Genomic DNA, 72,089 nt, shown 5'->3' with positions numbered 1-72,089 from the left:
TATGTTTGGCCTACCTTTCTAGGGAGCTGTTTTACATATTGATTTCTTTATTGATTTTTAGGTGTTCTTTATACTCTGCATGTTAAGATATTGCCAGACATACGTACACATGTACACACTTGCATATTCTCCCAGTTTTGGGATTATGATGTCTTTTAGTGAACAGGATTTGGAAAGTTTTATTTGGTTGCTTTTTATCAATATTTAGACTGCCTTTGAGTAGCGGGTTTAGTACAAACAGGCCATAGTTTATTTCTGGCAGCAAGCTAATCACTTTGGGCTTCCAAACCATGAGCAAAAAAGGAAGTTTGTAAGTTTACATGTACTAGCCAAGCAGTGCATACTTATAAATCTTTGTCAGGAACCTGACACAAGGAAATAAGGAAACCATTCTGCAAACAAGCAATATTTGCTTCGCAGTGAATGGTTGCAGGCCAACTCAGAGCTGCCTATGTGCTAAGCATCTTCTAATTTGGGGAGACTGATTTTTGTTCTCTAGCTGGTGCACTCACTGTGCAAAGCAATGTTTCCTCACTATTAAACAGGTCACCTCTCTGCAGACTGGAGTGTCGCCTTTGTCTGCATCTTCATGTAAAAACCACACTTACTAATGGAATCACTGTCACAAATTTCACAGTGTTCTTAATAATACTGTTTGGTGCAGAGTGGACATAGTTTGTCCAAATTCCTAAGACTCTGGCTGCACTCTCGCAGCATCACCATTTTGACAGAAATGAATTTTGATCTTATCAAATATTAAAATATTCTTTAATTCAAATGCACAATCAACTAAATGATTTGGCCTGGGATCTGGGTTCACATTTCACTTACCGTAGTCATACGTGCTGATTTTGAATCTCATGGATAGTTATTCCCTGAACCACACCTTCTTAAGCCTTTCCACACTGAATGTTAGATTCAATATAAAAGAATTTATATCAAGTCATTACAGCCAGAACTTTTGATTTTTCAGAAGGAGAGAAAGAAAGACTGCAGGGGAGAGATGTCATGTCCTCCTTCTTGGTATAAAGCTTCCATGAAGCATTCTTTCTGTGCTGTAACACAATGTTCCCTTTTTTAATGACAGAATTTGCATAGGGTGTGGCATCTGCTCCACCTGGCATTTCCTCCCCAGTGCCATTACAAGCATAGGGAAGAAAAGTGGAGTTGGAACAAAAGATAAAATATTCGAAGGTTAGCAGTGCCTAAGTGGATTTAGTGTGTAGGTTAGTACACGAATGGAAAACTTCAAGTGGACTCCCAATGCATACAGGCCATGTAATTGTAAACTGAAGACCTTTGACTCACCCAGTGAGCAGGCACAAAATTTCGGGTGTATCCTTCTGCCTAATTCCTAACAGCCAATCAGCTTTCATTTTTGCTGATTTTATTGCATCATTATTTTTCATTTTTGCCTCTTATCTTTTTTTTTTAAAGATTTTATGTATTTATTCATGAGAGACTCAGAGAGAGAGGCAGAAACACAGGCAGAGGGAGAAGCAGGCTCCCTGCAGGGAACCTGGTGTGGGAGTTGATCCAGGGACCCAGGATCTGGGATCAGGTCCTGAGCCAAAGGCAGACGCTCAGCCACTGAGCCACCCAGGTGCCCCTGCCTCTTACCTTCTATTTTATTTCTCATAGCCTAGTTTAAGTTATATTTACTTCTTGCTTAGATTTAGCTAATTATTACCTTGTCTGGCCTTGTCTCTTTTAGACACTGTTTTCTTGAATTCAGCCTACAATTTACCACCAGGTTAGTTTTCTCCAGCTCCCATCATGCCACTTACCTGTGCCTACAAATCTTCAAATACCACTTACTGTTTTCTAAATAATTCCCTAACATTTCATTCTGATGACAATCAGATTGATAGGATGGTGATTTCTTGGTAGAATGACAACTTTGAGTACTCCAAAAAGTGGAAAAGGAAACTGAGTGTCTGAAGTAATAGTCTGGCTCTGACTTCTGTGTTATTAAAATAATTCATTTTTTTATTCTTGTGAATTAAGAAATATACACTGACAAAGTCAGTGTGCACAAAATTATTTTTAAAAAAGACTGATTAAAAGAAAACATTGGGCAGGGTATCATCTACACTGAAAAGAACTGTTTAAACTCATAAAGTTTATGCACAGTCCCTGAATGTGTGTGGTGGCGGCCGAATAGCCTGTGTGAGTCTGCTTCAAAAGCAGATTATTCTGCCTTAACAGATGATTATAAGGTTCTAGTCATTATGACCAGTTGCATGGTCCTGCAGATTTACGAACATGTGCCTTCTTACAAGACAATGAAACAAAGAATTGTCTTTCCTATGCGAACGTGAATGAGAGAATCACAAAGTATTACACATACACATACATATAAGACAAACCTCATTATCAAATAAGAAGTTCTTGTCCAATCTTAAAATATAAAATAAACTAAACTTTTAGCTAATAATGAATTATTTGTTTTTCTAACCACAATATTCTCAATGTATTTCATATTTTGAGGTAGAAAAGATGTTTCTTTTGGTCAGAAAGTGTGACAAAAATGGATCCAGTCCAATTTTTGTTATTTTTCTGATCTCATTGATTAGCTGTTTTTTAAATTGAACTAGAATATACATACAAAAAGGGTAGAAATCAAATGCATCTAACTTGATTTTTACATACTGAAATGGAGTAATCAGCACCAATGTAAGCACCAAAAAAGTAGCCAAAGAGCCTACTTCCCAGTCACACTTTTCTAGCAAAGGTAATCACTATTCTGATGTCTTACTCTATTGATATGTATCACTTCTAAATAACATTTTTATTAATAGAATCAGGTATCATATACTCATTTGTACAAGTGTTCTTTCAAAACTATTTTTGACATTTATCATTTTTTTTATAAGTAGAATGTTTACAAGTTTATTTTTGTGTTTCCAGACATTGGTAATTATTAATCATACTGTTATGAACAGCCTTGTACATGTCTATTGACAAACACATGTACATATTTATGTTTGGATTATACACAGAAGAGGAGTGGCTTAATCACTGGGTATGCATACTTAAGTTATAGTAGATATGGATTTTTTTTAATTTAATGAGAAATCCATAGATTTTATTTGTTTAAACTTCCAGCATGTGGTAGAAAATGGGATGAGCTAAAACTCTTATGACTCAACAAAAAAAGTTCATAAGTATTTTGGTTTTCAAAAGCAGATGTATCCATTTAAATAATACCAGCAAAACCACATAGGAAAAGAAGGCAACCAGTCAGAATTATAGTCTTCTTGGAGATTGCAATTCGTAGAATATTACAACAGTCTCTGATGTTCAGATATCATATCCTTTCTTTTTTCTTCTATTGTTTTTATTGAAGTTCGATTTGCATACATATAGTATGATACCCAATGCTCATCTCATCAAGTGCCCTCCTCAGTGCCTGTCACCCAGTCACCCCATCTCCCCACCCACCTTCCCTTCTGTAATCCTTTGTTTGTTTCCCAGAGTTAGGAGTCTCTCATGGTTTGTCTCCTTCTCTAATTTTTCCCACTCAGTTCCCTCTTTTCCCTTATACTCCCTTTCACTATTTCTTATATTCCCCGTATCAGTGAGACCATATGATGATTGTCCTTCTCCGATTGACTTACTTCACTCAGAATAATACTCTCCAGTTCCATCCACGTCGAAGCAAATGGTGGGTATTCATCCTTTCTGACAGCTGAGTAATATTCCATAGTATATATACACCACATATACACCATTTCTTTATGCATTCATCTGTTGATGGACACCGAGGCTCCTTCCACAGTTTGGCTATTGTGGACATTGCTGTTATAAACATTGGGGTGCAGGTGTCCCAGTGTTTCACTGCATCTGCATCTTTGGGGTAAATACCCAATAGTGCAATTTCAGGGTCGTAGGGTGGCTCTATTTTTAACTATTTGAGGAACCTCCACACAGTTTTCCAGACCACCAGCTTGCATTCCAACTAACAGTGAGTGCAAGAGGGTTCCCCTTTCTCCACATCCTCTCCAACATTTATTGTTTCCTGTCTTGTTAATTTTCACCATTCTCACTGGTGTGAGGTAGTGTCTCCTTGTGGTTTTGATTTATATTTCCCTGGTGGCAAGTGATATGGAGCATTTTCTCATGTGCTTGTTGGCCATGTCTATGTCTTCTTTGGTGAAGTGTCTGTTCATGTCTTCTGCCCATTTCATGATTGGATTTTTTTTTTTTTTGTGGGTGTTGAGTTTGATAAGTTCTTTATAAATCTTGGATACTGGCCCTTTATCTGATAGGTCATTTGCAAATATCTTCTCCCATTCAGTAGGCTCTCTTTTAGTTTTGTTGACTATTTCTTTTGCTGTGCAGAAGCTTTTAACCTTGATTAAGTCCCAACAGTTCATTTTTGTTTTTGTTTCCCTTGCCTTCATAGATGTATCTTGCAAGAAGTTGCTGTGGCCAAGTTCAAAAAGGATGTTGCCTGTATTCTTCTCCAGTATTTTGATGGATTCTTGTCTCACATTTAGATCTTTCCACCATTTTGAGTGTATCTTTGTGTCTGGTGTAAGAGAATGGTCTAGTTTCATTCTTCTGCACGTGGCTATCCAATTTTCCCAAACCATTTATTGAAGAGACTGTCCTTTTTCCAGTGGATAGTACTTCCTGCTTTATCGGATATTAGTTGACCATAGAGTTGAGGGCCCATTTCTGGATTCTCTATTCTGTTCCATTGATCTATGTGTCTGTTTTTGTGCCAGTACCAAACTTTCTTGATGATTACAGCTTGTAACACAGCTTGAAATCTGGCATTTTGATGCCCCTGGCATTGGTTTTCTTTTTCAATATTCCTCTGGCTATTCAGGGTCTTTTCTGATTCCATTCAAATCTTAAGATAATTTGTTCCACTCTGTGAAGAAAGTCATGGTATTTTGATAGGGATTGCACTGAATATGTAGATTGGACTGGGTACAAGAGGCATTTTCACAATATTAATTCTTCCAATTCATGATTATGGAATGTTTTTCCATCTCTTTGTGTCTTCCTCAATTTTAGAAGTGTTCTGTAGTTTTTAGGGTATAGATCCTTTACCACTTTGGTTAGGTTTATTTCTAGATATCTTATGGTTTTGGGTACAATTGTAAATGGGATTGATTCCTTAATTTCTCTTTCTTCAGTCTCATTGTCAGTGTATAGAAAGGCCACTAATTCCTGGGCATTGATTTTGTATCCCGCCACAGTGCCAAATTGCTGTATGAGTTCCAGCAATCTTGGAGTGAAGTCTTTTGGGTTTTCTATGTACAATATCATGTCATCTGTGAAGAGGGAGAGTTTGACTTCTTCTTTGCCAGTTTGAATGCCTTTGATGTCTTTTTGTTGTCTGAGTGCTGAGGCTAGAACTTCTAGTACTATGTTGAATAGCAGAGGTAAGAGTGGACATCCCTGTCATGTTCCTGATCTTAGGGGAAAGGCTCCCATTTTTCTCCATTGAGAATGATATTTGCTGTGGGCTTTTTGTAGATGGCTTTTAAAATGGTGAGGAAAGTTGCATCTATCCATACACTCTGAAGAGTTTTGATTAGGAATGGATGCTGTATTTTGTCAAATGCTTTCTCTGCATCTATTGAGATGATCATATGGTTCTTGTTTTTTCTCTTGTTGATATGATCTATCACGTTGATTGTTTTACCAGTGTTGAAACACCCTTGCACCCCGGGGATAAATCCCAGTTGGTCAAGGTGAATAATCTTCTTAATGTACTGCTGAGCCCTATTGGCCAGTATCTTGTTCAGAATTTTTTCATCTGTGTTCATCAGGGATATTGGTCTATAATTCTCCTTTTTGGTGGGGTCCTTGTCCGGTTTTGGAATCAAAATAATTCTGGCTTCATAAAATGAGTTTGCAATTATTCTGTCCCTTTCTATCCTGCAGAACAGCTTTAGTAGAATAGATATTATTTTTCTTTAAACGTTTGATAGAATTCCCTGGAGAAGCCATCTGGCCCTGGGCTTTTGTGTCCCAGCTTCTGGTTTTGTTGATTTTTCTACAGTTTTTCTGGTCTCTATTTCATTGAGTTCTGCTCAAACCTTTATTGTCCCTCTTCTTCTGCTTGGTGTAGGCTTTACTTGCTGTTCTTTCTCCAATCCCTTTAGGTGCGAGGTTAGCTTGTGTATTTGAGTTTTTTCCAATTTTCTGAGACAGGCTTGTATGGTAATGTATTTCCCTCTCAAGACTGCTTTTGCTGTATCCCAAAGATTTTGAACGGTTGTATCTTCATTCTCATTACTTTCCATGAATCTTTTTAATTCTTCCTTAATTTCCTGGTTGACCCTTCCATCTTTTAGCGGGATGGTCTTTAACCTGTGTTTGAATTGCTTCCAAATTTCTTCTTGTGATTGAGTTCAAGTTTCAAAGCATTTTGGTCTGCAAATATGCGGGGCACAATCCCAATCTTTTGGTATCAGTTGATACCTGATTTGTGACCCAGTATGTGGTCTATTCTGGAGAAAGCTCCATGTGCACTTGAGAAGAATGTGTATTCAGTTGGATTCAAATGGAAAGTTCTGTATAGATCTGTGAAATTTGGTCAAGTGTATCATTTAAGGGCTTTATTTCTTTGGTGATGTTGTGCTTAGAAGATCTATGCTGAAAGTGCCATATTGGAGTGTCCTGGTATTATTATCTAAGTATGTCTTTACTTTGGTTATTAATTGACTTATATACTTGGCAGCTCCCACATTAGGGGCATAAATATTTATGATTGTTAGGTCTTCTTGTTGGATAGATCCTTTAAGTATGATATAGCGTCCCTCTTCATCTCTTACACCAATCTTTGGGATAAGCTTTAATTTATCTGATATGAGGATTGCTACCCCAGCTTTCTTTTGATAACCATTTGAATAAATGGTTCTCCACCCCTTAAATTTCAGCTGGAGGTGTCCTTAGGTCTAAAATGAGTCTTCTATAGACAGCAAATAGTTGGGTATTGCTTTTTTTTTAAAAAAAAATCAGTCTGATACCCTGTATCTTTTGATGGGATTATTTAGCCCATTCACATTCAGAGTAACTATTAAAATATACTAATTTAGTGTCATCATAATACCTATTCAGTCTCTGTTTTTGTGGATTGTTTCTTTGGGCTCCTTCTTTCTTTTACAGGGTCTCCTTAATATTTCTTGCAGAGCCGGTTTGGTGGTCACATATTTTTTCAGTTCCTGCCTATCCTGGAAGCTCTTTATCTCTCCTATTCTGGATGACAGCCTTTCTGGATAAAGTATTCTTAGCTGCATGTTCTTCTCATTTAGTACCCTGAATATATCCTTCCAGCCCTTTCTGGCATGCCTGGTCTCTGTGGAGAGGTCTGCTGTTAATCTGACATTTCTCTCCATATAAATTAAGAATCTCTTCTCTCGAGCTGCTTTAAGAATTTTCTCTTTATCTTTGAAATTTGCAAGTTTCACTATTAAATATCAAGGTGTTCAATGTTTTTTTATTGATTTGGGGGGGGTCCTTTCTATCTCCTGGATCTGATTGCCTGTTTCCTTCCCCAAATTAGGGACGTTCTCAGCTATGATTTGTTCAAATATACTTTGTGATCCTCTCTCTCTCTGCCTCTTCTGGAATCCCAATTAGACATGGATTCTTCCTTCTCAAGCTATCATCTATTTCCCTAAGCCATTTCTCATGGGCTCTTAATTGTGTTTCTCTTTTTTCTTCAGCTTCCTTTCTTAACATCAACTTGTCTTCTATGTCACTCTCTCTTTCACCCCATTAACCCTAGCAGTTAAAACATCCAGTTTTTATTGCATCTCATTTAATCTATTTTTAATTTCATCCTGATTACATCTCAATTCTGCAGTAACGAAGTCTCTAGAGTCCTTTATGCTTTTTTCCAGAGCCACCAGTAGCCTTATAATTGTACTTCTGAATCGAATTCCTGACATTGTATTGAAATCCAAATTCTGTAATTCTGTTGCAGAGTATTGCTCTGGTTCTTTCTTTTGTGATGAATTTTTCCTTCTAGTCATTTTGTCTAGGGCAGAGTGGCTGTCTGAGCGGCGGTGAGTCAAGAATAGCAAACACGACCTAAGTAAAATATCCCTAGATGATTCTGAAGAGATCAGAGACCAGAAAATAAAATAAAAAGATGAACAGAACAAAATAAAATCAAAGGACCACCAAAGTGAAAAACAAGTTTAAAATGAAGTAGTAAATATTAAAAAAAAAAAAACCTGAAAACAAAGAAGAACATAAATGAAAAAGAAAAAAAAAGTTAAGAAAAGAGGAAGAGGGAAAAAAGGGGGGGATGGTGGTGGTAAGGAGGTGGTAGTGGAGAGAGAATGTAGTCTACCTGAGGGGTCCTAGAGTGTGATCCTCTTGGTTCTTTTAATTTTTTTTAACTTTTTAAAAATTTTTACTTATTTATGATAGTCACACAGAGAGAGAGAGAGAGAGAGAGGCAGAGACATAGGCAGAGGGAGAAGCAGGCTCCATGCACCGGGAGCCCAACGTGGGATTTGATCCCGGGTCTCCAGGATCGCGCCCTGGGCCAAAGGCAGGCACTAAACCGCTGCACCACGCAGGGATCCCTGATCCTCTTGGTTCTGAGTGTATTTTATTCTGTAAGTTAGAAGATGCTCAGTCCCAAATTTATATAAACCAGCAATACTTATATCAAGCCCCAGCATAGACCACAGAAACATAAACAAGATAAAAGAAGGGGGCAGAATGGGAAGGAAGAGAGAATATAATCTCACAGAATGAACCAGCATGGTATTTCACTTGGTTCTGGGTGTTTGTTGGTCATATTTTAGAAGGTACTAACCTCCACAATTGTAAAACAAAACAAGGCAGAGAAAACAAAACACAAAAAGCAAAAACCCATATCTTGTATATTTACCACATTAAGTAGAATATGTTGAAAGGAATCCAGAAATGAAGAATATATCTATGACATGTAATTGTAGAAATATGAAAGTCAAAAAAGGAAAAAACTTAAAAATGGGGAGCTGGTAAAATATTGTAGTTAAGGTGGGGAAAAGAGGAAATATATTAGAAATTTTTAGTCTGATATAAAAAAAGTCATAATGGAAAAAGGGAGAAAAAAAGAAAAAGGGACTCTGTAGTTCTATATACTGTTTTCCCTCAGTCCTGGAGTTTTCCCATGTTTCTTGTTCAGTAAACTTGCTCTTCCCCTGTTCATCTAACAGTTCTTCTGGGGAGGGGTTTGCTGTGCTGACTCTCAGGTGTCTGTGCCTGTGTGGAGATGGCCTGCCCCCTGCCAGGTGCTGGGCTCAGTATGACCTATTTACCCTGTGAGGCCTTGTTCCCTGGCAGCCCCACCTCTCCCAGGCACAGGGGGGAAACAAGGAGGAACAACAACAATACCTGCAGCCAGATCTCCAGCTCTGGAGTCGAGTTCCCTGCAAGTACTAACTGCAGTCTCCAAATCTGCCCTGGCCTAGATGGTCCTGGGGGCAGGCACGAGAGTGCTGATCTGCACAGCTTGGGAGCAGCCAGTGGCAGGAGAATTCTTGCTTTCCTCTGCCCTCCCCACTTCTGCTTGTCCCAGCCTTGTCTGCTTGGATGCTCTGGGGTCCAGGGCCCTATGCCGCTGGACCCACACTCCCAGGGGCCGCCTCTCCCAAAGGGAAGGAGGACATCCACCTCCATCCATTGCCATCCTCTAGGGTAAAGGCTGCTCTGGAGCTGCCCACCTAACCGACTGGCTTCTCCCAGATTCCCCGAGGGCTGCACGCTCCAGGCCTTTACCGAGATCAGCCTGAGAGATCAGGTTTGCCTTGCACTTTCTCCTGGGTGCCCCTCCTCTTATAGTGACTCCGAGAATCAGGAGGTGTCCCTGCCCCTCCTGCGGTTCTGCTTGATTTCCCTGCTGAGCACTTTTCTGTCAGGGAAAACTCTGGGGCGGATTTTTAAAGTTCCTGCTTCTCCAGCACTGGACTTTCCTGTCCCAGAGGCTCTTGCCACTCTGCTGTAGCCCTGCTAGTCGCAGGGCCCCTCCTCCACTTTATTCTTTTTAATTTTTCCCCCCACCTTCCTACCTTGTTAGAAGCGCAATCTTTTCTCTCTGACGTATTCCAGATGTTCTCTCTACATCTCAGGTGGAATTCGTAGGTGTTCAGGATGTTTGGAAAGTTATCTAGGTAAGTTGGTGGGGCTGGGTGAGTTGAGGACCCTACACCTCCACCATCTTGGCCCTCCCCCAAGATATGATTTAACAACTTTCAAAAGCAGTTGCTAATAGCACTGTTCCCTGGTATCTGAGAGTGCCCATTGTTCTACCTCTTTGCCAACACTTGATATTATCTTTATTTTTTTATTTTTTAAAAAAGATTTTATTTATTTATTCATGACAGAGAGAGAGAGAGAGAGAGAGAGAGAGGCAGAGGGAGAAACAGGCTCCACGCAGGGAACCTAATGTGGGACTCAATCCCGGGTCTCCAGGATCACACCCCAGGCTGAAGGCGGCACTAAACCGTTGAGCCACCAGGGCTGCCCCATATTATCTTTTTTATTTTAATCATTGTGGTGGGTGTGTAGTGGTAGTAATGTGGTTTTGATTTGTATTTTCCTAATATGAAATACATGAAATATGTGTATTACCTTCATGATATTGCCAAGTGTATGTTTAAGTCTTTTGTCCATGTTTTTTATTGAGCTGTTAATCTTTTTGTTACTGATTTGTAGATTTTTATGTGTTCTAAATAGGAGACCTTTGCCAGATACATGAAAAGCAGATATCTTGTCTTATTCTTGACTTTCCACTCTCTTTATGGAATCTTTTAGTAAACTTAAGTTCTTTCAATGGAGTCCAATTTATCAATTTTTACTTTGTTGGTAGAGGTTTTAATGTCTTATTTAAAAAATCTTTGCCTACCTCAAAATTTTGTTTTTTTTCCTAAAGGTTTACATATTTGCATTTCACATTAATATCTAAAATCAGTCTAACATTGAGTTTTACAAATAATCTGTGATTGGTCAAGATTAATTTATATCTATATAGTTTACTAGTTGATCCAGAACACTTGTTTATAATTGTCAATTCCTTCACTATATCCTGGTATGGTACTTGTCACAAACCAAATTACCGTGTATGTGCCGGTCTGCACTTTACTTCACTCCATTCTATTTGCCTATGTGTGGCATCGTCTTAATTACTACAGGTTGTTTTCCTTTATACCTAGTAGTGAAAAATCTCTAGCTTCACTTTTCTTCAAGGTTTTGATTACATTTGGCACTTTGACCTTCCAAATTAATTTTGGAACTAGTCAGTACAGACACACACACACACACACACACACACACACACAAACTTGTTGGGATTCTGATTAAATTTGCACGGAGTCTATAGATTAATGTAGAAAAAATATCTTTAAATATACTGAGTATTGAAATTCATTATTGTGATCTGTTTTTCCATTCATTTGGTTGCTTTTAGATTTCCTTAATATTTTAGAGTTTTCACTTTAGAGTTCTTGTAATACAGATTTTAGAATGATCACTAAGGGGCAGCCCGGGTGGCTCAGCAGTTTAGCGCCACCTTCAGCCCAGGGCCTGATCCTGGAGACCTGGGATGGTGTCCCATGCTTCTCCCTCTGCCTGTGTCTCTGCCTCTCTCTCTCTCTCTGTGTTTCTCATGAATAAATAAATAAAATCTTTAAAAAAAGGAGAATGACCACTAAGGAATAGCATTTTCTTGATAATGAAAGAAATGACCTCATTTAAGCTTTACTAATTTTATTTATAAATTAGTGACATCAGAGTCTGTTGGCCATTGGAGGAGGTGGTTATCTTCTTCTAAAGAGTGTTTATCCTTTCAAACGCTAGAGTACAACTGATCACTTGAATATAATTAGGGACAAAGCTGAATTCTATGTTATAATGTTGACTATAATTTATTGAGCTCTGGATCCCCTCTGCTGAAAGAAAACCAACAAATTGTGGGGCTCATATTTTGGATGTCCCCTCTCCTAACCCCAAGATTCTGATCTCACAATTTTCTGATTTTCATTTTTCTAACCCTGAGAAACTACCAAAAAAACACAATAAGTTTCTCTGCTAATTAATAGTAGCCTTCTGATCATGTACCCTGCCTGGATTCCTTGCATCTTGCCTCACGTGCAGAATGTACAAATGTCCTGAGGTGACCACAGACTGTGACATGAGAGCTTACCTTTCTTCCTTTTCTGGAAATTTTACTCAAAATTCTCGTTTGTCTTGGTAATTCTCAAATGCCTTCAAACAAATGTGCTATCATCTATCTATCATCTACCATCAATCTATCATCTATTTTAGTTTACTGGACTTCTTTATCCTGTCTTCTTTTGACAAGGTATTTGGTTTGTACAGCTACTCCATTATATCTGAAAGCAGAAGTCCCTCCTAAATGCATCTTTTTTTTTTTTTTCTATTTTGAGAATGAAACTCTGACAGTTTTAAGATTCTCTCATTTATTACTTCTAAAAAGATATCACTGTACTGACTTTCAATTATTTTAGTTAACTAATGTTTTGGAGAAAATAAATATATAGAGTTAGAATACTTTTTCTCACTACACAATTGTATCCTGTAAGTGTATTTTTATTTTGTTTTTGTCCTGTAGCATGAAACAACTTAGTCCTTCAGCCAAAGGGAATAGTTTTAAATTTCTTTTATTTCTAACCATCAGTGGTAACTCAATTGTATTTCAAGCTAATATACAAGGACACAACCCGTCATTGCCTCTAATTTCAGACATCTAAGGATTTGAGGCAGTCGTTTTTGCTTTTCCTATTTCAAGCCAGAAACACAAAGCCTAAAGGAAAACTTGCAGTAACTTTATTCCATACTTACACGTTTATGTAGAAACGAACTAAGTCTACAAATTGATAATCAGTTTTTCTTTTTTTTTTTAATATTTTTTAAATTTATTTATGATAGTCACAGAGAGAGAGAGAGAGAGGCAGAGACACAGGCAGAGGGAGAAGCAGGCTCCATGCACCAGGAGCCCGATGTGGGATTCGATCTTGGGTCTCCAGGATCACGCCCTGAGCCAAAGGCAGGCGCCAAAACGCTGAGCCACCCAGGGATCCCGATAATCAGTTTTTCAAACAACAAAACACACCTATGCATTTTACAGATGCTGAAAGAGAATAATTGTTTTGCAATTTTATTGTAAGCTGACGTAGAGACTTCTTAGTCATTTCTGAAAGGATCTCAGGTTTTTAACTGTTAAAAAAACTCCTATATAATAACTACATTTACAATATCAGTTATCAGTTACCTGATAAAATGTGTGTAATTCTTCCCAAACTGGGTCAAGTAGCCAATTGATTATAATGCACAGGCAAGTACAATACAGATTCATCCTTCACAACATCATATATGATGGGAAAGATTTTTCTTTATAGCACAGTTTCTAAATAACTGGATACAATGGAAAGGGCCTCTTCCATTATCTGGAGAGAATGCGATCCACATTTCTCAATTTCTTTTTACCTTCAGAAGCAGAACTTTTTGATTTACACATTCACTTTTTTTTTTCCTTCTGTCTTTGGGCTTAAGAAAGTGATTAAAAATCACTCACATTGATATACAACTTATCAGAGAATATTCTAGTCAGGAATTCTATATAGATGATAGATAGATAATAGATATAGATCATTTCTAAACACTAATATTTGCCTGCTGAATTAGAATATTATATGTATATATTATAGCTAATTACTAATGAAGTATATTTGTGAGAAAGAATTTAATGATTGATTCTGTTTTACCTTTATAAACTGAAAAGACATTACTGTTTCTGAAATTTAGAGTGGTTTCTTTAGTACTGGTGAATTACTCTTACTATTTTTCATCTACACTTAGCCACTTACCTACTATCCCCTCATGAACAATTACCTTTCACATATAAACACACCATTCACATACTTAAGCACACATTCAAAGAACATACTTATGTTCATAAACACACACACATGCACACACTCACACTACTGCTATTGCAAACTGACTCTGGCTAATTAGAAGATGAAAATCTTAGCCTGATCTGATAAAATTCACAGATAACGCAACTGTTACTTTATGCTGTAATCATACAAAATCGGTGTTCAGTTATATTAAGGAAGTTTTGTTGATATCCATATCATATGAACTAATACTAAATCTAACTCCTGAGTCAACATGGCATTTAAAATCTACTTTGTGAAAAGGCAGATCTCTGGGTAGGAAAAAAAAACCTTAAAAAGAGTTCTTTAAATTTTAAAATAATTAAGCATACTTATTTAATTTTTTTCAGAGATTCTTCACATAGTTCCATCATAGTTGGATCTATGAACCTTAGGGCCTTGTTAGTAATATTTACCATAGTATCTCTAACTTCCTGAAAGGTATACGTCAGTAGCTCTGAAATAATCAAACCTGTACAGTTTAAAAGTACAGTGTTATAGCTAGAAATGAGCAAAAGATCACACAGCAGGAAATGTCTATGAGGAAACCAATTCTCAGCACAAATGGTTGTGAAACACATCACTATTGGCAGGCAAAGTAGTTAGAGTGTGACATTGTGTTGAGGTTTTGTCACTGAAATCAATTGTGCTATCATGTGCCCTAGTTGTGAGTATTGAGCTTATAAAATGAAGAAATTCAACTATGTTTTTTCTCAATAATCAATAGGACACTACAGTAAGCATCAATTTATTTTAAAGTAGCTTTTCAGAGCTGATGTGCCATCAAAAGCAATTTCACAGAAAATAATGGGGAAGTTAATATTAATAAAAATTGTAATTCAGGTTTATCTGTAAGATGAGAAAAATATCTATAAATTATATGTATGCACATATTCAAGCACACACTTGCAAATATCTATAAAATATCAAAATATCTATAAATTATATGTAAGCACACACTCAAACACACACATATTAAATTATATATAATATAACGAGTATATTTTTACTTTAAAGAAAACATTGATAAGAGAATAGAGGAGGTAACACATTCAATTTAAAAAGTGCAATGCACTCTAATGTATCTGTTTATGAATGACATCACATATATTTCAATCTGCTCAGCTAGGTCTTAGTTTTAAGTCTGCAGAACAAAATAAAAATGAAGAAGCTTAAAATAGAAGTCGATTATTTTCTTTTAAATTGAAAACATTTCAAATTGAAGCTGAAATAATATATTTTAGAAAATATCAAGAACTTGGTCTTCTTTGTTTTCTCCAGCTGTAGTTTCTGGCTTCCATCTTCAAGCTAATATTCAGTCAGTTACACAACGAAATGAAAATTCTCATTTTTTCTTCTGCCTGTCCCACTCCAGTAAATGTTTGCCTTTTACAGGGCTTCATTTGAGCCCCAATTAAGTTGGAATGTTTGAAATAAAGTTTCTCTCTCAATCTCTTTTACTGGAAGTATATTTTTGCCTTCTTTTTCACATTCCTTTTTAATTTTATGGACAGGCCCAACATCTCCCTGTAAAACAAATGACTAAATGTTTTTTTTTTTACAAAATGTCAGTGGTGCACTTTGAATGGTACCAGGATAGAAAGTCTTATCTAATTGACTGGTAGATGAGATTAATAATGTCATTTTCATCTAAAAGCTAATTTTAATTAGAAGACTATACCACTTATATTAACAGTTGCTTTTCTTTGAGATGCTTAAAACAGAAATCATGTCAAATGTTAATTATCATTCATCACCAAATTATAGTATAGTATAAAAAATCTCAAATAATGCCAATATTATCTAATTGACTTCTGCTTTTACAAGTAGTATGGACTTAATATTCTGCTAAAAAACATCCTGATTCTAGATATAATAAGCATAACTTTAAATGTCTTTTTAATCTCACAAAATATTAAGAAAACCCCCAAACAATAATAATAAAAAAAATTAGCCAGCTGAGTCAGTTTGAGTCAACATAAAACCTTTTTTTTTTCCTGCAGAAGGAGGAAGGGTGAAATCTTTTACAAATAACTTAATAGGTTTGTCAGGGGAAGATTCCTCCCTTAGAGAAAGACTGCAAATAAATGAATTCAACTACAACTATGAGTAAAGGTTCCAAAAGAAAGACTATTTTAGCTCCAGATTAAAATGATCTCTCCTGAAATTTTGTAATGAAGGGCTACCTCACTTGGATCTAGAATTTAGAGTTGTTGTGCCTGAGACATGCGGGTGGCTCAGTGGTTGAATGTCTGCCTTCCGCTCAGATCATGATCCTGGGGTCCTGGGATCAAGTCCCACATTAGGCTCCCCAAAAGGGGCTTGCTTCTCCCTCTGCCTGTGTCTCTGCCTCTTTCTCTGTGTCTCTCATGAATAAATAAATAAATATCTTAAAAAAATAAAGTTGTTGTGCCCACATGGCTAGAAGACTTGTAAGTGAAAAAGTAAATTATAGGATTTTTTGGTACATGCATAGAAAAGTTCAAATTTTCTGGGTGAAAATTTCTTCAAAAGAACATCCTCAAGCTAATGTTTCAACAAAATGAACTCAATAGAAAGAATGAAAAAACAAAGAAGTAAATCAACATGAGAGAATATAAGGAAAAAAGGAGTTCAGAAGGAATTATTAGAGATAAAACATTAACAAAATTAATAAATTTTGTAAGTTATTAAGAAATAGAATATAAACTTGAAACACAATAACTATGTATAAAAGGCTATTAATAATAGCCAGAAATATTTAAAAATGGACCAAGGAACTTCTAGAAATTAAAAAATAATAATTGAAATAAAAAGCAATTGACAAGTAATGTAGATTTTGTGATAGTTTAAAAATTAATAAACCACAAAATATACCTATGAAATTATACATAATGCACTATAGAGATATAAGTAGAGATGGAAAATATGAACGAGAGTTTGAAACGTATGATAAAATTAGAAAATTTAGTATTTTTTTAAACAGAGTTCCAGAAAGGGAGATAAGAGAATATGAAGATATAATGTCTGAGAATATTCCAGGGGATCCCTGGGTGGCGCAGCGGTTTAGCGTCTGCCTTTGGCCCAGGGCGCGATCCTGGAGACCCGGGATAGAATCCCACATCAGGCTCTCGGTGCATGGAGCCTGCTTCTCCCTCTGCCTACGTCTCTGCCTCTCTCTCTCTCTCTCTCTGTGACTATCATAAATAAATAAAAAATTTTTAAAAATGTTAAAAAAAAGAATATTCCAGAAAAAAATGAAAGACTTGAAAGCTTGAGTTCAAGTAGTTCAATGAATTTTCACAATTACAAAAAAACAAACAGAAGCCGCATCTAGCTTTATTATAGTGATAATGAAGAGGGCTAAGAGAAAATGCTAAATTCAGAGGGAAAAAAAGGACATCATATACAAAAGAATCACAAAGAAAACTAGGATATATTGGGATAATGTATTCAAAATGCTAGGAAATAGAACTGCCAACTTAGAACTTTATACTCAACAAAACTATCTTTCAATAATGAATGGGAAAAATAAATCAAGAGGAAAAAATGATACAAAAATAAGAATATGTGCAAACAATATAAATAAAGAAGGAAGAAAAGTCATAGAAAAATCAAGACAAATATGAAACAAAATACAATAAATACAATGTGCAAAAGATGAACAGCCATTTCATGGAAGAAGAGATATGAATGGTCAATAAATATATGAAAAGTTCCTGTCCTCATTATAATCTGGGAAATGCTCACTAAATGAAATATGATTTTACATTCAACAAAAAGCAGTGTATCTAGAAAGGACCAAGTGATGGTGAGGTCATGCAGCAATGAGAATTCCTATGTACAGCATTTGTGGAAGTATACCATTATAAACACTTTTGAAGACAGTGTGACACCAAGTAATTTGAAAGATATGTATACTTATGACCAGCTATTTTAAATTTCAGTAAGTATCAAAGACAGTTTCATAGAAATGGGCACCAGGAGGCATCTGCAAGAATATCACTGCAGTACAGTCTGTTTTATCCAATATTAATGTAGAAACCCTTATACAGACAAAGCCTTATTATCGATACTCTTTGTATGACATACATTTCTATCAATTTCCTTTCAACCTTTATGTGCATTTATATTTAAAGTCCATTTATTTAGAAACCATATTGATTGGTCTCTTTTTAATTCATTCATTCTGTCAATCTTTGCCTTTATGTTGTGTTTCCATTAACATTTAATGTGATTATCAATAAAGTTGGATTCTATTCTACAAATTAATTATTGGTTTCTTTTGTGTCTCTGTGTTTTTTTTATTTCAACTATTTAACTATTAATAAAATAAGTTGTTTATCATTTTCCTGCCAACTTCCTTAGTTTCTTTAAATCCCCTCTCTGACTTCCTGAATTGAATAATGTAAGTCATTTGTTTTCAATTTTTAACCATTCTTGCTTGGCAGGTACTTAACTTAGGATTTAAATAATGGAATAGTCTTGAAAACATTTGCTGTCTTAGTAATTACACTTGAAACCATCCTACAGTATATCCAGACACGTTACTCAATCATATCTGGTACTGAAATCTCATGAATTATTTAAAGGATGTTGTCAGAATAATGTATAAAACCAATTAGTTCAGAATAATAAAATTACAAATTCAGTCTATTGTCCTGTGTGCAGGAAGAGAAACAGCAATAATTAATTGTAGGCATGATATATATTTTTAAAAGATTTTATTTATTTATGCATGAGAGACACAGAGAAAGAGAGAGAGGCAGAGATACAGGCAGAGGGAGAAGCAGGCTCCATGCAGGAAGCCCGATGTGGGACTCAACCTCAGGTCTCCAGGATCACGCCCTGGGCGGAAGGCAGGCACTAAACCCCTGAGCCACCCAGGGATCCCCCATAGACATGAAATTTTAAGCAGCACTTTGTATTCTAGTTTATAGACTATGTCCATTAAAGTCACTGGCTTTCCCTAGTTACTAATTGTCTGCCCTCTATCATTTATTTCTTTCCTCTTTTTTCTCTTCTTCTTAGCTGTTACATTATTTAAATACTCAGTGATTAGTGTCATCATCAACTCTTTTTCTTCCAACATGTTGATTTAATTTAGCATGTGCAGTTCACAGCTGCATGGTTATTGATAAATTTTGAAAAACAAGGACAGGTTTATTTTAGTGCTATATAACTGATAGGCATATTCCAGTTTTATGTGCCTCCTTGCAGATTAACTGGCAACCAACTTATTTTTTTCAACAGCATTAATATTTCTTCTCTCCACAGTATGTTTAACATTCTAAAACCCAACCTCAATGGTATCTTCCCTGAAAGTTTTACTTCTGAAGGTAAAAAATGGTTAAAAAAAAAAGCTTCTGCTGGATTATACACATTTAGTGACAACTGATTTTTTGTCAGAAAACAGAATAATTTATCTTTTCATATGTTCATTTCTTCCATATCACTATTCCTTATAGTATTATGATCAATACCTTCCTAATTTATGAGTTTTACAAATAACATAGAGATTATTTCATCATCTCAGAAATCCAAAGCAGAAGACAAGGGAAGATATTATTTATGCTTTCTGGATATAGAAAAAAATAGCTAATGTACTAGAATAAGGCAGTTAAGAAAGATTAAAGATTAAGATCAAGTAAGTTGGGAATTCAGAACTTCTCGGATTTTAGTCACACTGACATTTGAATCTCTCAAGGGTTTTTTTCTTTTATTTCAACAAATGAAAAAGTGTGCCAACCAGAAGTCATGCATAACATTTTATGTTGCCTTTACTTATTAATAGAAAACTGCATTTAGAAATCACTTAAACTTAAGTTTTGCTGTGACCAATAAGAGAAACCCCATGCAAAAGCATAGAACAACACCAAAAACAAGATCTTATGTAGACTTCAAAAAAATTAAAAAAAGAAAAAAAAGATTTAGATTTCTAAAGTATATTTATTTATTTATTTTTGCATTTTCTTTCTTTTTTGTATATTTTTATTGGGAACTCCTCCAGTTCCATCCACGTTGAAGCAAATGGTGGGTATTTGTCATTTCTAATGGCTGAGTAATAGTCCATAAACCACATCTCCTTTATCCATTCATCTTTCGATGGACACTGAGGCTCCTTCCACAGGTTGGCTATTGTGGACACTCTGCTATAAACACAGGGGTGCAGGTGTCCCGGCGTTTCACTGCATCTGTATCTTTGGGGTAAATCCCCAGCAGTGCAATTGCTGGGTTATAGGGCAGTTCTATTTTTAACTCTTTGAGGAACCTCCACACAGTTTTCCAAAGTGGCTGTACCAGTTCACATTCCCACCAACAGTGCAGGAGGGTTTCCCTTTCTCCACATCCTCTCCAACATTTGTTGTTTCCTGTCTTGTTAATTTTCCCCATTCTCACTAGTGTGAGGTGGTATCTCATTGTGGTTTTGATTCGTATTTCCCTGATGGCAAGTGATGCAGAGCATTTTCTCATGTGCTTGTTGGCCATGTCTATGTCTTCCTCTGTGAGATTTCTCTTCATGTCTTTTGCCCATTTCATGATTGGATTGTTTGTTTCTTTGCTGTTGAGTTGAATAAGTTCTTGACAGATCTTGGAAACTAGCCCTTTATCTGATATGTCATTTGCAAATATCTTCTCCCATTCTGTAGTTGTCTTGTAGTTTTCTTGACCGTTTCTTTTGCTGTGCAGAAGCTTTTTATCTTGATGAAGTCCCAATAGTTCATTTTTGCTTTTGTTTCCCTTGCCTTCATGGATGTATCTTGCAAGAAGTTGCTGTGGCCAAGTTCAAAAAGGGTGTTGCCTGTGTTCTCCTCTAGGATTTTCATGGATTCTTGTCTCACATTTAGATCGTTCCACCATTTTGATGTATCTTTGTGTCTGGTGTAAGAGGATGGTCTAGTTTCATTCTTCTGCATATGGCTGTCTAATTTTCCCAGCACCGTTTATTGAAGAGACTGTCCTTTTTCCAGTGGATAGTCTTTCGTGCTTTGTAAAATATTAGTTGACCATAGAGTTGAGGGCCCATTTCTGGGTTCTCTATTCTGTGCCATTGATGTATGTGCCTGTTTTTGTGCCAGTACCAGACTGTCTTGATGATCACAGCTTTGTAGTACAACTTGAAGTCTGGCATTGGGGTTCCCCCGGCTCTGGTTTTGTCAATATTCCCCTGGCTATTCGGGGTCTTTTCTGATTCCACACAAATCTTAAGATTATTTGTTCCAACTCTCTGAAGAAAGTCCATGGTATTTTGATAGAGATTGCATTAAATGTGTAAATTGCCCGGGGTAGCATTGACATTTTCACAATATTAATTCTTCCAATCCATGAGCATGGAATAGTTTTCCATCTCTTTGTGTCTGCCTCAATTTGTTTCAGAAATGTTCTGTAGTTTTTAGGGTATAGATCCTTTACTTCATTGATTAGGTTTATTCCTAGGGATCTTATGCTTTTGGGTGCAATTGTAAGTGGGATTGCCTCCTTAATTTCTCTTTCTTCAGTCTCATTGTTAGTGTATAGAAATGCCACTGACTTCTGGGCATTGATTTTGTATCCTGCCACACTACCGAATTGCTGTATGAGTTCTAGCAATCTTGGGGTGGAGACTTTTGGGTTTTCTATGTAGAGTATCATGTCATCGGCGAAGAGGGAGAGTTTGACTTCTTCTTTGCCAATTTGAATGCCTTTAATGTCTTTTTGTTGTCTGATTGCTGAGGCTAGGACTTCCAGTACTATGTTGAATAGCAGTGGTGAGAGTGGACATCCCTGTCTTGTTCCTGATCTTAGGGGAAAGGCTCCCAGTGCTTCCCCATTGAGAATGATATTTGCTGTGGGCTTTTCGTAGATGGCTTTTAAGATGTCGAGGAATGTTCCCTCTATCCCTACACTCTGAAGAGTTTTGATCAGGAATGGATGCTGTATTTTGTCAAATGCTTTCTCTGCATCTATTGAGAGGATCATATGGTTTTTGTTTTTTCTCTTGTTGATATGATCTATCACGTTGATTGTTTTACCAGTGTTGAAACACCCTTGCATCCCAGGGATAAATCTCACTTGGTCATGTGAATAATCTTCTTAATGTACTGTTGGATCCTATTGGCTAGTATCTTGTTTAGAATTTTTCATCTGTGTTCATCAGGGATATTGGTCTATAATTCTCCTTTTTGGTGGGGTCTTTGTCTGGGTTTGGAATTAAGGTGATGATGGCCTATAGAATGAGTTTGGAAGTATTCCATCCCTTTCTATCTTTTGGAACAGCTTTAGTAGAATAGGTATTGTTTCTTCTTTAAACATTTGATAGAATTCCCTTGGGAAGCCATCTGGCCCTGGACTTTTGTATCTTGGGAGGTTTTTGATGACTGCTTCAATTTCCTCCCTGGTTATCGGCTTGTTCAGGTTTTCTATTTCTTCCTGTTCCAGTTTTGGTAGTTTGTGGTTTTCCAGAAATACATCCATTTCTTCTTGATTGCCTAATTTATTGGCATATAGCTGCTCATAATATGTTTTTAAAATCATTTGTATTTCCTTGGTATTGGTTGTGATCTTTCCTCTTTCATTCGTGATTTTATTAATTTGAGGCAATGGCTTATCTATCTTATTAATTCTTACAAAGAACCAACTCCTGGTTTTGTTGACCTGTTCTACAGTTCTTCTGGTCTCTATTTCATTGATTCCTGCTGGAATCTTTATTAACTCTCTTCTTATGCTGGGTGTAGGTTTTATTTGCTGCTATTTCTCCAATTCCTTTAGGCCAAAGTTAGCTTGTGTGTTTGAGTTCTTTTCCAATTTTTTGAGGGAGGCTTGTATTGTGGTGTATTTCCCTCTCAGGACTTCTTTTGCTGTATCCCAAAGATTTTGAATGGTTGTTTCTTCATTCTCATTACTTTCCATGAATATTTTTAATTCTTCTGTAATTTCCTGGTTGACCCTTTCATCTTTTTGCAGGATGGTCTTTAACTTGTGTTTGGATTACTTCCAAATTTCTTCTTGTGATTGAGTTCAAGTTTCAAAGCATTTTGGTCTGCAAATATGCAGGGCACAATCCCAATCCTTTGGTATCATTTGATACCTGATTTGTGACCCAGTATGTGGTCTATTCTGGAGAAAGTTTCATGTGCACTTGAGAAGAATGTGTATTCAGTTGTGTTCAGATGGAGGAAGGTTCTGTAAATATCTGTGAAATCCATCTGGTTCAGTGTATCATTTAAAGCTCTTGTTTCTTTGGAGATGTTGTGCTTAGAAGATCTGTCATTTGCAGAAAGTGCCATGTTGAAGTTTGCAAGTATAACTGTATCATTATCTAACTGTATTATTATCTAAGTATGTCTTAATTTTGGTTATTAATTAACTTATATACTTGGCAGCTCTCGCATTCAGGGCATAAATATTCATGATTGTTAGGTCCTCTTGTGGATAGATCCTTTAAGTATGATATAGTGTCCCTCTTCATCTCTTACACCAATCTTTGGGATAAACTTTAATTTATCTGATATGAGGATTACTACCCCTGTTTTCTTTTGAGGACCATTTGAATGCTTCTCCACCCCTTAATTTTCAGGCTGTAGGTGTCCTTAGGTCTAAAATGAGTCTCTTGTAGACAGCAAATAGATGGGTCTTGCTTTTTTATCCAGTCTGAAACCCTGCATCTTTTGATGGGATCATTTAGCCCATTCACATTCTGAGTTACTATTGAAAGATATGAATTTAGTGTCATCATGACTCTTCACTCTTAAAATATTCAGTCCCTGTTTTTGTGGCTTATTTCTTTGGGCATCCTCTATCTTTTACAGAGTCCCCCTTAATGTTTCTTGCAGAGCTGGTTTGGTGGTCACATATTCTTTCAGTTTCTGCCTACCTTGGAAGCTCTTTATCTCTCCTTCTATCCTGAATGAGAGCCTTGCTGGATAAAATATTTTTGGCTGCATGTTCTTGTCATTTAGGACCCTGAATATATCCTGCCAGCCTTTCTGGCCTGCCAGGTCTCTGTGGAGAGGTCTGCTGTTAATCTAATATTTCTCCCCATATAAATTAAGGATCTCTTGCCTTTCGCTGCTTTAAGGATTTTCTCTTTATTTTTGGAATTTGCAAATTTCACTATTAAATGTTGAGGTGTTGAATGGTTTTGATTGATTTAAGGGGGGGGGAATCTCTCTATCTCCTGGATCTGAGTCCTGTTTTCCTCCCCTGTTAGGGAAGGTCTCAGCTATGATTTGTTCAAATATGCTTTCTGGTCCTCTGTCCCTTTTGGTGCTCTCAGGAACCCCAATTAAACATAGATTTTTCCTTCTAAGGTTGTCCTTTATTTCCTTTAACCTTTCTTCATGGTCTTTTAATTGTTTTTCTCTTTTTCCTCAGCTTCCTTCCTTGCCATCAACTTGTCTGCTATGTCACTCACTCTTTCTTCTACCTCATTAACCCTCGTTGTTAGAACCTCCAGTTTGGATTGCATCTCATTTAATTGATTTTTGATTTTGGCCTGATTGGATCTAAATTCTGCAGTCATGAAGTCTCTTGCATCCTTTATGCTTTTTTCCAGAGCCACCAGTAGCTTTATAATTGTGCTTCTGAATTGTTTTTCTGACATAAAATTGTAACCCAAATTCTGTAACTCTGTGGCAGAGAGTACTGTTTCTGATTTTTTCTTTTGTGGCGAGTTCTTCTTTCTAATATTTTGTTCAGTGCAGAGTGGCTAAAAATGAGTGTACTTGTTAGAAGCAAAAACCTTTCTCTCTGTAGCATTCTGGCTGTTCTCTCTTTAAATCTCAGGTTGAATTCGTAGGTTTTCAGGATGATTTGAAAGTTATCTAGGGGGATCCCTGGTGGCGCAGCGGTTTGGCGCCTGCCTTTGGCCCAGGGAGCGATCCTGGAGACCCGGGATCGAATCCCACGTCGGGCTCCCGGGGCATGGAGCCTGCTTCTCCTTCTGCCTGTGTCTCTGACTGTCTCTCTCTCTCTCTCTCTCTCTCTCTCTCTCTCTGTGACTATCATAAATAATAAATAAAATTTTAAAAAAAAGAAAGTTATCTAGGTAAGTTGGTGGGGACAAGTGACTTGGGAATCCCACGTCTCTGCCATCTTGCCCTGCTTCCCCTTTTGCATTTTCTTTAATACTTAAAAATAATTATGGAAAAAGTATAGATATAAAATAGAAATAGTACAAAACAAAAAAGAAATAATAATGGAAATCAACACTACAAATATCTTCTATATTCCTGGCATATTACCTAAATAATAACAATAAATTAGATAATACTAAATGTTAGTTAAATCTCTACTTATTCCTCACAAATACCAATGCAGAGTTACATGCCTATTTTATAAATGATGATAAAATTAATTTCATGGAAATTAAGTAATATTCAATGTCACATTATCGAAGGTGATAGAACTGGATTCAGAATAACTCTGTCTCCAACCCATGATGTTTCCAGTATACCATAAGGGAAAGGGAAGAGGAGGTATTGACTGGAAAGAAAGATAAAAGGTAAAATTAAAGTGTAAGCTGCAGTGCTAGTCAATTTTACACACACTATTTTATTATGTGCAACTTAGTTTGGTGTTGAATCTTCCATTGATTCTTAACAAATTCAAAAACAAAATCGGGAATTAATGGCTGTGTCTTGGGTCAAAAAGTTGTTACAGGGTACCAATTCAAAAATTGGAATTTCTACTCTTATGTCTTAGTGTTTTTTTAACCCCCTACCTCAAGACTCACATACTAGTTAAAACTCTACAATGTCTCATGTGGTTTGAAATAAATATGTCCTAAAACATCTCCTACTGTAACCTTTCCCCAACCCCAGTGTGTTTTCCCTAATTTGGGGAGCATACCATTATTTACTCAATGATATGAACAATTTCTTTCTTTCTTCTTTCTTTCTTTCTTTTCTTTTCTGTATTTCGTTTCGGGCTGGTGGATCGAGGGATGGCGGGAGGTGGAGGGAGGAGGGAGGGAGGTTAGAGGAGGAGGTGGATGGGGTAGGAGGGGAGGGGGGGGGGGGGAGGAGAGTGGGAGGCGCTGTTTCGTTTCTTCTTTTATTTTATCTTTCTTTCTGTTCTGCTTTGATTCTGCCTTAGTTCCGTGCATCCTTATCCTGTCATTACTTCCTTCCTTCGTCCTTCCTACTCTCCCTCCCTCCCTTTCCCCTCCTTCTCTCTCTCTCTTTCTTTTTTAGGTATTACATTTCTATTTTTTATTTGAGTACAGTTGGCAACAATGTTACATTAGTTTTAGGTGTACAACATAATGATTTGAAAAGTATATACATTATGCTGTTCTCACCACAAAAAATACCTTATTTTCATAATGTCAAACTGAGAAGATGATATAACATATGAATCTAAGTCTCTCTTGCATCTTGTAAAATATGGCTTACTTTTCTATAAATAGTGAAAAAATATCAATTTGTATAATCACTATACTTTAAAGTAATGACACTAATAATATACTAACATTTAAAAACTGTTGTTTGCCAGATACTATTCTATGTGCTTTAGGAGTTTTATTTCATTTAATTTTCATATTATTACTATTTTGCAGATAAGGAAACTGAAGTAGATTGAATTTAAGTACTTTGCTCAAGGGAAAACTTCCTAGGAGGTGAATGGTCAAGATTAAAACTGAAGCAATTAGGAATGCCTGGGTGTCTTAGTGGTTGAGCATCTGCCTTTGGCTCAGGGTGTAATCCTGGGGTCTTTGGATCGAGTCCCACATTGAGCTACCCACAGGTAGCCTGCTTCTCCTCTGCCTGTGTCTCTGCCTCTCTCTCTGTGTGTTTCTCTGAATAAATAAATAAAATCTTAAAAAAAATTAAAAGTACAGCCAGTTAGCCTCAAAGCCTTTGTGCTTTGCCTATGCCATACTGATTTAGTGATTTGAAATACATTAGATTAACAAAATGGCCCATTCTGGTTCCAGGAGTATAAGAATGTGGATTTATTTCTTTTGAACTTAGTATACTCAGCAGAGGACCAGAGAAAAATTCAATACAACACCAGAGTAAGTATGTGTGTGACTTTAGACAAGCTACTGAGTATTTCTGATTATTAACTGTCATCATATACAGTATGAGAGATTTGGTCTGACAGCCTTTATGGTATCTCTATGCGCTAAAATTCTATATTAAATAATTATATTGAATCTATTGTTTTCTTAAAATCAGTCCATACAAGTATACATCAGAGATATTTTGAGTTCTGTGCATGTTAGACTACCACGGTAAAGCAAGTATCACAATAAAGTGAACCAAATGAAGTTTTTGGTTTCCCAGGATGTATAAAAGTTATGCTTATACTATTTGACATTCAAGAGCATTATACCCAAAGAAATAGTGAATGTGCCTTAATTGAAAAACACTTTAATGCTGAAAAATTCTAACCATCATCTGAGCTGAGTGAGTTATAATTTTTGCTGGTGGAAAGGCTTGGCTCAGTGTTGAAGGCTGCTGCCTGACCAGGGTGGTGGTTGCTGAAGGCTGGGTGGCTGTGGTAATTTCTTAAAATGAGACAAGAACAAAGTTTGCCACATAGGTGACTCCTTTTTCCAGGAATGATTCTGTATAGCAGGAGATGCTGCTTGAAAGCATTTTACCCACAGTAGAACTTCTTTCAAAATTGGAGTCAATCTTCTTAAACCCTAAAACTGCTTTATCAACAAAGTTTCTGCAATATTCTAAACCCTTTATTGTCATTTCAACAATCTTCACAGCTTCTTCGCCAGGAGTAGATTCTGTCTCAAGAAACTACTTTCTTTCTCCTCCATGAGTAGCAACTTCTCATCCATTCAAGCTTCACTATGAGATCGCAGCATTTCAAGTCTCATCTTCTTGTACTACTTCGAATTCTAGTTCTCTTCTATCTCCACCACATCTGCGGTTACTCCCTTCACTGAAGTCTTGAACTCTCCAAGTCATCCATGAGGGCCAGACTCAATTTCTTCCAAACTCCTGTGAATGTGGACATTTTGACCTCTTCCCATGAATCATGAATGTCTCTAATGGCACATGGAATGGTGAAAGGTTTCTGGGTTTTCAATTTACTTTGCCCAGATCCTTCCGAAGAATCACTATGACAGCTATAGCTTAACAAAGTGTATGTCTTAAAAAATTAGACTTGAAAGTCAAAATCACTTCTTGACTCATGGGCTGCACAATAGATGTTGTGTTAGCAGGCATGAAAACAACATTAATCTCATTGTACATCCCATCAGAGTGCTTGGGTGACCAGGTGCGCTGTCAGAGAGCAGTAGTATTTTGAATAGAACCTTTTTTCTTTTTTTCTGAGCAGTATGTCTCAACAATGAGCTTAAAATTAGTAAACCATGTTGTAAACAGATGTGTTGTCACCCAGGCTTTGCTGTTCTATTTATAGGGCACAGGTAGGATAGGTTTAGCACAGTTTTTAAAGGGCTCAGGATTTTCAGAATGGTCAATGAGCATTGGCTTCAACGTCAAGTCACCAGTTGCATTAGCCCCTGACAAGGGAATCAGCCTGTCCTTTGAAGCTTTAAGTTAGGCATTGGCTTCTCTCTACCTATGCAAGTGCTAGATGGCATCTTCTCCCAATAGAAGGCTATTTCATCTACATTGAAAATCTGTTGTTCATTGTAACCACCTTCACTAATTATCTTAATTTGACCTTCTGGATAACTTGCTGCAGCTTCTACACTAGCACTTGCTGCTTCACTTTGTACTTTTATGTTGTGGAGCTGGCTTCTTTCCTTAAACCTCATGAACCAACCTCTGCCAGCTTCAGACTTCTGTTCTGCAGCTTCCTCACATCTCTCAGCCCTCATAGAATTCCAGAGAGTTAGGGCCTTGCTCTGGATTAGGCTTTGGTTTAAGGGAATGTTGTGGCTTGTTTGGTCTTTTAACCAGACCACTCAGAATTTCTCCATATCATCAAGCCTATTTCTCTTTCTTATCATTCATGTGTTCATTGGGGTAGCACTTTTAATTTCCTTCAGAAGATTTTCCTTTGTATTAACAATTTGGCTAAATGTTTGGCACAAGAGGCCTAGCTTCTGGCCTCTCTCAGTTCTCAACATGCCTTCCTCATTAAACTGAATCATTTCTAGTTTTTGACTTAAAGTGAGAGATGTGCGACTCTTCCTTTCACTTGAACACTTGGAGGCCTTTGTAAAGTTATTAACTGGCCTAATTTCAATATTGTGTCACTGGCTATAGGGAGGCCCAAGAACAGATAAAAATAAAGGAAAAGCTTGTCAGTGGGAGGTCAAAACACAACATTTATTGGTTAATTTAGCATGAGGCTACTTCCTTAGTCCATTCAAGCTGCTGTAACAAATACCATGGAGTGAGTAGCTTATAAACAACAGAAATTTATTTCTCACAGTTCTGGAGTCTTGGAAGTCCAAGATCACCATGTCAGCATGGTCTTACAGGAATAGCTTTGCCAGTTATTTTCTTGTCTCTATATTTCCTTTGGAAAGATTGTTCTGAAAGCAGATGGAAACAGTTGTTGTAAGTGTGAAAGCACTCGATGGTCTCCTACCCACTATTTCCTCTTTTCCAATCCTTTCAGCGACAGCTGGTGCTGAGACAAGCTCATAAAAATACAAACATGTTTTTACATGAAGTCATGTACAAATTTTTGGATAAATAATATGAGCCTTTAATAACAACACTTCCTCATCTGGTATAATTTACTAATTGACTTCACAGACATCATCTCAGAGATAAGAAAGGTAGGTGCTATCTTCCCCAATTTTTTAAAAAGATTTTATTTATTTATGAGAGAGAGAGAGAGAGAGAGAAAGAGAGAGAGAGAGAGCAGGAGGAGAAGGAGAGGGAGAGGGCCAAGCAAACTCCACACTGCACGTGGAACCTGACATAGGGCTCAAACCCACAACCTTGAGATCATGATCTGAGCCAAAATCAAGAGTCAGATGCTTAACTGACAGAGCCACCCAGGTGCACTGTCCCCAGCCTTTTTTTAAAAAGGGAAAAAAGAGATCCCTGGGTGGCGCAGCGGTTTGGCGCCTGCCTTTGGCCCAGGGCGCGATCCTGGAGACCCAGGATCGAATCCCACGTCAGGCTCCCAGTGCATGGAGCCTGCTTCTCCCTCTGCCTGTGTCTCTGGCTCTCTCTCTCTCTGTGTGTGACTATCATAAATAAATAAAAATTAAAAAAAATAAAATAAAATAAAAAGGGAAAAAATTCATTGGGAGACTGTACTGGGCATAGTTGCTATAGAAGAAAATAACAAATCAAATATCAGTCAGAATAGTTACTAGTCTTGAAAGTGCTCAGTTCATGCTGTGCTGAAAGTTTGGATGGGGAAGGGTGCATAGTTCACAAGGGAACACATCATTTCTGCATTGTTGATTGTGTTCCAGGATGTGAGGGAGATCCCTCTTTGTTGAAATTAATGAAGTAACACCCCAGGCTTGCCACAACCCAGAGCACCATTAGGTTGTATCAGGGCAGAGGTTCAAATAAACCTAACAACATGGAAGAGAAGGAAGAAATTTTGCTAATTTCTCTACATGTGAATGGGTGCTCAAAACATTCAGGTTGAAAATGAATGATCAAATCTGCAAACATTTATTTGGAGATAGATAAGATTTAGTCAAGGTTTCAAAATAATGTATTTTGTATTAATATTTTTGTGGGTATATATCTTATATATACTACTAGTGGTGATAATTATGAACTATTAATCCCATATGTATTTTCTTATATGCTTAAATACATTAAATTATAGGATAAAGGGACAGTTAGCTTTATACATTGTAAATTTTACTTATATTTTTAGAATGATGTTTTATTGTTTTTGTAATATTATTCCACAGTTCCATTCTGTTCCAAGAGTGGTTTTAGGTTTTCCCTTACTGTGTTTGTTCATGATACATTTTTGAAACAGATATACAATGACACAATCTCATAATTAATTGTTATGGCCTCTTAGTTGATACACATTACATCATTCATACCTTCATTATCTGGGATTTAAATCTAACAGTTTCTTATTGAAAGTAAGAATCCAATAACTTTTTTTAATAAGGTGTATTCTGTACCCTATAAATTGCATTTAAATGATATTTTCACAAGTTCACCATCTGATAGCTTAGTTCCTCAACACATTTTAAAAAATAAGGTGATATCTTCTACAGTAAGTTTTAATTTGAATGTAAAGATCCAAAATGTTTAAAGGATTTTCTTTTAGCCTTTTTTCCCTTAGATTTAACTTCTAAGTATATATAGAATACCCCCTTATAATATAGAATCAGAATATAATGTAATTATTCCCAAATGTTTAATAAATAGATCACTATATTTTCTATGTGTGAGATACTAAGAAATGTGATTTTCATAAATTTAAGCATTAGAAAAAAAACAACTAAACAGTCTTTTAAGTTCAGAATATTTGTGGCACAAAGTTCTTGTTTGCCTTTTAGGACAATGAGTTAGATTTTTTTGTTGCTCTGAATACTTATGACTAAAATATCTTATCAAATTTGTTCTGGTGAGAAGTCAAGAAGAAATATAACTACTTTAAGGAGTTTGGGAAGAAACAATTCTCATATCATTTGGTGGAAGCTAAGCTCTTGAGTATCATTGAGAAATTTTGCACTATCAGCTGAGAGATCACTGGGAAGGTTTTCATCAGTGTTCACATTGGTCAAATTGAAACTATGTTAGGGAACCTATTATTTCATTTGATTTTTTAAACCAGCCCTGAAAGGTAAATAGAGTTGCCCATTTGACAGCATGAAGCTGAGGCTTAGATATATTGCACCTTTTGTTTAAGGCCAAGTGGTTATCCAGGTATAGCTGGAACTCCAGCTAAAATTCTAACAAATGCAGAACATTTCCTACTATGTCACATGTCATAGCTACCTGCTCATATGAATTGCTAACATATCCCCGGGTATTAGGACTATTAAGTTAGAGTTGCTTAAAGTATTATACTTTACAAAATTAAAGGAGAGGATAGAGCTTTCTTTTATTTGAGCATAAATGCAAATGCTTTTCCAAATCATATACCACTAACGGGAAGCCTGAAGAAATTAATAATTATGCCAGCTATCAATCTTTTCATGCATAAAATTCAAAATTTGTTACTCTGCCTACAGATGAAATGTCATTTTATAAAAAGCTAATTATATGCATCCACAAGTTTGCCTGTCAACACCAATGAGCCAATAGCAATCTGCAAAAGCTAAAATTGAGTATAATATTAAAATCATTTTAACATAGGCACAAAATTACATAGTTTATTCAAACTGTGTTAAATATCAATAGAATTTAATTTTAGAATGAATCAAAGACTTTTGGAATTACACAATTAAGGATAATTTGAATGACATTAGAGCTCATCCTGACATACCTAACTGCATAGGCAGGGACTCTGAAGGACCACAGAGAGAAGTGAATTGCTTTTGCCTGGGTTGAGGTAGAGCTGATAGGCAACCTTATCTTTGTACTTTCATCCCAGGGACATCCCCTGGACATCCCCTCTCTGTGCCTGAAGTTAAACAAAGATTATTTATTTATTTAAATCTATCATAACTCATTCAGGAAATAACTGAGGCAGTTTACAAATAGAATTTTGAAAGATGGAATAAACTAAAAGTAAGAGTTAAAGAGAGATAAAAACAAGGATTGATTTACAAACGGACCTAAGAATGAGGTATCAAAAAGCATACTATGAAGACCTACACATGTTGTTTTAAATTAGCTTTCAATTTGGCTGGAAGCTTCATGTTACAAATGCAAGAGCTAAAATGTGACCAATGTTAATTGTACCCTTGAGTTAAGAAGCATGCTTACTCCTGAAGGTGGTGGGGTTCAGGAGCCCTCTCACAGCAGCTCAACCACTTTGTAGGATTCAGTTGTAATAATCATCTTTTCCCAACTTTGAGGCCAATGAGGTCACACTGGTATCTTGAAATCTGCCCCATGGAAGAGTTTACACTGTGGGAATTGGCACATGCTACAAATGAGGGCTTTTTGTTCTCTGGAGAGCTAGTTGTCAGACATTCACCAGCTTCTCACTACTTCAAGGTCTTTTCAGGACATAGATAGACACATCTTATTGTTTCCTTCACACTGGAATGGTAAGTCAAAGATAAAATTAAGTGAAAAAAAAATCTCATGGGGTGCCAATGCATTGTAGTTTGGGGACTCTCATCTTGGTTGATAAGAACTGAAGGATAGATTTTAGATTCTGTGGATTCAGGTGCTTCTTTAAATATTTTCCTCTGAGCTGAGTATCAACCAATATTGGGCAGTAACAAGTTCACACAACAGTGTGTGTGTGTGTGTGTGTGTGTGTAACAACTTCTTGGAATCTAACCAAAAACACTAACACTGAGAGTATTGAAGCACCTTACTTAAAATGATAAGGATTCAAGTCTTTCTTTCTGCTCATTCATTGCTGGTTTATCTTTCCTCCTTCAAATTAGGTATTGAAGTCCCTGTATCAATAAATCAAAACTGAGGGGGTGGGGTGGGCATCTGGCTGGCTCAGTGGAGTGTGTGACTCTTGATCTCAAGGTTGTGAGTTTGGGCCGCATGTGGGGTGAAGAGATTAGTGAAATAAACTTTAAAAAATAAACAAATAAATCAGAACTGGGAGAGGAAGGGCTTTCTAAACCTAGAAAGCAAGCCAATTTGTGAACTTCTAATTCCACTAAACAGCTTTCCTCACTTCATAAAGTTATGTTGGTCTTAAGATGTCTAGTAAAAGTATCTCCAGCAGAGATGCACAGGGTGCCTTGTTTTGTTATTAGTCCTTTTGCCTCTGTGGGTCAGCTGTTTTATAATTTAGTCTATGTAAGTATTCTATTCTATGTAATTCTATGTGAGTATATGGTCAACTCATATACATATTTTTACATTCACATATACATAAGTATATATATAAATTTATGTATTGAATTCTGGGATTTGACATACTACTCTATACTTTAACTGTGATGTATTATGCTAACTTAAATTTGAAGGTCATTATATCTGAGGTCTGTGATGACTGACTATTAAGTTTTGTGGCCTGTCCTGAATGCCATAAAATTTTTGGTTCTGCCCTCTACATTCTATAAGAGGGATGCAGTCTGTTTCACTCCTTTGGTCACATGGATTATGCATGGAATGTATCTTTTAAAAGTAGACGGAGAAAAAAAAGTAGATGGCACCATGTTTTTCAGCCAAAAACCCAATTATCCAATTAAAGAATGGGCAGAAGAGGGATGTCTGGGTGGCTCAGTCAGTTAAATGACTGACTCATGATTTTGGCTCAGGTCATGATCTCAGGGTTGTGGTATTGAATCCTGTGTGGCACTCTACACTCAGCGAGGAATCTGCTTGAGATTGTTTCTTTCCCTCTGCCTTTCCCTCTTCCTCAAATAAAGAAATAAATAAAAATTGGCAGAAGATATGAAAAAACATTTTCCAGATGGCCAACAGACACATGAAAAGATGCTCAACATCACTCATTATCAGGGAAATACAAATCAAAATTATAATGAGATATCAGCTCATACCTGTTAGAATGACAAAAATCAACAACAGAGGAAACAACAGGTGTTGGTGAGGATGTGGAGAAGGGGGAACTCTTTTATAGTATCGGTGGGAATGCAGACCAGTGTAGCCACTGTGAAAAGCAGTATGGAGTTTCCTCAGAAAGTTAAAAATAGAGCTACCCTTATGACCAACAATTGCACTACTAGATATTTACCCACAGAATACAAAAATACTAATTCAAAAAGATACATGCTCCTTAAGGTTTATAGCGGAATTATCTACAATAGCAAAATTATGGAAACATCCCAGTATCCATTGACTGATGAATGGATAAAGAAAATGTGGCACACACAATGGAATATTACTCAGCCATAATAAAAAATGAAATCTTGCATTTGCAATGACATGGATGGAGCTGGAGAGTATTATGCTAATTGAAATAAGTCAGAGAAAGCCAAATTCTGTATGATTTCATTCATATGTATAATTTAAGAAACAAAACAAACCAGCAAAGGACAAATGAAGAAGCATACTCTTAACTAAAAACAAACACCCCCTCCAACCAAAGTAGATGCTATTGTGTTTTTAAAGGCACCATCACAAAAATTAAAAGACAATCCACAGAATGGGAAAAATATTTGCAAATCATGTATCTGATAAGGGAGCTGTACCTAGAATATATATGGTATATCATGTATCTGATAAGGGAATTGTACCTAGAATATATAAGGTATATATATATATTTTTTTTACATTCACATATACATAAGTATATATATAAATTTATGTATTGAATTCTGTATATATTTTTGTATATTGATTTTGTATATATATTTATATATACTCTCATAACTCAATAATAAAAATATATAAACCCAATTTAAAAATGGGAAAAGGATGAGAATAGACATTTCTTCAAAGAAAAGATACAAATGGGTCAATAAGCCTATAAAAATATATTCAACAGTATTAGCCATTAGAGAAAAGTAAATCAGAAATATGAGATATCACTTCACATATACTAGAATGGCTATAACAAAAAAGATATTAACAGATGTTGAAGATGAAGTGGAGAAATTAGAACTCTTATATGTTGCTGATGGGAATATAAAATGTTCCAATTCATTGGAAAACAGTCTGGCAATTCCTTAAAAGTTCAAATCTAGACTTAACGTGGGAGCCAACAATACCACTTTTAAATATACACTCAGTTGGAATGAAAAGACATGTTTACACAAAAATTGGTACATAAATGTTCATAGAAGCATTATTTATTAAAACCAAAAAGTGAAAACATCCCAAATGTCCATCAAATTGAACAATTGACCAAAAATATAGTACATTGAGGGGCACCTGGTGGCTCAGTTAAATGGCCAACTCTTGATTTTGGCTTAGGTCATGATCTTAGGGTCCTGGGATGGAGCTCTGTGTTGGCCTCACGCTTAGTGCAGAATCTGCTTGAGATTCTCCCTTTCCCTCTCTCTGCCCCTCCCCCCCACTCTGGTATACGTGCACTCACTCTCTCTAAAATAAATAAATAAATCTTAAAAAATGTAGTATATCAATACAGTGGGATACTATTTATCAATAAAAAGAAATGAAATCCTGATCCATGCTACAACATAGATGATCTTAGAAAATAATATTGTGCCAGGTGACAGAAATTTGTGACAAATGACCACATGTTGTATGATTTCACTTATATGAAATGTCCAGAATTGGCAAATAAAAGACAGGGAGTAGATTAGTAATTGCTTATGGCTGGGGCTAGAGGTTGGGTATAATGGGGAGTCACTACTAATAAATATGAGGTTTTCTTGGAGATGATGAAAATGTTCTAAAATTTATTTTAGTGATGGTAGCACACCTTTGTGAATATATAGTCTATAAAGACTATGGAATAGTACCCTTTAAATGCATGAATTGTGTGGTATGTGAATTATTTCTCATTAAAAGATTATTTTTAAAGTATTTATCTATTTTAGAGAGAAAGCATGACAGCTCACATGCATATGATGAGGAGAGGGCAAAGGGAGAGGAGAAAGAGAATCCCAGGAAGATTCCTCACTGAGCACAGAGCCCAACACAGGGCTCGATCTCTCTTTCCCTTGGTAAATAGGTAAATTAAACTAGATGTTTTCTAGATCACTTCTAGAAGTGTAGCATAAAGGAGGTGTATGACCAGATTTAAACAACAAATATTTTACAACCTCAATAATAGATCTATATACCAAAAGTGATATGAAACTTATATAGACCCCTCCTTCAGATAACTAAGAGGCAAAGTTATTTTCTTGTTCCTGAGCAAGTGATACGGATATCTTTAAAGATAAAACTTAACTAGGCAATTCGTCCATTTATTTTTTTCCTATTTTTTTTCTGTAGATCTCATCTCTGCCATTTGCTAGTCTTGTGACTACCTATAAAATGGGAGTATAATTGTACTTATCTCAATGAATTATCATGATGACTAATTGAGATAGTCATCTTACCTGGAAAAGAGTAAGTCTTTGATAAACAAATGGTTATTTTTATAACAAAAGAAAAATATTCAGCCACTAGACAGTCCAGGAAAAAAAAAATTCCATTCTATATAGGACATTTTACACTGAGTTTTACTTACCGGGAACCAAGCTGAATTCTAGATTTGTGATGAAACCTGAGCTAAACATTAATATCTGTAGAATTTCAAGCACCTCAGCTGAAATCATATTAACTGGCCTCCTTTCCAGCCATATATCCCATTACCTTTGATGTGCTAAAAGAATCCTTCTACATGAGTTGACAGGGGTTGCTTGGATATTCATGTTTATTCTTTGATTATTCATCAGTTCCATGTGAATCAAAGCTGTGCCATATTGTGAAAACCTTATATACTTCCTGACAAATTTTTCAATTAGTCACAACTTCAGATATTTAACACTTACATCAATAACTGAGAAAATTTAAAATACATTTTACAATCATATAGTACTGGCACTGTTAAATAATAGTTCACTTATAAGTATGATTATATGTAAAACCTGAGATCCCTATTTCTATTCAGTACTTTTGCAACTTCCATATAAAAGATGCATTTATTAATTCATTTTATTGGGCTTTCTGTTATATTTGGTTAACTGTCTTCCTCAGTGAAGTTCTTGAAAGTGAAGTTTCATGTTTTAATTAAGTTTTTTCAAAATGTTGCATATATTTAATTATATTTAATTATTAAATATATTTATATTTAACATGCATCTCTGTGTCCTGTATAATTTGGTATGTATTTGATTTAATAAATAAATTAAATGGTAAGCATGACTATTTCTTTGCAGTTTCTAATCTATTTCTGTAGGCCACTAATTGTTGAGTGCTTAATTAATTAGAAAAAATCATTAAAAATCTACCAAAATGAATCATAATGTAATTGATTAGTGGAGCAAAGTGTTCAAGGGTATTTTATGTGTAACCGGGAGTAATTTAATTTTTGAAAATAAAAGGTGGTTGGCACAATGATTCTCTTGAAACTTTTTGGTTTTTAAAGTATAGAGCAATATCAGTGGAGTTAGAAAACATGAATCTTAGTGTTGACTTCTGTCTCTAAAGTACATGTGTATCATTGAACTGTTAAGCACCTCAGCTTCATAATGTGTAAATGATAGAATTAGACAAGTTCCAAAACTCATTCTGCCTGTAAAATTTTAATTACTCAATATAAACACTTCCCTAAAAAATATCCTTTTTTGGTTTCTTAAAACTAAAACAAAACAAAACACGTTTCAATTAGTTTAGATCCTTCACCAGGAAAAGAAAACCTAGATGGAAATTGCTTATCAAAAATATGAGCAGCGGCTGCAGCATTCTATGACAGCTGACACTTTTCTTCCAGAGAAATGAAAAACAGCTCAGGCTTTCATTTTTAAAGAAAGGTGGCATGCCACAGCTGCAAAGCCAAGTTTTGAACTTTTGAAATCCCTTCATTTTGCAAGCCTCCCACCAAGAAACATGGCAATCTTGCCAAGGAGTTATAGCAGCAGGATGTGTCTCACTCATATGAAATGGAAAAAAACAAATGTCCATGTGACTGTGTACACAGAATGACATGAGTTATGCTGCCCTATGCACTCTGCTGCTGTAAAGAGAATCTATAATCTCAGGTGGTGGAAGGGGAGAGAATACATGTATACTTTTAAAAGACCTTTAAATTCACCCCCAAATATATTTTGCGTTTATAAATTGGGCTTTGAACAAAGCTATTAAAATTGCCACATCACTGTATTCTGTATGTAAGCATACCCATATATTGCATATCCAATAATTTTCATACTGAAAATTCCCAGTTTAAAGCTAAAGCAAAAAAAAAAAAAAAAAAGCTAAAGCATAGTGAAATGTATATTTTAATTATCTTTCTGTTGCCTGAGTTTGGATTCTTTTCCAGATCATTAATGCCTCCTGCAGAGAGAGAGAAAAAAAAAGAGTAGTCAAAAACAAAAAAACAAAAAACAAAACACCTTATTGAAGCTGTTCTCATAATTCAGGTAAAATACAGTTTACAATACCCCAAAGAAAAATGAAATGACTAGTTCAAAGTTGAAGAAGTAACACAATCCATTAAAAACAAGCCTCAGCCCCTTACACTGCAGTTCCTTATTCAGTATTGTGTAGAAATTTCCTGGAAGTCTCTTGAAGCAGCTTCCCGGAATCCTTGTTTAGACTGTGGGCCAGAGATTCAAAAAGGTTTCTGATAAAACTCTGCTAAATGAGAGTCTTCTGGGATTTACTGTTTAGATAATGTTCCCTAGTTATCTTGTTAGTCATAATCCTTTTTTTTTTTTATTCTTCACCTTGATCCTGCCCCCGCTTCTCTTTCCTATATACCTACATACAAAACTTTGTTAAATATAAAAGTGTGGTAATTAGAAAAAGTCTTACAATGGAAATTTTTACTATTTTATTCCCCACTATTCAGGTGTGATATTTGATATAAGCAAACCAGCTTTCTGAGACTCCTTTCCTTCCTTTAAAATGGAAGCATATTTTACATTTCCTCATTGAGGTGTTGTGAGATATGTCTGACAGCACTGAATGGCATTACTGAGAACCCGGAGTCAAAGCACTCATGCCATAGAGGAGAAAAAAGACAGTGACTCATATTCACAGGATACAAGTATAAAGATGATTAAGTTTTTTGAATATATTTTCTTAAAGATCGTTTCTCATAGAGTATCAGTAAAATACTTCTATAGCTTAATAAATGAAATCTACTGGATACTAGTCAATTTTATTTCCATGATTCAAGGTTTGTTGTGCCTAGGAATCAAAACATAATCTTTCTTTTATAAATCTGTAGATGTAAAACTGTCACTGGAGATTGGATTGAATATGTATGGAATCCAAGTCAGATGCTAAAAAATATTTCTCTAACACTATATAATATGTGCTTTTTTTCCCCCTTTGTATTTATCTCTTTCCTCTGAAGATCTTATTTTTTCAAGCCACATGAGAATCAGATTTTCAAACCATGTAAGATTTGGCATATTAACAGACATGTCTTAGGGACTTCTGGGTGGCTTAGTGGTTGGGCACCTGCCTTTGGCTCAGGTCGTGATCCTGGGATCACGGATTGAGTCCCGCATCGGGTTCCCTGTGAGGAACCTGCTTCTCCCTCTGCCTATGTCTCTGCTTCTGTCTCTCAGTCTGTGTCTCTCATGAATAAATAACTCTTAAAAAAAAAAAAAGACATGTCTTGGATATTATTAAATTTTCCTTAATGCTGTCAGAACCAAAATACATACTGCCTTTTGGTATTGGAAAGCAATCACAATGCATGATTATGTATATTTATTTTTGATATACATATTTATATGCATATTTATTTTTGAATGAAAGAATCATTGGAGATTAGGACTATATGCATTCCAGCTTTCCTCCAAGGTCATTTTCCAAGTACTAAGTTGCTACATAGAGCCAAAGATGAGAGTGGCAATTACACTAGGAAGAGAGAAGGAGTTCCAAAGTGCCCAAGTGGTTGGAATAGGGAGGGAGAGGTGGAAGACAGAAAGAGCCTCAAAGATGTCACACAAATTCTCCTTGGATCCTCAGCCAACTCCTAGACTGTGAGTACAGGGAGAGATTTGAGAAGGCCTAGCAAAGAAAAGCTTCTAATAGGTGCAGATCCTAGCATAAAGCACAGAAACTGAATGGTACTTAGGAGATGAAAGACGGCATTGGTCCCAGCTAATAGTTGAAAGAATTTGATGAATACCTTGAACTTTAGCTTGAGACTCAATAGAATCATTTTCATAAGATTATGCACCACTTTCCTTGAGTAAGGACAAAGCAGATAGAGTGTCTCTACAAAGCTTAAAACAAAATCTTGAAAGGATCAGGAAAATGTGCTTGGATTCAACAGCTTGCCAGTACAGAGAAAAATGGTCAAGGAAAAGAGACCCAGAGATGATCCAGATGATGGAATTAGGATAGAGAAGACTTCAAACTAACTCTGATAAATATATTTTTAAAAATATGATGAAAAAATATGAAGTCATTCTTTAACTGAGTAATCTGACAGTAGATTAGATATAGCAGAATAATTACTGAATTCATAGACAAGTAAACAAAAATTATATATTGAAGCAGAGAGTAAAAATAATGAAAAAAGAAAGAAAGCAATAAACATATGGAACATGATCAAATAGTTGAATTATTATTGTTTCTCAGAAAGAGAGTATAGACAGCATGAAGTAGAAACAACATTTAGAGAAATTCTGGCCTAGAATTTTTTAAATCAGATGAAAGCTATCAACTTGTATGTTTATAAAGTTTAGTAAAACCCAATTTGGATAAATAAAAAGTTAAGTACATCTAGGCCTATCATAGTCAAATCCTGAATGCCAAGACAAAAGGAACATTTTTTTAAGTGGTCAGAGAAATAATCTCAAAGGGAAAACAAGACTGATGGTTAAATTGTATCAACAACCATAGAAGCCAACTCATAATAAAGCAACATCTTTAAAATATTTAAAGTAAACATCAATGACAATCTTGACCATCTAGAAATCTATATGTAGTGAAAAGACCCTTTAAATGATGGAAACAATTATTTACTGAAATAATTCATTACCAGAAGATCTTCTCAAAATGAACCTTTACAAGGTTGAAGAAAAAGAATCTCAGGCATACAGAGCAGTTGGAAAAGCATGAAGGATCATCATGAAGAATACACATGCTTGGGCATATGTAATTTAATATTGATAGATCTTTAAAAATGAGGGAAATGCCACTTATATAATATGTTAAGCAAAATATAAGACAATAATTGTAAGATGGGAGAGGATGTTAAATAGTACAAACTGTTTTTGCATTTTTGTGCACTGGCAAAATACTGAAATTAGGCAGTAATAAATCAAAGATCTTTTAAAAAATCTCCATGATTGTCATTAGACAAAAAATATAAAAGTTACAACTAAAAGGCTAGAAAAAAAGTAATGTTCTGGATATTGCTTTTATTTTTCTCCAAGTGGTTATTACAAATATCTTCAGTGTTTTCCTTGACAGTTTTATGGCATTTCCAGAAGATATGCAGCACATTCATAGAGGATATCTAGATCCTAGCATCTCTGTCCTAGCATCTTCCCAAAGTCGGTTTTTATTTGCAATATTTGTAGCTTCTCTTCTCCAAGATCCAGGGTTTCATCCTACCAGCACAAAGTGAACAGTGAAGTTGTCTTATAAGAATCACTGCTACAAAACAGATCATCGTGTCTGGGATTTTTCAACGAACTGAAACAGCTCTGTGTTTCCTGGGGAGGTGGGCAACTTTCCCCAAATTCCTCTCCCCCTCAGCAGAACCGTGTCTCAATGCCAATAGTGCCAAAATTGAGAAAATCTACAATTACACCAACTCCATACTCTACCCCGAATTACTAATGGTTGAGGAGTCTTTTCTTTTTGACTGTTTCTCTGTTTCCTCAGGATTAGTTCTAATCAGAGAGGTTCCTCCTTCAATATGAAGATAAATCCTAATGAACATTCCACACCAGGATCCAACTAGTTAGTTCTGTTAGTAAAGAAATATAAAAATATCAAATAGGAGTGCCTCGGTGGCTCAGTCAGTTGGGCATCTGCCTTCGGCTCAGGTCATGATTTTGGGGTCCTGGTCCAGCCCCTCGTGGGAATCCCTGCTCAGCAGGGAGCCTGCTTCTCTCTCTGCTCCTACCTCTTGCTCTGCTCTTTCTCTCTCTCTCAAAATAAATAAATAAATAAAATCTTTTAAAAGATATCCATGCACTTTATTTAGGCTTAGTGGCATTCTAAATGGAAGTTTCCTATAAACTTTAAAATTAATATAACACTGTAATTCTTACTAAATTAGTACATTCTACATTCAACAAGTACTTACTTTTTTTTAGTATAAGCAACAGTTGATTGAGTAAATTTCAGTAACATTCTGTGGAAAACTATAATTTTCAAACTCATGTTCAACTGTCTAAATCAAGATTTCAATAAAGAAGAGTAGGAACAATGCATAATGGGGAAAAAATTAAATGTAGTGGTGTGGTGTGCAGAATTTGGAGGCAGATAAACTTGGCCTCAAATTTTATCTCTGCCTCTTTTGGACTACAAAACCTTAGAAAACGTCATAAACACTCTAAATCTCAATTTCTTTTTTGTAAATAAGGATAATAATATCTGTCTCTTAGGCCTGAGTCAGGGTGGGGTTGTTTTTAAAAACAATCCTTTAATAATAAGGGGAGGAAAAGGCAACAAGATCCATGGAAAGAATTTGCAGTACCTCTTGTCTTCATTAGGGAGGATGAACAAGAGGCTAATTCTTAATCCACGGCAACTGAACTCTTAAACCATGAGGTCTTATGTGAGACAATTTCTTTTGGGATTAGAGTCTTCTTTCTACATTCTGCGTTTTCTCTTTCATATATATTTCCAAGTAGTTGCCTTTATTTATTCTGCTTCCACCAAATAACTCTTACTTACTGATAGTTTCCAACTTTTACCTTACTTATTGTATATACCATGACATAAAATCCCAGGTTTTTTTTTTTTCATGACCAAATCTGCTGAACCACTGAACTGATTTCTCTCTTAATAGGTCCTAGTTTAATTTCCAAGACTAAGAAATGTGACTGTCTCAGTTTGTGTTTTGCCAAAATACAGAATAATTGGTGACTTATTAAGGTTTGGACTGAATTGAGGCACAAATCCACAATAGAACCAGTATCAGTAGATGTGAGGGTGTCAGAACTGGGGGAAGATAAACTACCATTGCTTTTTCTGTCTGTCACTTGAGTTGAGGGTTGTAGGTAGGGTCAAGTTTACTTAGATTTAGCTTATAAATATCTTGAGTCACAGGTATATTGAGTAAATGTTCAGTGAGATCATTTATTAAGTTTTAAGTCTAGTCATACAAGTTACCCAAAAACTATACTTACTACTACTACAAATACTACTATTACTACTACTACTGCTACTACTACTACTACTACTATTATTATTATTAAAATTGTTAATTGATGATTTTTTAGTTAAAAACTAAATACTTGTGTGGGAATACTTGTTAAAAATATGTACTTTGCTTTAAAGGAAGTGGTGGATATTTTTATACTTACATATGAATTTGAGGATGAATTTTATCTCCTAGTGAATTTTATAATCATTGAAAATTAGGAAAAAGAAAAGTTGTAAAGTAACTATTCCCTGCCCTTCTTTACTTACCCATAAGAAATCATAGCTATAACTTGACATATGGTTTTTAGGTGTTATTAATTTCTGGGGAACTTTGGGAAATAGCATCTTCTAATTTAGTTTGGAAATAGACCAGAAAAAGAGGGGCTTTTACTATTCTTCCAGCAGAAAATCAATTTGTAATTATAGAGTAAATATGCAAAGAGTAACTCACAGGGAGAAGCAGACATAGAATGCTCATGTTGGTGAATGAGTATTTCTGTATATATAAACCAGTTAGATCAGAACTGAATTGCATCCTAGAGACAATGGTATAAACTCCCTAGAGTTATGTCTATGCTTGGGAAATGTTAATTTTATGACTGTAAAGCCCTGTTTGTTATGTTCCTCAGACCACCTGAGAGCCTGCCAACTTTCTGTGGAATGTTTGTATCTGCCTCCCTGTCACACTGTTCCACCCACCAATCAACCTACTAGACACACAACATATAGTACCAGAAAAATCTAGACTCTTTGTTAGTTTATTTGAAGCTTATTGAAGAAAGCTTTGTTTTGAATCCTGGAAGGTATCTCCCTCCCACTTAGGTGTATGACATTGGAAAAGCCATATAACCTATTTAGGCTTCAGATTTAAAAAAAAAAATCTATAAAATAATATTACCTGTTTTATAGGGTTTTTATAAAAACTAAAGTAATATAACACACAATGTTCCCTGCCTTCAATATTTTTCCTTTCTTTTACTTTCTAAGTATTTGTCAAAGAAAGAAATGAAAAGTTCTATCAGAATCCATGAATATAATATTCAATGCTTCTGGTCACATCTCTCTAATTCTGACAGTTATAGTGTAAAACAGATAAGATTCTAATACCCATCCAAGATATTTCAATATAAATGTTTCTACCATGTTCTACTTGGCTAGAATATCAAAGAAAGAATGTTGTCAAACTAAAATACATTGTTTTATAAGAAAGGTTTTCTATCAAACAAAGTTCTGGAGCTTTATTACCCACTAAAACTCAGGGCAAATAAGTTTTATCTAGTATCCCAGACTACAGCAAATGTTTATTATCTAACTTCCCTGTGAAAAATAAACTCCATGAAGACAGAGAGGCTCCCCACTTGCTCATTGATGAATCCCCAGGATCTAGAACCATGTTTGACACATAGGTAACAATTTGTCAAATAAGTGCATGAAAGCTCTGAAAGATATTTTCAGTAATTTAATGAGAGATAACCTAAAAGTAGCAGAGATGTTCAAAAATATTATGAAAGCTTAACAATAAGAATCATTAGAATATGGACCACATAATACAAAGATAAAAAGCTTTAAGTGTTGAAATTCATATTGATGAACCCGAGTCATCCAAAATGTTGGGTTATATTAAGTATCTTTAATGTTTAAAAATCAGAGAAATAAATATTTTATAAAGAATTCTATAATAAAGAATTCCACAACAGCTAACTTTAAAAAAATTTCAAGTGTAGCTATTTTAGGAAAAAAGCTGTAGTCAACACATGCCTTATTAATGTTTGTTAGTTAATTATAGGATTTCTGATTATATGTATGTGTGCGTGTGTATAAAATATTTCGAAACGCAAAATGAAATGTTGTATACCAGATTTTTTTACCCTAAGATAACAAGCTTTATGATAGTTCTGATGTACTATATACTGATACTAAATACAATTTAGATTAAAATCTGGACATTAATAATTGGAGAATTAGAGATATAATCACATATATTTCAAATATTACATGTGCAAATATGCAAATTATATTATTTCTTGAAATGGCAAAAAGTAGAAACAACCTAAAGATGCAACATTAAAGAACAGATCAGATCAAAATCTGATACATCCATAGGAAGGAATACTACAACTTAAAATTTAAAAGGCATCTCCAAATATATTATTACCATGCTGTACTCTTTATGCCTTTATGCCTTAACGCCCTGGCTACAGTTTTAAATAAAATTGCAAAGTACTAAACAATGTGTATAGTATGCAATAAATTTCATGAAAACTAAATATAGTATATATGAAATATATACCGTATGTTGACACATGTTTCCTTCTACATGGACTATGTCTGGAAAAAATGATCAAGAAAGCAGTAACTCTGGTTGTCTCTGGATACTGAAGAAAGTTTAATTTCATTCATACCCTTTGATAAGTTTTTCTAGGTTGTAGCATGTATGTGTAGTACTGAACCACATGTTGCCAATGTCCCATATTTCTGAGCCCACATCTGGGTTCACTTGAAACTGCAGGGAACAGTTTTGGAGCAGGCTGACAGCCTCCTGCCCCAGGCACCTGTCATGTTTCTGCTTCTATGCCCGAAAGCTTGCTCCAGATCATGAGAATTTCTTTAGACCATGCCAAGAATACTCAGATTGGCAGCCTAATTCCACTCATGTGATCATTACTTTTTCAAAACATTGTAAGAAAAATTTACATTTGAAGATATAATTAGAACTTAAAGCATAATAATATTTTTAAAGTATAAAATAAAAATTTCAAAATATAAATTTGAATTTATTAATGTATGAAACCATTTCAGGCTTATATGTTAAGTTTAAATAAAATACTATGTAAATACTCAATTTCTTGAAAAGTCAAAATAAAACATAAAGGCAATGCTATTTTATTTTTATTTTTTAAATATTTTCTTTCTTTTTTTCTTTCTTTCTTTCTTTCTTCTTTCTTTCTTCTTTCTTTTTTTCTTTCTTTCTTCTTTCTTTCTTTCTTTCTTTCTTTCTTTCTTTCTTTCTTTCTTTCTTTCTTTCTTTCTTCTTTCTTTCTTTCATCATTATAAAGAAAGAGCATGTATGCAGGACATGGAGCAGAAGCATGGAGGAGAGGGGCCGAAGGGGAGGGAGAGGAAAAGGAAGAAAGCAGACTCTGAGCTGAGCCCAGAGCTCACCTCAGGGCTGGATCTCATGACCCTGAGATCATGACCTCAGCCAAAAGGAAGAGTCAGATGCTTAATCCACTGAGCCACCCAGGTGCCCCAGGAATGCTATTTTAGAATGTACCGTAATGTGCCATTCTTAAAGGTCTACAAAACCCTTATGTAATTTATACTTCAAATAAATGGGAGTCACTAAGGAGTTCACAAGTTTTACAAAACATTTGTATTTCATAGAAGATATATCTACATTTAACTTCTAAAAAATGGATTTAAATGAAGCCAGAAATCTGGTTACATTTAAATAAATAACAATATTCTAGAGTTTATAATGGAATGCTTTCTATGCCAAGTTATTGGCTTTGTTTCCTCAACTGAGACTGAATTATCAAGAAAAAAATGAGTGCAGAAATGAGTGCTAATTATGAGTGGGAAATTTTTAATCATTTTAATCTATGTATCTGAGATAGATAGTAGATATATGTCAATTACATAAAAATAATCTAACATTTACCACTATGTCTACCACTTAGATTAAGCAGACATTAATATTTTATGACATTAACATTAAAATTATTTTTGGAGGGGCACCTGGGTAGCTCAGCAGTTGAGCATCTGCCTTTGGCTCAGGTGGTGATCCCAGGGTTTTGGGATCCAGTCCCACATTGGGTTCCCCACAGGGAACCTGCTTCTCCCTCTGCCTGTGTCTCTGCCTCTCTCTGTGTTTCTCATGAATAAATAAATAAAATATTTAAAACAAAATCAAAATAAAATTATTTTTGCATTTTTAAAAATAGCAAAAGTTACAAACTTAGATAAGGCCCTCCCCCTCTTCTTTTTCTTTTCCTTAGAATTGGTGTACTACATTTTCTTGTTTGATTTCATACTTCACTATATGTAAATGATATCTATAATTTTTGTTTTTCACATATACATAAATATCATTTTACCATGTATGCTTTTTCTTTTAATATCATACTGTTGATGCTTATCTAAATTGATTATGTGTAAGTTAAAATTAATGAAATATATCTATATTAGTTTTCCATAATATGAATTAAAGAGTCTAATATATAACTAATTTTAGCCTAAATTTCTGATGTTTCAGTTAAACTTCTTTAGCTTTGGAATCTACTTACTTGGCAAATCTAGTACTATATCCTAGGTATCCTTTCTTCTATGAAGTATATACTGTATTTTCTGTAAATGTTATTTTCAACATATAGGATATAAAATATATTTGCATGACATTGAAAAATATCAGAGATGATTATGTATGTAGCACTCAATATAAACTGTAAATGCATCTATAATTTAATTTTAGTTCTGTTCATTCTTATGGTGCCTCTGTAGATTTTTAGAGGCATTTTCCCAGGATAAATAGAAAAGAAATGATGTCTTCAGAGACCTAAATACAGATCTAATGTTTTTTGTCTTGCCTCTTTTTGCCTTGCTTTGGGTTTGCCTTCATTGATTCAGGTTCTTACTGGTATGTTACTATCCTCTGGAGAACATGGATCAACAAATATGAATCTCTGAGCAAAGCATGCTGAACACATTTTTTAAAAAATATTTTCTTTTGTTTTTTATTTGAGAAACAGAATACATACATGCACAGGGGAGGTGTAGAGAGAGAGGAGAGAATCTCAAGCAGACTCCACACAGAATGTGGAGCCCTGATAGGGGGGTTTGATCTTATGATCCTCAGATCATGACCTGAGCTGAAACCAAGAGTCAGACACTTAGGCAACTGAGCCCCCTGAACACAGTTGTTTAAAATGTCACTGATTAAAACATCTTCTGCAGAGATGTTCATTAATGAATGTTTGAAGAAAGTTGAATAGGAAAAAGAGCCATGGAAAATCTCTAAGAAACTTTCTAGTGATTCCCATTACTCATTTTTGTGCCCCCGTAATTGTCAGAATTCAAATTCAATTATAAAATGAACTTATAATATCTGCTGCACATATGAGAGGAATGTAGTAAAATGTCTTGGAATTAATGAATAAGAGTGTTCATATTACAATTGTATTTCTGATATGCCTGGACCTGTGAAACCTATTTTCAGTCTTATGTTTAATCAAATATAATAACTTGAAGCTTACATTTATTGAATGGAATATTTTGGGCAAGATTTGCATTGCTGTCTTTCAAAAAAATAGATGATAATATTCTTTCTAGCTTGACTAGTGTGATTGCCGCTGCCCCTTTTGAAAAAAGGAATACTTCTTCACTCATACATTTCTTCATGTAACTGTGCATCGATTTTTTTTTGCATCGATTTTTTATGGCATGCAATAGAAGTATGTTGTGTATAGGTGACTAAAAGAAGAATAAGAGACACAGGCCCTAGTTTCACAGTATATTGGGAGAGAAATCCTATAAATAGATATTTGCATATACATAATCTATTATCGTCATTGCTCATCTAAATTGAAGAAACACAGGTTGATGTGAAAATGCATAAATTTTCAAACAATATTAATCTGAGATGTTAGGGAAATACTCCAATGAAGAGTCATTTAAGATGTGACCTGAAGAAAGAGTAGCAGGTTGTCATGGAAAGAGTATTTAAAGCAGAGGGCCAACTTAAATGAAGACCCCAGTGTGTGTGTGTGGGGGGGGGGATTTGTTATTTTTGAGGGATTAAACAGAGGCTTACACTAGAAAATCTTGATTCTTATTGACATTAGTATGCTTCATTTAAAAAGTTAAATAGCTGACGGACACCTGGGTGGCTTAATGGTTGAGCATCTGCCTTTGGCTCAGGGTGTGATCCCGGGGTCCTGGGATCGAGTCCCACAGGACTTATCGCTTACCACAGTCCCACTTATCACTCTTCCTATGTCTCTCCTCTCTCTGTGTGTCTCTCATGAGTAAATAAATAAAATATCTTTTTTTAAAAAGAAATAGTTGGTTTCTGATCTCATATAGAAGAAGGTTGAAAGTCATCATGCTCACCCTTACAACAAGATGTAAACTGAACACCTTGAAAATCAACAACCCTTCTTTGGCACCTTAGAGAACTGAAGGTCATGGGATGTTCTAAAGAAAAGATTCATGGCAGTGGTATTCTCAGTTTCAAAGGGGGAAAATTTTATTGATATTATAAAAATATAATAGAAGCAGAATGAAGAAAAGGGAAATCTATGCATACATGAGGGAAATAGTAAGCCGTAAAGGAGAATAAGACAGAGTTACATCAAACTGGATACTTACAACATCCAACCTCAACAGCTGGGGAAGCCCAGTGGAGACACAGCCAAGCTGGAGTCCAGAGAGGTCTGAGTGGAGTGTCCTCCCCTCAGGTGAGACTTCCAGTTGACCATCACCATAAGGGCTGTAGTTATAGGACTAATGACAGGAGTTAAACATTTGTTCACTTACGTGCGGTTTGGCACAAGTCGCATTCTTATACCATCATGTCTTTACATATTTAAGGGGCCTGAGCCATATGTGTTTGTCTCCCCTCCTGGATCCATTCCAGGGAAGCCAGTCCAACCTGGAGCCAGTGGGGATTTAAGGCAAAATTTATAGCTCTTAGCCAGTTCTGACCTGGAGGCCAGTTAATGCCAACTATTCAGGCTCCCAAGGTCACTTAGGCAGTATACATCTCACAAACAACATTCTTTAACCTGCCTGCATCAGTGTGCAGGTTGAGGTGGTCAGTCATGCAGGACAAATCTCAAAAACCCCAATCGGTATAATACATAGGGCAAATTTGGAATACAGATAGACACAGAGATCACAGCTTGCTGGAGTAGAAACCTAGAGCAAAAACTTCGATGGGCACCAGTACTGGTGTAGAAAAACGAAAATTGCAATGGATCATTTTTTTTAAGCTCGTTATGGCCAAGCCTGAGTGTAAAACCCCAGGCTGGTGCAGTCTTAAGGGGAACTTCACACTCCTTGAGTTTTATCTCCACGAGCCCTACCAAGGTCTCACAGTGAAGTCAGAAAAAAATCTTCTCGTTCAGATAGACAGATGGGAAATTGGCCATTTCGAAATGGCCTCAAAAGAAACACTTACCAGAGCCTAACTTTTTTTTTTTTTAAGGCAACAGACTCTTTATTTTTAATGTGGTTTAAAATACATAAAAATCATGTCCCTGGCTGTTGTGAATACCAAAAGGAGACAAAAAAGGCTGTCAGCACAGCTTTAAAACCAATCCAGGTGGCCAGGTTGGGCCCTAACTATGTGGGGTTTTCCTATAACCTAACCAACCTGAGAAATAAAAATACCCAAATCCATCCTGCTCTGGCTTTCAGCATGGGAGAAGGAAAAACCCAACATTAGCCCCTTCTGGCCTTTTATGAGGGGAATGCCAGGCTTCTCTAGCCTTTGTGTCTAGCCTAAGGTGGTTAAAAGCTATACTTCTTTCTTAGGAAAGAAACAGATCAGATTCAATAAAAGGATGGGATCTCTGGGGTGTGTAGGTGGCTCAGTTGGTTGAGTGTCTGACTCTATTTCAGTTCAGGTCAAGATCTCAGGATCTTGGGATTGAGTCCTGCATTGGGCTCTGTACTCAGTGAGGAGTCTGCTTGAAGGTTTTCTCTCTCCCCCTCTCTCTGCCCCTCCCTCTGCTCTCTCTCTCTCTCTCTCTCTCAAATACATAAATAAATAAGGAAGCAAATAAATAAATAAATAAATAAATAAATAAATAAAATCTTTAAAAAAGATGTTTTCTTAATAACTGTTTCTTACTGAAAGAAAAAAAAATAAAAATGGTCTTCTCGAGGCACCTGGGTGGCTCAGTCAGTTAAGTATCTGACTGTTGATTTCTACTCAGATCATGATTTCAGGGTTATGAGAGAAGCCCTGAATTGGGCTCCATGCTGAACAAGGAGTCTGCTTAAGATTCTATCCTTCTCCCTCTGTACTCATCCTGCCCATACAAGCACCCTCTGAAATAATAAAATAAAAATAAAATAAAATAAATAAAATAAAATAAAATAAAATATTTTCTTAGTCAAAATAATGGAGGAATGTGTGAGTACTCACAGAAAACTCAGGTACAAAGTAAATGGCATTCAATTTTTCCCTCCCAAAGAACAAAGTGAAATGAGTAGAGGGCAGTGTAATACTGACATTTCCCAAAGAAAAGGTTATCTATCAAACTTCTGTAAAAAACAACCCATGGAAGAAAGGTAACAATTTGGTTATCACTGCCCATTGTTATGACTTAAAAATAATGATCTTTAAGATTAAAAATATCTTTAAATTGTAAGTATTTAATGGAATTTCCGAGATTGTCTCAAAGCTCTTCAGTTCAACAATGATGCTTTGTTATTGTATCACATCCAAAATCCAGTCATGGCAACAATGTGTACTAAGTGCTTTTGTCTTTTCTTTTTACTGTCCTTCAAAACATTGAGGACTCTGAATATTAGTTACTACCGATCTGATTAGTCCATTTTATGTACCATTTTCTCTAATGTGTCTTGTTTTAAACAAATCTGCTATATTTCAACTCAAAAATACAAAATGTAAGTCATAAAGCAAATAGTCAACCTTTTCATAAAGACTTAATCGTTGCTTTATTTGACTATTCAGTAATCTAGTGCATCAAAACAGGTGATGAATTTGTAAAAATAAAAAAAAAGATTATTCAACAGTTTTAAAAAATGTCTATGGTATAAAGTGGGGTTTAAGTGTATCTTAAAGGACTAAGATTCGCCCTACATTTCATTAATACAGGAGGGGAGGATGTGGACTGGGCTATATACACAGGTTCTTGAGTCCTAGTTAATGGATTTGAAACCAGACTTCTTCCACTTACTAATGGTGTGAAATTGGGCAAGTCACTTTCACCGTTTTGTCCTCAATCACCTATTAAAGTGAGAGGAGCAATAGTATCTACTTCATAATATTGTTATGAGGATTAAATAATGTCATGTAAAGTGCTTAGGATAATGCCTGATACATAAGAAGTTACTCTTATAATCTCTGTTCTTTTTGCTGCTAGCACCACCAGTGTAGTGAGTATGAAAAGTTTCCCTAGGGAACAGAAACAAAGCATTCTAAGTATGAAAAGTAAAGATATTTTCAAATCCCTTAAATTGTATCTCTTCTGGCGTATGAAAAAAAGCAAAGTTATTTGAAAGTATTGCTGACATCTCAGGTGGTTTTGTAAGTGAATATTAATGTTCTCAAGAAAGTGCTTTTTTTTCCTTCTCCAAACACTCTTATCCCAGAGTTTAATTTTTCACTATAGTTCACACATTCTGAGAAAGCATGAATACTAATATTTCACATTACTTTTACTTCATTTTTTAAAAAAGATTTTATTTATTTATTCATGAGAGACACAGAGAGAGAGACAGAGACATAGGCAGAGGGAGAAGCAGGCTCCTTGTGGATCTCGATCCTGGGACCCTGGGATCACACCTGAGTAGAAGGCAGATGCTCAACCACTGAGCCACCCAGGTGTTCCTCACATTACTTTTAAATGTAAAATTTTAACTGTATGTTAACTAACTAGAATTTAAATAAAATTTAAAAACAAAAAGAAAGAAAGAAAGTTTTAACAGGGTAAAAAAAATGGTTTTGACAGAATGTATATTTGATCCCAATGCCATTTGTGATAAATACTTAGGGTTTTATTTATTTAAGTCAGTATCCTATCACTCATGAGCAGAGTTTCTCTCTATGGTATGTTGTCAAACTACTTGTATGGTTCCTGAAAATTCACCTGCATTTCTTTTTTTTTTTTTTCACCTGCATTTCTAATGTATGTTTAAACAAGAGGTATGAATTTATATACTGGCTTATGCTTAGGAAAGATTTTGAAAAGTCAAGGAAGGGGGTGCCTGGGTGGCTCAGTCAGTTGAGCATCAGACTCTTAGTTTCAGCTCAAGTCATGATCTCAGGATTGTGAGATTAAGCCCCACATTAGGCTCCGTGAGTGTGGAGCCTGCTTAAGATTTTCTCTCTGACCCTGTTCTTGCCTTCTCTCTCTCTAAAAAAAGAAAAAGTCAAGGAAGTAATGAAGTCTTAGAGGTGAATCATGGTCACCACCATAGATCTTATATTTTAGGTTTATTATTATTAGTTAGGTTTAAAGGGAGCTTTAAAATTGTTTATGCTGTACAGTTACATGTATTCTATGATGTTTCACTCTTCAGTGCCTATTCTACCTTTTATCTTTCCTTCCATATTGTATGTATACATTTTTATCCCTCACAGATAAACATATTTACTTTTGCTGACTTCAGGGTGTTCTTTTAGTTGTAAATATGTCATAAATTTTCCCTGCATTTCCTTGTCTTCCCATCTTCCTTTTCCATTTTTTTAAACATCTTCCCATCCCCTCCCACCTTCTCTTCTACTCGGGATGACAGGTGGGATGAGGCAATGTCATCCTCAAAGCCCGGTAGAGTTGACGAGGACTAAGGCACAGCACAATGATCCCAAACCTGAGGATTCTAAGGAGACACTAAGGTCAAAGGTGTTCCATGGATGCTTTCCAGGAAGTTCCCCGTCGCCAGCGAAGCAGTGAGATGCAGAGACCAGGCACAGATGTGGCCTGTGAAGAAGATGGTGAAAAAGAGGGTCAAAATGGTTGTGATTTGGAAGAAATTGAACAGGTACGTAAGTATATTGAGGATTGTGGGAGTCAAGGTTCTTAGTGTCTGAGAAGGAATTAGGAGTTATGGAAAGGTAAAGAGCTGAAAAAGATCGTGGCCTAATGAATTGAAATTGGGAAGTATTGGAAAGATTGGCATGAACTCATAGATTGCATTTATACATGCACACACACAGAAATAACAATGGCTGCAGACGTGTATTTATGTGTTTGTATATGTATATATGTATATTTGCGCGTTACCATGGTAGCTTTGTTCCATAGAATTGCTGTTAACATGAAATTAGCAAACACTGAGCTGTCGCTCCTAGGAAGACAATAGCGGGTTCCTGCAAACCTCTGGTTACATTCATCAACTGGTCAATACATAACTTCGTTTTATGTGTTTTTTTATTTAAAGATACCTATGTAATATATATATATATATATAGTTGATTCATGGCCAATGACATTAAAATTCACTAAGCTTATCTAACACATGTATTTACTCTGCAAGGTATATTACAACCTTTTTACACTTAATTCAGTACTACCCTTGGTGGCCATTGTAAGCAGCAAAATTACCAAAAAAAGAGCGAAATGCAAAAAACATAGCACTAAATAAACTGCAAAAAGGATACTTGTTTGTATTATAATACAGTCTCTTCTTGAAATAAGAAGACAGCATTGCCTCGTTCAATCTCAGCCAGAAATGTGTGTGTAGGGCAACTGAATGTTTTTATCATTTAATACATTCCATGAATGGAACAAAAGCACCCAGGTATTGACTTGGGGGTTACAAATAAATTTTAAGAAGTCAGGCAAATTTTCAAAAATGGAACCCATGAATAATGAGGATCGACTATGTATCAATGTCTATATATATGTACCTATTTCTTAGTTCTGTCTATTGCAAAGGCTCGGAAGCTCTGGGCACATCAGGTGCCAGGAAATTAGTGTCTAATACCATCTTCTACTAAAAGAACCAGGGAGCTTTGCAGAAATTTCAGGACTTGCACAAGAAAAGTATAAATTGAGCTTGGAATATTGTTGGGCTAAGGTATAAGGAGTAAGGAAGTATTCAAACGGTAATGGAGCTTAAGAAAACACAGGAACCATATTGAAGGGGGTCCCACTGGCGAAATTTGGGACAATATCAGAATCAAAAACAAATGAGTCTCAGACTACAACGCGGAATAAAAGAGAAATCCATTAAGCTAAATATATATGTATGTATAAATATATGTATCCTTTTTTTTAGATTGTATGTATGTATGTATGTATGTATGTATGTATGTATGTATGTATTAATGTGAGACACAGAGAAAGAGAGTGCGGCAGAGACACAGGCAGAGGGATAAGCAGGCTCCATGCAGGGAGCTTGATGTGAGACTCAATCTCAGGTCTCCAGGATCAGGCCCTGTGCTGAAGGCGGCGCTAAACCGCTGAGCCACCCAGGCTGCCCATGTATGTATATCTGTAAGCTACTGCTTACACAGGAAAACTGACTAATAAATGTAGAAAAAGGATAGAAACTATATAGTTACTAATTGGCAGCCATCATATTGGTAGCTGATAGACATGGTGATCATCAGTGGATTCTAAGGATAGTGGGAAGATGTTTGATGAAAAATGGGATATTTCCACAATATAATAATATTTTTCATAAATTATTAATCAAAAATAAAATCATGTCAGATGCTTTTTAAAATTACTCATTTTCCAGTTAATATAAAAAATTTATTTAAAATTTAAGCTTATTTGGGGGATAATTCAATGATTATTTTGTTGCATTTCTTTATATCAATATTCTTGTGAAGAGTCATATTTTATTCATGCTTTAATATATTATTGTCTCCCAACTAGATTTTAACTATCTGGAGAATAGTTACATGCCAAATTCTCCCCAGGCATTGTTCTCAGCAACAATCATAGCTAGATCAACTAAATAAGGGTCGCTGGACCACCACCACTCTTATGATCATCAATGTCTCTATCACAATGAATATCCACTGATTGATTACGTGAGAGACTTTCCTATTGTATTGGGAAAAGCAGCCCCATGTTTTTACACATGATTTGTCAAGCCACTCCAGTCCTATGGTCCCTTGGGCTCTTCCATTTCAACCCATGACCCTATTACATGCACTGCTGTTCATTGCCCAGAGCTGAGCCCTAAGCCCAGCCAGGATACCCATGTAGTTTTTGAGTCTTTTAAAACTGAAATGGGGGGGTGGGGGGTACCTGGGTGGCTCTGTTGGTGTTTGCTAATATTAGAATAAATTGTATAAATTCTATTTTTTGATGTTTTTGTTCCAAGTACATTAAATTATCATTTTTAATTTTGTTATAATGCTAAATTTATCTCTGTTCATCCAGAAAATTTTTTGGGTTTCTACACAAACCATCAACCTATGATGAATAATTCCAATTTATTTCCTTTCATGTCAATCATTATAAATTTAATTATTCCTCCTGTTATATTGCTCTAGCTAGACTGCCCAGTGAAATGTAAAATGAAGGCAGTTATAAACTTTTCTCATTCCCTAGCTTTAGAAAAATGTTTTCAACAATTCATTACTTAGTATAATGATTCCTGAAGAATTTTTGTACATAATCCTATTCAGATTAAGAAAGTATTCTTCTATTCCTGGTTTGTTTATATTTTCATTTTTATTTTTCCTATATACCATGAATGATTGTTATTGAATATTGGATTTTATCAAATTCCTTACACCAAATGTATTAGCATTTAGATTTTAAGTAGCCTGACATTTGTCTTATAACTAGGGTATTTTGCTCATGTTAATTTTTTTAAAGACTTATTTATTTGAGAGCTGGGATGAGGGACATAGGGAGTGTGAGGGAGAGAATTTCCAGCAGACTCTACTAAGCAAAGAACCCAATGTGGGTCTCTATCCCACGACCTTGAAATCATGACCTGAACCAAAATCAGGAGGTCATGTAACCGATTGAGCCACCCAGGTACCCCTGTCCATTTACATTTAAAATAAGTTCTATATTGAGCTTAAATCTATCCTACTATTTGCTTTTTATTTGATACACCTGCTATATATGCCTTTCATCCCTTTCTTTTCCTCTTTTGATTTAATCAATTATATTTAATTATTTGTTTCTTCTATTAGTATCTTGATTGTACATTTCGTTGTTATTTATCCAGAGGTTAAGCTAACTGTTATATCATGCATTCTCAAATAATTTGAGCCTAATAAAAATAATTTAAAAATTTCTCTGATTTTTTAGAACCCTAAAGTACTTAATCCATTTACTAGCTTCCCTTCTTTTGTGTCATCTTGTAATTTAACAGTATGTAATTATTTCATATTATATTAGTATTTCCAGCAGTATTATATAGTATTATAATAGTTATATTATATTATAATTTAATAGTTATATTATATAGTATTATAATAGTTAATAGTAATATTAACTCTTGTTAATATTACTATTATTGTGCTTTTGAATCAATATTTATTTAAATTGATCTACATATTTATCCTCAAAGGTATTTGAATTGTAATGTTTTTGTCTAAAATTCTTTTCTTTTTCTATTTTTTTTTTAAATTTTTATTTATTTATGATAGTCACAGAGAGAGAAAGAGAGAGAGGCAGAGACACAGGCAGAGGGAGAAGCAGGCTCCATGCACCGGAAGCCCGATGTGGGTTTCGATCCCGGGTCTCCAGGATCGTGCCCTGGGCCAAAGACAGGCGCCAAACCGCTGCACCACCCAAGGATCCCTCTTTTCTTTTTCTAAAGAATCACTTTAGCATTTCCTTTAGTAATGGTGTGTTAACAATAAATTCTTTGTGTTTGTTTTTCATTTTCTTCAAGCATTTAAATAATCTCATTGGATTACTTTTGGGCTTCCATTATTTCTCTTTAAAAAAAAATTAGTTTGTCATCCCTGTTATTTTGAAGAAAATGGATTTTTTTTTTCCCCTGGCTACTGTTTTGCTTTGGTTTTGCATTTTTATCCTGATAAGCCTCAGAGTGGTTTACTTTATGCATATTCCATCTAGGTTTATAGTGATTCTGAATCTGTACATTAATGTTTTAATTTAGGTTTGGAGAATTTTTGGTAAATTTCAGTATTTCTTCAGTACCTTCCTTTTCTTTTCACCTTCTAAAATGTAAATTGAACATATGTTAGATCTTTCATTTTTTTTCCCATCCAGCTTTTACATTCTGATACGAATTATCTACATAATTTTTTCTCTGGCCTGGATCCTAGATTTTTAAGATGATCTATCTTCCTATTTATTAATCAATTATTCTATTCTGAACCAGTAAGTTCTTCATTTCAATTACATTATTTTTAGTTCTAAAATTTCTATTTTACTCATTTTTATACATTCTAATTCTCTGATGAAATTCTTCCATTAGTCTCTTTTCCTCATTATTTTCTTTATACTTCAATCATATATATCACAGTTATCTTAAAATCTTTGTTATTCTCTTCAATATCTGTATCAATATGGGACTATTAATTTGTGTATTCTTTCTTCTGTTTTTAATGATCTGGTCCTGTCTTTTGGTGTGCCTGGTATTGGTAAAATTTCATTGAAATTTGAATATTGTATATGAAAACTATAGTGTCTCAATAATATTTTCTTATTTTAGACAAAATTTATAATTTTCTTTGCTAGAATTTGGGCTATTCATCTTAAACCAATTAGAGATTGAACTGCATTGAGGTCAAGTTGCTGTTTTAATGCAGCTCCGTCTACTTCTACTACCTGACTGCCATGAAAAAACCTTCTAGCAGTCAGTTCCAACTGAGCTTAAGCTGTTAACTAGCCCTTTCATACAATGGGTTAAGGATTGTGCCTAAGCCCTACAAGGCTACAAGAATCTCCTTTCTGCTCCCAGGATTTCTATTTAGTTCTTAGATTCTCATCTTGTATGTCAGATAATGACTTACACACAAACACAGCTTTCACACGCAAATAAACAAACCCAGAGCCTAAATCCCCCAAACAACTTTTTTTATTGGGCTCTTACACTCTGGGCCACTGTTGCTCTGCCCCAATCAATCCAAAGTCAGGTACCAGAAAAATAAGGATAGCCCTCACACCCCAGAGCCTGCTGCTATTATTCAAACTAGTCAGTTCTAAACTGGCTTCCCTTTCTTGCCCATTTATTCTCATGAAAGCCACAATAAAGTCATTTGATGACATTTCCCTCTCAATCCCTCTACCCTCTAACCAGTTTTGATGCTTCTTTATGTGTGCCATTTCCCCCATGACATAGTGTCCCCTATCTTCTAAAGATCTGTGAGTATAGCAAACTATATTTTCAGTGACAGTCATCTCTTGATCTCTTGGCCTCATCACATGTGAATAATAAGATACCTACATTTTCATATATGTATTGAATCATTTCTTTATGCTTCTCTTCACATCAGACCCCTGATGCTTAGAGATTCTAATTTCTCTGTCTCCATTTCTATGAGAACAACAAAGACTCTGATAGTTTCTAAACCCTCAGAAGTAGTCTTCTTTCTGAACTCTTTGTTCAAGAGTTCATCCACTTATTATTTTCCTACACTTGGAAAATCGTCCAAGGAAATAGTGGCTAGATAATGTCTGGCTACCCCTACAACCCCTCATCAGCACTGAACTGTTCTGAATTTTAGTATAATAACATTTTTTTCAAGTATCTGAATACTGGGTCTATTACCATTCCCCTAGCTACTTACCTAACCCAGCGTTTCCCCTTCTATTTGGCCCCATCCCCGTCCACCATATATGAAAATGTTCATTGATCCATCTTTCTAGAGTTTCCAGTTATCACTAGCATTGGTATTTTTGTTGCCACCTGACTGATGAGTAACACAATTCCAGAATCCCATTCTCAGGATATGCTATCTAGGCTAGTTTTCAGTTTATTTCATTTATATCACTAACTGATAGCATGTTTCTCAATTAAGAAAAATACACTTTCAAAGCATGGTCACACATCCCTAATAGTCACAGGCTTATATCTTAAATGCAACATAGCAATTCTGCACATTTCACTCCTGTCACACACACATGCAACTTTCTTTATTTCTATTGCATCATTTTGTTACTTTTCTAAGTGTAATGGATACTGACACAACTGTGGCACTATCACAGTCGGCTGTACTGAACAATTCATGAGCACTGAAAATTTGGTGCCCTTGAAAATCTTTAGCCAGTCACTTTTAAATTACTACTTAAGCTGTCTCCCTGCTATAGACAGTGGGTATTTTTAATTATATGATATTTTTTCTTGATTGCAACACTTAACTTCGGGGTGAGCTGCCTTACCCATTTATACTCCACATCGTGTTGTAAACAATTGCCTGGGACAGGCAGAAGTACATCTTCATTGTCTTCTCCTAGGACTATGTTAACTTTCCTGCTCCTTGTCACAATGTAATCTAAAGGAAACCTTAGTGTTTGACATTCCCCCTGGTAGACCTTATGACAGGGATTTGAAAGTATTGCTTTCAAAAGGTCACATGCATGCCAGAAGTCGGGTTAGATGACAACACGTCAGGAGGTAAGACATTTTCTTCAATATCAAAGATGAGTTATCGTACTTTGTGTCTCCTACCCTGAAAAATAAGGTACAGCACGTCACTAGCCTCCTTGGATTCTAGAGAAAGCATGTTCTGTAGTGTAATGCTGCAGATAGGGACACTATGTCATGGGGGAAAGGGCACACATGGAGAAGCATCAAAACTGGTTAGGGGGTGGAGGGAGTGAGGGGGAAGTGTTATCAAATGACTTTATTGTGGCTTTCATGAGAATAAATGCTAACCATTCACTGAACAACAGAAGTTACAGTTATGAGTGGGTATCAGAACAAGGGGCTCTTGCAGATTCAAGCTGCAATACAAGCAGCCTTACTCTCGGGCATGTGATTTCTAAGATCCAGAGGCACCCAGAGGTACTTGCAATTCCCAAAAGAAGGGATGTGGCACAGGTCCAAGATGCTTTCACAGTCTCTGTATCATTTTGGAAGCAGCTTATAATATGCTACTGGGGTCTAATGAAAACTGAGCACCTAGCCGTGGGATAGCAACTGACCAGGGTGTGACTAGTGTGACCAGAGTATCCATCATAAGCTAAATATGGTCAGGCCACTAGATAAAATGATTAGACGGGGACGAAAACAGTATATTATACAATAAAAGCAAAGCTTTCATTGTCAGGCTCAGCAAAATCTGCAGGGCACAAGTCAAGTACTTTTTCTGATGTTCCAGACATAGAGATGACATATATCTATCATTTACCTGTGTTGCAACAATATCTCTTTCTTAGCACATATGATTTATGGTCTTATGGAGGTGAATTATCTGTAACAACCACAACTAGCTAAAGAAAAAAAATAACACACAGGAAAAATCCCAGGCTTAGACCAATTTGCCAATGTAAGCTAAACACGGACTGTTCTCATAGCTATACTCCGTGGTGACTCTAAAAGATTTGGTGGGAGAAAATCCTTTCTCTAGGCAGAGATACTAGCTAGTTAGCCAGTTATCAAGCTTGTGTGGTGGGAAAAATGGTCTGAGATAAGGATAGATATGGCATGTGGGCAGTTGCAAATAGCACGGCTGATTTGTCAGGAGACTGGAAGGAACAAGTTTTGAAGACTGGAGGCAAGGAAATAAGAAAAGATGTGCAAATGGACTATGGAAATGGTCACAAATTATGTGTATCTTTGGTCTAACATGAATTCTTGCAGGATAGTACACTCTACAGAGAAGGATCTCAACAAACAAGAACAAAGTATGGCTTTTCTAGAGGAATTTAGACAATCTCTGTCCTTGGAACACAATGAGCCAACAAATGGAGTAGCCCTGGCAGCAGGGATTGAAGGCAAGATAGGTGCTCAAGAGCATGGTCTCCCTCCTCTCAAGCCTGACCAAGCTACTGCTCTTATTGAATAAATTGTCAGCATCAGAAGCCCACAATGAGTTATTGAAAGAATATTATTCCTCAGGACAGTGAACAAATTGATTCAGACAATTCTGCCTCAAAGAGGAAACTAAACAATGATACTGTTTTGTTTCCAGGAATTTTCAAGATATTTTTAAGATTTTGTCAGCATCGATATGCATTCGATATAGAAGTTTGTCTTCCCTGTCCACAGACAGCAGTTTGGCTAGAATTATTATCTAAGGGTTATAAGGTGTATTTACCAATGTGATCTGTAGCATAGACCAAGTGACATTCTTTATAGTGAAGGAAGTATGAAAGAGGATCCACTATTTCTATCAAATATTCTTAGACCACACATCACCAAATCCTGATACACTTATGGAAAGGGCCTCCTGAAGCCTCAGCTAATGAGCCAACTAGGAAATAACACTCTGTGGTATGGTGACACTATTTCACTAGATGTGTACATATTTGGAACCAAAAGCCATTATAGGAATCTATGTTCCTTATAGCTAGAATTTATTTCTCACCAATATTCCCAATAGCATAGGTCATTACAATTTCCCATAGCTTCCTGTCATTACAATTTTGTTGTTGTTGTTTTGTTTTTTAAAGATTTTATTTATTTACTCATGAGAAACACGCTGAGAGAGGGGGGGCAGGGGGCAGAGACACCGGCAGAGGGAGAAGCAGGCTCCATGCAGGGAGCCTGATGTGGGACTCGATTCTGGGACTCCAGGATCAGGTCCCGGGCAGAACGCAGTGCTAAACCACTGAGCCACCCAGGCTGCCCCTGTCATTACAATTTAATGTTCTTTGGATTAGAGTTACCGGCTCCTGGAGGGAGATGGTTCTACAAGAGAACACAGTGAGTGTTCAGCTAAACCTGAAGCTACAACCACTGTATCAGAATCTTTTCATGTAGGTAGACCATTAGGCGAAGAAAGAAATTTTTCTACCAGAGTGAGTGGCTTACCACAGTTATTATTAGAACATAAAGTTTTCATTCTATAATGAAGCAACGATGAGTGTTTCTGGAATACAGAGAATTCATTGGGGTGGCCCTAACTGCTTATGTGACCACTGAAAACTAGAAGTAAAAAAATATAGCAAATGTAGCCATACAAGTTTGCAGTAACTAGGGGCATGGACCATTCAGGGAAGAAAATCTGAACTGTCAATCCATAAGCTAAGCGATCTAGATGAACTGAAATGCTGGCTATGGAAGGGAAATGAGGAAGGGGTGAATGATAAGGGGAATAATAGTGATCAGTTTTGGGCCCATGGTAGCAGTAGGGACCATCATGCTGAAGCTAAGTCTTATTTTTAAATTGCTGTCACTTAGAGAATCAGAGACAGGCAGAATATAGTCAGGATGGCACCCAAGTGGAGCTGAGAAACGCTGAGGATGATCTGTAGTAGATATCCTTGCTGTCTCATTCTCACCCCTTGGTAACTTATTCTCACATGCCTGCCAACAGTTTTGTAATATATGAATCCATGACTCTGAGCTGGATTTCTATAGACACACAGGAGTATGCTCTACCGGTCAGCAGAGCAGTCCTAAGTGCCAGGAAACTAACACCCAAAGGCACAGCCCTCAATCAGAGGTGAATGCAAATTGGTCAAATGTGGTCTAGCATCATTGCACAGTGCGTCATTCTGTACCAGATTGTCTGCAGACCCTCCCTTCCCTACATCACCATTCCATTTACCTGTAGAAGATCCTTGGGACCACCTTACAAATAAACTACTTGAACTCAAATCTTAGTCCTTAGCATTTGCTTCTGGAGGAACTCAGCCTAAGGCAACCACTAATTGGAGAGATTGGAGATCAAGAGACAAGTGGCTCATCACAGTCTTCTTTATTTTGTGGTCATAGCTTTTTCTTTTTTTTTTAACTAACTTTAGGATATTGAACAAAAATGATACAGTTTGCTTCCAGGAATTTTAAAGGTATTTCTAGAATAGGTCAAACTGAATAAAAAAATCAGGTGGATTTTTAAAATACATATTCTACTCTTGTTTTCCCCTTATTAGTAATATTATTTCCATCCTTCTCATCTTCTCCTCAGACAGTCCTATTGGCATTTTTTTTTCCAACCTGAAATCAGGCCAGACGGAGAATAAAAGTTAACTAGAAATGTAAATGTATAATCCATTTCCTCTGGCCTAAGAAGAGAAATAAATGAGCTCACTAAATATGTCAGGACAGGGAGAAATTTTTTTGTCATTTATTGCATTATTCTATGGAGGTTGATAATGGATGTATTTCTAGTGTTGATAATAATAGAGACAAACACTCTCAAGTTCAGAGAAAGCTGCATAAGAACTGCAGAATGATTATTATAATGCTCACTCTCAGGAAACATAACAGGCCAGACAGATGGTTTGATTAACTAAGATGTATTTCAAGTCTCTATTAGTTCTACCAAATAATAAACATGAAAATATTCAATAGTAAATACTCATTAAGAATCAGTGTTTTACCAGAGAGTCTGCTAGGTTTGGTGGATATAAAAAAAACTTACGCATGGTTCCTTAGCTTATGTCACAAATAGTGGCTGCAATTCCTTATGAAATTCATCTTTGCTTTCTTATTTATTGACAGAGACTTGGGTGACAAGCAAGTACTAAAAGACTGCCACACCACATTTACCTGAAACTCCTCTTTCTGATACTCTAACAAAATGTATAATTAACATTTTCAAAATATTTGAGCAATATAATTATGTCTTGTACAAACTGTTATAGCTACTATACCTGGAGCTGACCTAGATGTGAAACTTGATAACTCCAGAGGTAAATTAAAAAATGTATTGCAAATTATTAATGTGTGAAATAAGGTATATGAATGAAATTATTGTGTCTAGGATTTGGTCCTATCAATGCAAAGTCAGGGACAAGGATTTACTGCAGACAGGTTATTTTGAGATGCAATCCAGAGAGCAACAAGAGCAAAAGCATAGAAAGAGTGAATTATTAATTTGCTGGTAAGAATGGAAAGTCCTATAGACACAATAGAAGGCAGTGTAGTTGTTTCTTGATAAGCTAGATATGCAACTAGGATATGACTCAGCAAATACAATCATCAGCATTTATACCAGGGAAATGAAGATTTATGTTCACACTATGCATTAGTGTTTTTAACAACTTTGTTATAGCTGAAATCTGGAGATAATTCAGATACATTTCAATGAACGCATGATTAAACAAGCTGTGGTTCCTGCACACAATAGAATACTGCTAGCAATAGTTAAGGAACAAACCTGATATACAAAACCACCTGGATAAATCTCCAGAGAATTATGTTGAGTAAAAAAAGATCAACCTCGGGATCCCTGGGTGGCGCAGCGCTTTGGCGCCTGCCTTTCGCCCAGGGCGCGATCCTGGAGCCCCGGGATCGAATCCCACGTCGGGCTCCTGGTGCATGGAGCCTGCTTCTCCCTCTGCCTATATCTCTGCCTCTCTCTCTCTCTCTCATTCTGTGACTATCATAAATAAATAAAAATTAAAAAAAATTTTTTTTAAAAAGATCAACCTCGATATGAGTCCATATATGTAAGATTCATGCAATAACAAAAGTATAAATATGGAGAGCAGAGTAATGGTTTCCAGAGGTTGTGAAGTAGGGAGCGGGGTAGAAGTGGATATGACCGTATAAAAGCTAACATGAGAGCTACGTTTGATGATGCAAATGTCCTGTATCATGGCTGTATCAATGTCCATATCCTCTTTTCCAAGATATCACCATTGGAGGAAACTGATAAAGCGTACATGGGATCTCTCTATACTATTTCTTGCATCTTAAAACTTCATGTGAATCTATCAAAATTAAAAGTTTAATTTAAAATAAGATACAAATTCCTATATGCACTGTGTACACTCTAGTGAAGTAATAGAGAGTAGAACAAACAAATTAATTACACATTTGGTATGTTAAAACAAGATAAGCAATAAGAACAACAAAAAATGGAGGGAAGTAAGTTAAAGTGTACAGAGAATAGGGTGCAATATTAAGTAAGTGAAAAATACCAAAGAAGGTGACCAAGTAATGAATTTATGAAAGTAAAGGAGTGAGTTCTGGAGTTATCTGTGTGGACCTTTCCAGCAGGAGGAAACAGCACACATAAAGGCCCTAAAGAAGCCCTTGTGACTGGACAAACATGATGAAGGGACAGAGTTGTAAAGGAATGTGAGAGTAGATCAAGTAGGGTTTGGTAGAATACTGTAAAGACTATGTCCATTTTTTTATCTGGGAAATGTGACCGTTAAAAGGAAAGAGATGTGAAATTCAGAGTGGGTGCTTAAGAGCTAGAATTGAGTTTATCCAACTGCCAGTTCCCAGACTAAGAGCCAGTCTCTGTGACGTGAGGCCCCACTCTCCCAATTAGATTACCTCTGCTAGTTTCCACGTGCACCCTTATAAAACCCACCATACAACCTCCTCTGCACTTGTGTTCCAAGCAAACCTCTGTGTCTCTGTGAGCATACGGACAGACTTCAAACAAACAAACAGACCAACTACCACAATAAATACAATATAAGGGACATCTCAATGGATGGGACAGATTTGTATCCCGCCCCCCCCCAACAGCATTCACTAGTCTGGTAGAGAAAAAAACAAAAGTGGAAAAAAGTGATAAAGCAAAATGTGGAGGTGACCTAACAGATATCAACTTTATTCTACTGTAGGGGAGAAAAAAATAGGAGAACATGATTAATTCCAACAGAGTAAAATAAGCAATTCTTCACGGGAAGCCATTCAAATAGAATCTCAAAATATATGCAGGATTTCAGCAGGCGTAGATGAGATTAAAGCATATTAAATGCACAAGTTTTGCAGAGATGAAGGGTTGGAAACACAATTACTTTCAAGAGTAAATTTGGCTAATATTAATTTTGTCATACACTTTTTGTCAGCTTTGACATTTTCACCATAAGATTAGTGTGTGGATGTTAAAGGTAAATTAGGTAGAAATAACGACAATTGCAAGAAATATTATTTTGATGAGTTGCTAAGTTTGAGAGAAACCGTAACATCTTTACTTAAGAATAACTGTTAAAAATATTTACCTTGGAAAACAAAATTATAATTCATAAAAGTAGCTTATGAGTACAGGAATTCGATGAAACAAGATCCTGAATATTGTAGCAGAAATATTGCTCTGTTTATGAAATAAATATAATATGCCTTGTTATGACACTATAATTAATATAATAGCTTTAGGAAATAATTCTAAACTGCACCGTACAGAGAACACAGAAGATGCCATTAATCTTTGTGGAATAAACTCCAGAATATACCAAAAATACAGTAAATGAAAGGAATTATAATCCTTAAAAACATGAAATGGTGACTAAATTCATTCTTTTATCATTTTTCCCTGATGCCATAGTAATCTGCTAATGCATTATAAGATATATAGCAGAAACTTTCCCTTTAAATTTATTTAAGTATGACCATTAAATCTGATAATGTAAGATTAAGTCCGAGAATGGGATATATTCTTGAAAAGTGTCCTGAGGCAGCTTGGAGAAAATTCTCCATCACTTTCTCTGACATTTCTACACATTTTGTGTGCCAGGCAGTAAGTAGCTTCTTTGCTCCTGATAATCATTTCAAGGATGTTTATATAGCAAATAATCTTGGAAGAAATGAACAATGCCTCCCTTCAGAGCAAAGGTCAGGCTCTTGTTTACATAGGTTTAGAGATATATATATATATATAGTGCCTCCCTCTGGAGCAAAGGACACTGTCCAATATAATAAAGATGCCAAGTTCTTTTGGAGGAAAAGTCAAGTTTTTTCTTTCTTTCTTTTTTTTTTTTTTCTCCTGTCCATTCAAAAAGATTTGGGGCCAAGATTCCTCTCCCAGAATACCGATTATATATGCAGGTGTTAACTAGCCCTCTTCATGCCACCTGATGGGAACTGGGCTCGGCCAAGTTGTACAAGAAAATTCTAATACTCTGGCTGTTGCTATTGCTGTGAGTAATAAGGTCCTTTTTGTCAGACCCAGGATCTTCTGCCAGTATCCGTAGAACTGGAACAGTCTACTTGTTAATTTACAAGTAGGGTGAAAATCTCATACATTTCACAGCTTTACAAGATAATTTCTATCTTGGTCTCAAAGGTTTTTTTTTTTTTAAGATTTTATTTATTTATTCATGAGAGACACAGAGAGAGGCAGAGACACAGGCAGAAGGAGAAGCAGGCTCCATGCAGGAAGCCCGACCTGGGACTCGATTGGAGACTCCAGGATCACACCCTGGGCTGAAGGCAGATGCACAACTGCTGAGCCACTCAGGCGTCACTGTTTTGTTTTGTTTTGTTTTGTTTTTAATTGAATTATCTTGATTTCTCACAATAGTTTTTCAAGCATTTTAGCGGTTCTCAAATTGCAGAAATAATGCTATTAGATCTTTCTGTCATCCAGGGTTTAGAGTATCCAGAGCTCCATTGCTTCAAACTTGATGGAACAGCACTCCAACTGGTCTTAAGGATTAACTAGCTTCAAGATAACACCTCCTCACTTCCTGACCTAAGACCCTTGATCTGTTTACCTCTTTGAGATTCGCAGACCACTGGCTTTGAGGAGTGAAGGACCAGAATGTTCTCAGGCCACAGAAGCCAGCAAATCAGTTTGAAGCCATCTTGGTTTTCTGATTAACCCGGCAATTATTTAGCCACATATTTTTCTTTTTTTTTTTTTAGGTCACACAAATGATTTTACTAACCTCTCTTTGTGTATCTGTAGACCTTGCCCTCCTTTGCAGAAAGAACAAAGTGCTCCTGCACATCACAGAACAGAAGCCGTCCTTCCTAGCCATCCCTCCTCCCATCAGCACTATTATAACGTTGGCAGTTGGCATCATCATCAAGTCTGCACAAAATCAAGAAATGTTGCAGGCCACTATACTCCCAGTGCTGATTAACTATCCCAGACCCCTTTCAAAGCCCTTGAACAGGGCAGAAACCTCAGAGTTGGATTTTGGACATGAGATCACCTTCTCCCCAGGTGGCCAGCCTCCTTAAAGTCAAAACTTGTCTCTGGAGGCACCTGAATGGTTCAGTTGGATAAGCCTCTACCTTTAGTTCAAGTCATGATCCCGGGATCCTGGCATTGAGCCCCATGTCAGGTTCCCTGCTCAGTGGGCAGTCTGCTTCTCCTTCTCCCCGCTCATGCTTTCTTTTTCATGCTCTCTCTCAAATAAATAAAATTACACACACACACACACACACACACACACACACACACACACACACAACTTGTCTCTGGAGTATTGGCCTTTCCAGCCACCAGTAACTCAGCTTGGGTTCAGTGACGTTCGGAATATTGAACACTGGTAAAATTCAATATATGTAATATTCTTAGTCTCAGGAAAACTTACTCTTTTCAACTCTTGGCCAGTGTTTTTTTATGATGTTACAGGAATTGAGTGTTTGATGACCTCATGAAGAAACCAATGATCTGATCATCAGAGATTGGCACAATGCTTATTAGGTGCTAAAAGCACTAAAGAAAGAAAAGCAGAGTTTTTGGTAAGAATTTTCTCATAAGTATCATATGTCTAGAATTTGTTAAAATTTTCTTAAATTAGAAAAAAATCAGTCTTAATTATAGTACATTAATTTCTCTCTCATCTATATCAACCCCATGAAAACATATTTCACAGACATAACCAGATTAGAAATTTTCCATTCCTATACATTTTTAAATCTTGGTGCACTTAAGATTTTTCCAGATTACAATATTAAACATATGCTTCTATTTAATCTTCTCTGTAAAACTACAATAAAGACAATTTTTAAAAAAGACAAAACTCAAAAGGAGGAGCGTAATAGAAAAGCAGATAACAGTAATAAAATTCTAGAAATAGGTATGCAGGCCAAAGTATTAATTCAGTTTATTTAATAGACTGGAGAAAGCCAAATCCTAAACTAGAAGTCCAGAAAAATGAAAACCAATTCAAACTGACCAGAAAATCCTGAAAGTCTTAGGAAATAACAGTTTCAGAATTATCCAAAACTGGAGAATTAAGTCTAAGATAAATCCAAAAGTTGGATCTAAAATAAATGTGAATATTTAAAATTGATTGAAGGAATTAGCTCCTGAGTGCCCTTTCCCATATGCAGTCAGGGAGGCTCCTCTTCCCTTACCTGGGCAGGGATATCCTGTGGAGTAAAGGGCATGACTCTATACTGAATTTAGTGGCTCCTGGTCCTCTGCCTCCAGTGAGCTCCCAAAGAGCCAGCAGCCTCCAGGCATTAATATACACAGAGAAGTGAGAGGAAATATCACATCAAAGAGCCAAAAGAGAATTCTGTTTAAAAAAGAAGAAACTTAAGTTTTTGGAAATTCATTGCCAACTCAAATGAACCCAAATAGCAAAAATAAAAAAAAATTAAAAGAAAGTTTTAGGAAATATCTCAGAAAGCAGAGCAAAGTTGGAGATTTTAAAAATTATAAAGAAAATTTACGAAAATATAGAGCTCTTCTATGTGTCTAAGATCTGAACCAGGAAATTTCGGCAAAGACTAAATAGAGGGGAAGAAATCGACAATTCTGAGGAAGATAATCAATTCAGTCTGCAAACTATGTTTCAAGAAAGTAATATTGGGAGCTGTCATTACCAGATGCTCCCAGGCTTTGTGCCATTTTTAAGCTAGGAATATTAGTCCTGACAATGTGGTGATAAACATTGTGTCCTTCCATTTCCCAGTGTCTAGATCAGCTGAAAATCTTCCTTTAATTCCAGAGAGGTATTCTATTTTGACCTTCTCTTAAGATCAGGTCTTTGCCATGGTAAGCTTAGACGTAAAACATGCAGAGTAGCCTAGCCTTCATGAACTCATTGAGGTTGGATGTTCAGCATTTAGTTGGCACTATAGTCTTGGAAATGTTTCTATTGTGATAAGGCATATGTTTCACAAGACTCTTCAATGACATTGACCATTAACTTTTCCAGAAAGGGCTTCTTTAAATTTTCAGGGAAGCTGAAGTCAGATTATGATGCAAAGACTCTGGCTTATCCTCTCCAGGGTGTGGTTATTTGTCTTCTTCTTACAAAGTTAAATTTATGAAAACTACTCAGCTTTTCTTTTCTTTTCTTTCTTTTTTTTTTTTTTTTAATTTATTCATGAGAGAGACACAGAGACACAGGCAGAGGGAGAAGTAGTCTCCCTGCAGGAAGCCCGATGCAGGACTCTATCCCAGGACCCTGGGATCATGACCTAAGCCAAAGGCAAACACTCAACAAGTGAGCCACTCTGGTATTCCTCAGCTTTTCACAAATAAAATATGTATTTTGGAAGTATAACTACATTGGACATAAATTTTATAAAGAAAAATGAAAGAATCATTTAACATTTGATTATTAATTGCCTCTGGGAATGGAAGAGGGATGCAATAGGAGAAAGACACAGGTGCTTCTGGGCATTGATTGGTTACATTCCACTTCTTAACCTGTTTAGCAAGTACATGTATAAGTCAATTATGATTAAACAGTGCTTATGCATTTACATACTTGTCTATATGTATAAATTACTTTAAAGTAAGACTTTTTTTTCTAAAAAACGATACTCGTTTCTGTTTCCATTAACGTCAAGAAAT

This window comes from Canis lupus, chromosome 25 (genome assembly GCF_011100685.1).
Source record: "Canis lupus familiaris isolate Mischka breed German Shepherd chromosome 25, alternate assembly UU_Cfam_GSD_1.0, whole genome shotgun sequence".
NCBI lineage: Eukaryota > Metazoa > Chordata > Mammalia > Carnivora > Canidae > Canis > Canis lupus.
The sequence above is the reverse complement of the archived record's forward strand: the minus strand, read 5'-3'. Positions refer to the sequence as shown.